At 38.7% G+C, this 71,916-nt stretch overlaps 5 protein-coding genes and 2 long non-coding RNA genes across 7 annotated transcripts; 3 read left to right on the top strand and 4 right to left on the bottom strand.

Moving 5' to 3' along the window:
• The first annotated feature begins 28,566 nt into the window (after nucleotides 1-28,566).
• On the top strand, nucleotides 28,567-31,970 carry LOC107789933 (protein AUXIN SIGNALING F-BOX 2). Its single transcript, XM_075242340.1, has 3 exons — nucleotides 28,567-29,771; nucleotides 30,498-30,993; nucleotides 31,080-31,970. The coding sequence occupies exons 1-3, from the start codon at nucleotides 29,299-29,301 to the stop codon at nucleotides 31,848-31,850; spliced, it is 1,740 nt and encodes a 579-aa protein (XP_075098441.1). The 5' UTR covers nucleotides 28,567-29,298; the 3' UTR covers nucleotides 31,851-31,970.
• A 649-nt stretch (nucleotides 31,971-32,619) lies between these two features.
• Nucleotides 32,620-36,347, bottom strand: LOC107789931 (uncharacterized). Its single transcript, XM_075242245.1, has 4 exons — nucleotides 36,034-36,347; nucleotides 34,090-34,188; nucleotides 33,890-33,998; nucleotides 32,620-33,803 (listed from the first exon to the last, which is right to left on the bottom strand). The coding sequence occupies exons 1-4, from the start codon at nucleotides 36,240-36,242 to the stop codon at nucleotides 33,681-33,683; spliced, it is 540 nt and encodes a 179-aa protein (XP_075098346.1). The 5' UTR covers nucleotides 36,243-36,347; the 3' UTR covers nucleotides 32,620-33,680.
• A 1,552-nt stretch (nucleotides 36,348-37,899) lies between these two features.
• Nucleotides 37,900-42,604, top strand: LOC107789934 (cation/H(+) antiporter 15-like). Its single transcript, XM_016611815.2, has 3 exons — nucleotides 37,900-38,303; nucleotides 39,747-40,748; nucleotides 41,093-42,604. The coding sequence occupies exons 1-3, from the start codon at nucleotides 38,043-38,045 to the stop codon at nucleotides 42,218-42,220; spliced, it is 2,391 nt and encodes a 796-aa protein (XP_016467301.1). The 5' UTR covers nucleotides 37,900-38,042; the 3' UTR covers nucleotides 42,221-42,604.
• A 3,347-nt stretch (nucleotides 42,605-45,951) lies between these two features.
• Nucleotides 45,952-50,660, bottom strand: LOC107789937 (uncharacterized). The gene is made up of 2 exons (XR_001648941.2): nucleotides 50,160-50,660; nucleotides 45,952-46,865 (listed from the first exon to the last, which is right to left on the bottom strand). It is a non-coding gene; the product is annotated as an uncharacterized LOC107789937 (long non-coding RNA).
• Nucleotides 46,775-49,106, top strand: LOC107789935 (protein LAZY 1). The gene is made up of 5 exons (XM_016611818.2): nucleotides 46,775-46,895; nucleotides 46,975-47,041; nucleotides 47,180-47,898; nucleotides 48,406-48,658; nucleotides 48,755-49,106. Exons 1-5 carry the CDS (start codon nucleotides 46,890-46,892, stop codon nucleotides 48,772-48,774), a joined length of 1,065 nt encoding a protein of 354 aa, XP_016467304.1. The 5' UTR covers nucleotides 46,775-46,889; the 3' UTR covers nucleotides 48,775-49,106.
• Nucleotides 50,661-51,759: 1,099 nt separating the features above from the next.
• Nucleotides 51,760-53,783, bottom strand: LOC142175485 (uncharacterized). Its single transcript, XR_012704557.1, has 2 exons — nucleotides 53,517-53,783; nucleotides 51,760-52,046 (listed from the first exon to the last, which is right to left on the bottom strand). It is a non-coding gene; the product is annotated as an uncharacterized LOC142175485 (long non-coding RNA).
• Nucleotides 53,784-61,108: 7,325 nt separating this feature from the next.
• Nucleotides 61,109-64,492, bottom strand: LOC107789942 (nuclear transport factor 2A-like). The gene is made up of 2 exons (XM_016611823.2): nucleotides 64,069-64,492; nucleotides 61,109-61,403 (listed from the first exon to the last, which is right to left on the bottom strand). The coding sequence occupies exons 1-2, from the start codon at nucleotides 64,363-64,365 to the stop codon at nucleotides 61,329-61,331; spliced, it is 372 nt and encodes a 123-aa protein (XP_016467309.1). The 5' UTR covers nucleotides 64,366-64,492; the 3' UTR covers nucleotides 61,109-61,328.
• Between the last annotated feature and the right edge of the window lie 7,424 nt (nucleotides 64,493-71,916).

The raw sequence follows: 71,916 nt of genomic DNA, 5'->3' as shown, positions 1-71,916 counted from the left end.
TTTCGCCGGACCATAAAAAGTGACCTAAGGAACTATAGTCACCGCCTCGTCATGACTGTTCCTCACTTTTTTGGCTTTTAGGGCCATAAATCTAGAATTCCGCCTGATTCACAGATTTTCATGTGATACAACCCATGCCTATCTATATGGGCCCGAGCAAGTGGATCCGGCTTGCATAAAATTTTGTCGGCCCATAAAAATGGCCTAAAGAACAATAGTTACTGCCTTGCCGTTACCGTTCCTAATTTTTTGGCGTTTTAGGGCCATAAAGCTGGAATCCCAGATTTTCGTATGTTGTATCCCACGCCTTTTACATGGGCCAGGGCCACTGTACCCAAATCGCCTAAAAATATTCTGGACCATCAAATTTATCTAAGAACAATAGTCATCGCCTTTCCATCATTGTTCCTTATTTTTTGGAATTTAGGGCCACAAAATTTGAATTCCGCACGATTCCTAGATTTTCATGTTCTATAGCCCACGCCTTCTGCATGGACCAGGGCCACCGGACCCAGATCGTCTAAAATTTTATCGGACCATCAAAAATGACCTAAGGAACAATAGCCACCTCCTTACCCTGACTGTTCCCCATTTTTTAGCGGTTTAGTGCCATAAAACTAGAAATCTGCCTAATTTCAAAATATTCGCGTGCTATCGCCCGCGCATTCTGCATAGCCCCAGACTATGGGACCCCAATCACCTAAAAGTTTACCTCACAATTACAAATGACTTAAGGAACAATATTCACCACCTCGCCAAGTCCGATCCTCTTTTTTGGCATTTTAGTACCATAAACTAGAATTTCACCTAATTTTGAGAATTCTGTATGCGATAGCCCACGCCATCTGCATGGACACGGGCTATCGGACCCCGGATTGCCTAAATTTTATCTCACCATAAAAACAACCTAGGAAACAATATTCACTGCCTCACCGAGACCGTTCCTCATTTTTTGGGCATTTTGTGCCAAAAAAACTTGAATTCCGTGTGATTGCATTATTTACGTGTGCTATAGCTCACACTTTTTACATGGGCACGTCCCACCGGACCAGCACCGCCTAAAATTTTATCCGACCATCAAGAACAACCTAAAGAACAATCGTCACCGCCTTGCCATGATCATTCGTCGTTTTCTGGCATTTTGGGGCCATAAAACTGGAGTTGCACCCAATTTCCAAATTTTCGTATGTTATAGCCCATGCCTTCTTCATGGGCTAGGGCCATCGTGTTACGCCCCGCAGTATTACGTCGATGTTATGCTCTGCAGTAATATATTACGATGATGTTACCCTCTGCAGTAGTATATTACGATGACATTGCGTCCTGCAGTATTATACTACGATGATGTTACGCTTCGCAGTATTAAGTTACGATAGTATTGCACCCAGCAGTATTACATTACGATGACATTACGCTTCGCAATATTAAATTACGATGATGTTGTACCCCGTAGTATTGTACGTTGAATTTGTCATAAGGTAATTGACATCAGTCCAACTAAAAAAGATTATTTGGAGATCATAAGGATTATGTTATTTCACAAGTGATTAGTAAATTCATGAAGGTGAAAGGGGGAGCAAGTCAAAGAAAATAAATTTTGTCCAAGTTTGGCATTTTGGGGTAAAATATGGCCCGAACTAAAATATCTAGTATTTATGGACTAGTACCATGCAAGGTACCATATGACCACGATAGTATAACATATAAAGTATATATGAAGTATTTTAGTAATAAATAGAATTTTAAGTAATTTGGGATAATTTTTAAATTATACGGGTAATTGGTTAATTACCGAATAACTGGATATTACCCGATTAATTAATAAGCGGATAAAAACTAAATAATTATCCCCAAACATACGTGGCAAGAAGCCATCAAAATAAGAGTCCCTAAGTAGTCACTTATTATGCCACCTAGGCATAAACAAGATTGAGGATTAAAGTTATCTGCCAAAGAAGTGACTCCAAAAAAAAACTAGTCTTTCAAGACTTTTAAGTAACAGGAAACGTTTCCTTGAAATTCTAAAATGAATCCAAAGGATTCTTTCAAATCCTAAAGAGAAATCAGAAATATGTTCCTTTTTAAAGTTTCCAACCAAAAGAAATTTGGTTTTAAATTGGAACAAGTTCTTTCCAAATTGCAAGAACAAAAACGTTTCCTCTCAAAAATTTCAAGGGATCAGTGATTTCGTTCTAAAATTTTAAGAATCAAAAACAAATTTCGTCCGTGAATCTTTAAGGAGCAAAGGCAGATTTCGTTCAATCAATGAAGGTTTTCCAACGAAATATTACACGGAGTTTTCCCTACTCCATGTATGTTAAGGCTAAACTTTTCCTTCATTTTAGCATGATATCGTAATTACGCAAGTTTGATAACAAGGCATAAAGAAAAATTCGTATCTCGAAATTTGCGTATATTTTGCTAGTCTCGCAAATTACATATATTTTCCTAGTTTTGTAAGTTACCATATTCTTCTTATCAGGACTGCATATTCAGTTGAGTATTTTCTTCTTGCAGTCAATAGAGCAGAGAATTTACATATATACAGTATTAAAAGTATTTTTATTACCATCGAGCTATAATCGATGGGCAGGCCCTTATTTGGCAACCTCTGATCAGATGGTAAGTTATATACCGAGCCTACCGTGGCCGAGCGCTTATGAGCGAGCCCAGTTGGTCGAGATACAGAGCCTAGTATGGTCGAGCGCCTATGAGCGAGCCTACTACAACAGAGATGGTAAATTATATATCAATCCTATTGTGGCCGAGCACTTATGAGCGAGCCCAGTTGGTCGAGATACAGAGCCTAGTATGGCCAAGCGCCTATGAGCGAGCCTACTACGGCAAATCAGTTATATATATACCGAGCCTATTGTGGCCGAGCACTTATGAGCGAACCCAGTTACCGAGCCTTATAGGGCCGGACAACTATTTTACTCACTATATTGAGAGAGTTGAGCCAGTATCAGATGAGCATATCTTCAGATTTTCTTTGACTCCCAGTTGTTTTCAGTTATTATATTATCAGTTTAGTTTCAGCTTCGGTATATTGCCTTACATACTCGGTACATTATTTCGTACTGACATCCCTTTCTAGGGGTGCCGCATTTCATGCGTAAAGGTTCAGACAGATAGACGGGTAGACCTACTCAGTAGGTGTTGTACGAGGTCAACTTTATCGGTAAGCTCCCCTTCTTTCGGAGTTGCCGAGTCTAGCAGTGTGGTGTATATCTTGTATATATATGTAGATAGGTTATGGGTAGGTCGGGGACCTGTTCCGATCACAGTACATCTATCAGTATAGGCTTGTAGACATATCATGTCGGTTAGTGAAGTATGTTGGGCTTGTAGGCCCTGTACGTATATTTTGTTGGCTTGTCAGTTGTAGTAATTATGCCGGCCTTGCCGGCACAGCTTATGTTGACATTAGTCAGTGTTAGTCTCCATTTAGTTTTATATTTTATCTCGCACGTTATTTTATAATGCGGCCCATAGCCAAAGTATGACATTACATGTCCACAGTCTCTTAGTCGCAAGTAGTACGCAAGGATAGATGAGGCACTAGGTGCCGGTCTCGCCCCGGGTTCGGGGCGTGATACACCAGACCTGGATCGTCTAAAATTTTTCTGGACCATCAAACACGACCTAAGGAATAATAGTCACTGTCTCGCCATGACCGTTCCTCATTTTTTGCCGTTTTAGGGTCATAAAATTGGAATTTCACCTGATTTCCAAATTTTCGTGTCCTATAGTCCACTCCTTCTTCATGGGCCAGGGCCACCAGATCCGGATCATCTAAAAAAATTTCGAACCATAAAAAGCGACTTAAGAAACAATAGTCACTAGCTCGCCATGACCATTCCTCATCTTTTACCGTTTTAGAGCCATAAAACTTGAATTCTGTTTGATTCCCGAATTTTTGTGTGCTATAGCCCATGACTTCTCTATGGGCCTGGACAGCCAGACACTGATCGCCTAAAATTTTGGTAGACCATCAAAAACAACCTAAGGAAAAAGAGTCACCACCTCGTAATGACCGTTACTCATTTTTTGATGTTTTAGGGCCATAAAATTGGAATTCCGCACGATTCATAGATTTTCGGATGCTATAGCCCACGCCTTCTACGTGAGCCAGCACCGCAGGACCTAGATCGCCTAAAATTTTGCTGGACAATCAAAAATGACCTAAGGAACAATAGTCATATGCCATGATTATTCCTAATTTTTTGCGTTTTAGAGACATTAAGGTGGAATTCCGCCTGATTCTCAAATTTTCGTGTTAACACGCCTTCTCTATGGGCCCGGGCCACCGAACTCAGATCGCGTAAAAATTTGCCAGACTATCAAAAATAACCTAAGGAACAATAGTCACCGCCTTACCATGACCGTTCCTCATTTTTAGCCTTTTAGGGCCATAAAACTAGAATTCTGCCTAATTCCCTGAATTTCGTGTACTAGCCCACGCCTCCTTCATAGGCTAGGGATAACGGACCTGGATAGATTAAATTTTTTATAAACCATCAAAAATGACCTAACGAACAATAGCATGATCGTTCCTTATTTTTTGCCGTTTTAGGGCCACAAAATTGAAATTCCGCGTGATTCCTAGATTTTCGTGTACTACAACCAACGCCTTTTGTATAGGCCCGGGCCACCGAACCCGAATCGCCTAAAATTTTGATAGACCATAAAAAATGACTTATGGAACAATAGACACCTCCTAGTCAAGGTTGTTCCTCGTTATTTGGCGTTTTAGGGTCATAAAACTTGAATTGTGCCCGATTCCCAGATTTTCGACTCGGATCACTTAAAATTTTACCGTGCCATAAAAAACGACCTAAAAACAATAGTCATCGCCTCGACATGACCATTCCTCAATTTTTGGCATTTTACGGCCATAAAACTAGATTTTTGCCTGATTTTTATATTTTTGTGTGCTATAGCCCACGGCTTATATATTGGCCCAAGTAACCGAACCCCGGTTCGTTTAAAATTTGTAGGACCATTAAAAACGACCTAAGGAACAATAATAACTGCCTCGACATGAGTGTTCCTTGTGTTTTGGGGTTTTAGGTCCATAAAACTTGAATACAGCTATATTCCTAGATTTTTGTTTATTATAGCTCACGTCTTCTGCATGGGCGCGGGCCACCAGACCCTGATAGAATAAAATTTTGCCGGACCATAAAAAATTACCTAAGGACTATAGTCATTGCTTTGTCATGGCCGTTCCTTATTTTTTGGCTTTTTAGAGCCATTAAACTGAAATTCCGCCTGATTCTCAGATTTCGTGTGTTACAGCCTACGCCTTCTACATGGGCCTGGGGCCAACCGGACCCGACTCGCTTAAAATTTTGTCGGGACATAAAAAATGACCTAAATAACAATAGTCACTGCCTCGCCATCACCGTTCCTAAGTTTTGGTATTTTAGGGCCATAAAACTAGAATTACAAGATTTTTGTGTGTTGTATCCCACGCCTTCTACATGGGCCCGAGCCAGTGTACCCAAATCGCCTAAAAAATTTCCGGACCATTAAACACTGCCTTTCCATCTTTGTTCCTCAATTTTTGCCATTTTAGGGCCATTAAATTGGAATTTCGGAGGATTCTCAGATTTTCGTATTCTACAGCCCACGTCTTCTGCATGGACTCGGGTCACCAGACCCAGATTGCCTAAAATTTTGCCGGACCATCAAAAATTACCTAAGAAATAATGGCAGCTCTTCGCCCCGACCGTTTCCCATTTTTTAGCATTTTAGTGCTAAAAACTAGAAATCTGCCTGATTTCTAGATTTTTGTGAGCTATAGCACACGCCTTCTGCATAGCCCTGGACCACCGGACTCGGATCACCTATAAGTTTGCCTCACAATAAAAAATAATTTAAGGAACAATATTCACCATCTCGCCAAGTCCGATCCACTTTTTGGCGTTTTAATATCATAAAACTAGAATTCCGTCTGATTCCGAGATTTTCGTATGCTATAACACATGCCATCTGCATGGGCCCGGGCTACCGGAATCGGATCGCCTAAAATTTTATCGGACTATCTACAACAACCTAAGGAACAATATTCACTGCCTCTCCAATATCGTTTCTCATTTTCTGACGTTTTTGTGCCAAAAACTGTAATTCCGTGTGATTCCCTTATTTACGTGTATTATAGCCCACGCTTTTTACATGGGCCCGAGCCACTGGACCAGTATTGCCTTAAATTTTGTCGGACCATCAAAAATGATCTAAGGAACAATAGTCACCAACTCGCCAAGATCGTTCCTCATATTTTGGCCTTTTGGGGCCATAAAACTGGAATTTCGGTCGATTCCTAGATTTTCGTGCGCTTAAAGCCCATGCTTTCTGCATGGGCCCGGACCACCAGACCCGGATCACCTAAAATTTTACCTCACAATCCAAAACGACCTAGGGAACAATAATCATTGCATCGCCAAGACCGTACCTCATTTTTTGGCATTTTAGTGCCATAAAATTGATATTCTGCCCAATTCCCATATTTTTTGTATGCTATAGCCCAAGCCTTTTGTATGGGCCCGAGCCATTGGACCCAGGTCGCCTAAAATTTTGCGGGACCATAAAAAATGATCTAAGGAATAATATTCAACACCTCGTCAAGACCGTTCCTCTTTTTTGGCATTTTAGTACCATAAAACTAGAATTCCGCCTAATTTTGAGATTTTCGTATTCTACAACCTACGCCTTCTGCATGGTCCCGGGCCATCGGATCAGGATAGCCTAAAATTTTATTGGACCATCAAAAATGACCTAAGGAACAATATTCACCACCTTGTGAAGACCGTTCCTCATTGTTTGGTGTTTTAGTGCCAAAAATCTGGATTTTCGTCTCATTTCCAAATTTGCGTATAATATAGCCCAAGCTTTCCACATGGTCCCAGCCCACAGGACCAGTATCACCTAAAATTTTGTCGCACCATCAAAAACGACCTAAGGAACAATCGTCACTACCTCTCCAACATCATTCATCAGTTTTTTTGTATTTTGGGACCATAAAACTAGAATTGCACCCGACTCATAAATTTTTGTGTGTTATAGCCCATGCATTTTGCATGGACCCGGTCCATTGAACCCGAATTGCCTAAAATAAATTCGGACCATAAAAAAGATCTAAGGAACAATAGCCGCCGCCTCGCCATGATCGTTCCTCATTTTTGACATTTTAGGGCAATAAAATTAGAATTCCGCTTGATTCCCAAAATTTTCATATTAATGGGGTTATACCAAGGCTCTGCGCTCAGTCCATTCTTATTCGCCCAGGTGATGGATGCGTTAACAAACCATATACAGGGGGAGGTGCCATGGTGCATGCTATTTGCCGATGACATAGTTCTGATCGATGAGTCACGAACCAGTGTTAATGAGAGACTGGAAATTTGGAGACATACTCTTGAGTCTAAAGGTTTCAAGCTGAGTAGAATGAAGACGGAATACTTGGAGTGTATTTTTAGCACTGAGCCGGGGAAAGTGGGCATGGATGTGAGGCTTGAATCACAGGTTATCCCAAGTAGAGGAAGCTTCAAGTACCTTGGGTCAGTTATCCATGGGGGAGGGGAGATTGATGAAGATGTTGCATACCGTATTGGGGTAGGATGGATGAAGTGGAGGTTAGCATCTGGAGTTTTGTGTGACAAAAGAGTGCCAACAATACTCAAAGGTAAGTTCTATAAAGCGGTGGTTAGACCGGCCATGATGTATGGGGCGGAGTGTTGGCCTGTTAAGATCTCACATATCCAAAAGATGAAAATAGTTGAAATGAGAATGTTGAGGTGGATGTGCGGGCACAACAGGATGGACAAGATTAAAAATGATGATGTTCGGGAGAAGGTGCACGTGGCTCCCATTGATGACAAGATGCGAGAAGTGCGGCTCAGATGGTTCGGGCATGTAATGAGGAGAAGCTCAGATGCTCCAGTGAGGAGGTGTGAGCGGCTGATTGTGGAGGGCACGAGAAGAGGTAGAGGGCGGCCTAAGAAGTATTGGGGAGAAGTGATCAGGCAGGATATGGCAAGACTTCAGATTTCCGAGGACATGACACTTGATAGAAATTTGTGGAGGTCAAGTATTACAGTTGTAGGCTAGGATCTAGTTGAGTCTTGCGTTACTTTGTTCCATTGTGAGCCTAGTCTGGTAAGGTTTTAATCGAAAATTACTAGGGGCATTGTCGTGTCTTAATATTTTCTATTTTCGATGCTAGATCTATTTACTAGCCATCATTTCTGTCTTGTATTTTTCTTATGCATTTTAGATTCCTATTTTTCCTATGATCTCTATGGTGAAACTAATATTCTCCCCTTTTATTTTTCTTGTTTTCTTATTATCTTGAGCCGAAGGTCTTTCGGAAACAGCCTCTCTACCCCTTTGGGGTAGGGGTAAGGTCTGCGTACATACTACCCTCCCCAGACCCCACTTGTGGGATTTTCCTGGGTTGTTGTTGTTGTTGTTGTCCCAAAATTTTCATATTCTATAACTCGCGTCTTTTACATGGGCCAGAGCTACCGGACCTGGATCACCTAATATTTTGCCGGAATAGCAAAACGATTTAAGAAATAATAATCACCACCTCGCCATGACTGTTCCTCCTCTTTTGAAGTTTTAGGGCTATAATACCGGAATTTCGTTAGATTCCCATATTTTCGTGTGCTATAGGTCACACCTTCTGCGTAGGCCCGAGCGACCGGACTTGGATCACCTAAACTCTTGTCGAACCATAAAAATGATCTAAGGAATAATGGTTACCACCTAGTTATGACCTTTCCTCTTTTTCGACATTTTTGGGCCATAAAACTGGATTTTCGCCCGATTTCTAAATTTTCGTGTGCTATAGTCCATGCCTTCTTCATGGGCTTGGGCCACTGGACCCAAATCGCCTAAAAATTTATCGGACCTTAAGAAACGACCTAAGGAACAACAAACACCACCTCGCCATGACCGTTCTTTATTTTTTGGTGTTTTAGGGCCATAAAACTGAAATACCACCTGATTCCCAAATTTTCGCATGGGCCCAGGTCACAGGACCTAGATCTCCTAAAGAAAATCCGACGATCAAAACTGACCTAGGGAACAATAGTCATTGCCTCTCCATGACCGTTCCTTATTTTTTAGCGTTCTAGGGCCATAAAACTGGAATTTCGCTCGATTCCCAAATTTTCATATGCTATAGTCCACGCCTTTTGCATGGGTCCGAACAATCGGACTTGGATCGTCCAAACTTTTGTGGGAGCATAAAAAGTGACATAAGTAACAATAGTCACCGCCTTTTCATTACACTTCCTCATAATTTGGAGTTTTTGAGTCATATAACTGGAATTCTGCCTGATTCCTAGATTTTCGTGTGTTATAGCCCGCGCCTTCTGCATGGGCTCGAGCCATCGAACCCAGATAGCCTAATATTTTGCCGAATAATCAACAACAACCTAAGGACACAATAGTCACTGCATTGCTATGATCATTCATCGTTTTTGACATTTAAGGCCATAAAATTGGAATTTTTCCTGATTCCTAAATTTTGTGTTCCATAGCCCACGTTTTCTGCATTGGACTGAGCTACCGGGACCGGATCGCCTAAAATTTTACCGGATCATCAAAAAATGATAGAAGGAACAATAGTCACTGCCTCGTCATGACCGTTTTTTGTGTGTTTTAGGGCTATAAAACTGGAGTTCTGCTTGATTTCCAGATTTTCGTGTGTTATAGCTCACACGTTCTGCATGGGCCGGGGCTACTGGATCTGGATCGCCTAAAAATTTTCTGGACTATCCAAAATGACCTAAGGAACAATATTCACTGCCTTGTCATGACCGTTTCCCCTTTTTTGGTGTTTTAGGGCCATAAAATTAGAATTCTGTTAGCTTTCCTGAATTTCATGTACTATAGCCAACGCCTTCTTCATAAACTAGGGATAACGGACCTAGATCATTGAAAATTTTTCTAGACCATAAAAAATAACCTAACGAACAATAGCCATTGGCTCTCTATGATTGTTCCTCATTTTTTGCAGTTTTAGGGCCATAAAATTGGAATTCCGCCTAATTTCTAAATTTTCGTGTGCTATAGCCAATCGACCTACAGAACAATAGGCACAACTGGCCACCGGATCCGAATTATCTAAAAAATTTGCCAAGCCATAAAAAATAACCTATGGAATAATGACACCGCCTAGTCATGACCGTTCTTTGTTGTTTGGCATTTTAGAGTCATAAAACTTAAATTGCTCCTGATTCCCAGATTTTCGTATGCTATAGCTCACACCTTCTTCATGGACCCGGGCTACCAGACTCGGATCGCCTTATATTTTGCCGGACCATAAAAAATGACCTAAGGAACAATAGTCATTGCCTCGCCATGACCATTCCTCGATTTTTTGGCATTTTAGGGATATAAAACTAGATTTTCACCCGATTTCTAGATTTTCGTTTGCTATAGCACATGCCTTATGCATGTGTTGAGTTCGTTTAAAATTTGTAGGACCATTAAAAATGACCTAAGGAATAATAATTACCACCTTTCCATGATCGTTCCTCGTGTTTTGGGAATTTAGGTCCATAAAACTTGAATTCCGCCCGATTCCTAGATTTTTAAATTATAGATCACGTCTTCTACATGGGTCCGACCCACCAGACCCTGATCGCCTAAAATTTTGTCGGACCATAAAAAATGACCTATGGAACTATAGTCATGATCGTTCCTTGTTTTTTGGCTTTTTAAGGCCATAAAATTGGAATTCCACCCGATTCCCAGATTTTTGTGTGCTATAGCCCACACCATCTACATGGGCCCGGGTCATCGTACCCGACTCATATAAAAATTGTTAGGGCCATAAAAAATACAATAGTCACTGCCTCTCCATCACCGTTCCTAATTTTTGGTATTTTAGGACCATAAAACTGGAATTTCGCATGATTCTAAGATTTTTGTGTGTTGTATCACACGCCTTCTACATGGCCCGAGCCACTGTACCTAGATCGCCTAAAAAAAATTTGAACAATCAAAAGTTACCTAAGAATAATAGTCACCGCCTTTCCATTAGTATTCCTCTTTTTTTGGCGTTTTAGTACCATAGAACTGGAATTATGTCTGATTTCGAAATTTTTGTATGCTATAGAGCTTACGCCTTCTGCATGGGCCCGGGATACCGGACCCGGATTGCCTAAAATTTTATCGGACCATAAAAATTGATCTAAGGAACAATATTCACCGCCTCGCCAAGACCGTTCCTCATTTTTTGGTGTTTTAGTGCCAAAAAACTAGAATTCCATCTCTTTTTTAGATTTATGTGTGCCATAACCACACTTTCTACATGGGCCGGGCCCACTGGACTAGTATCGCCTAAAATTTTGTCAGACTATCAAGAACGATCAAAGGAACAATAGTCGCCGCCTCGCCATGATTATTCCTTATTTTTTGACATTTTGGGGCCATAAAACTGGAACTAGACCCGATTCCCAAATTTTCGTGTGTTATAGCCCATGCCTTCTGCATGGACCCGAGCCACAGGACCCAGATCGTCTAAAAAAATTTTGGACCATAAAAAATGATCTAAGGAACAATAGTCACCGCCTCGCCATGACCGTTGCTCGTTTTTTGATATTTTAGGGTCATAATATTAGAATTCCGCCTAATTTCTAGATTTTCGTATTCTATAGCCCACGTGTTTTATATGGGCCAAAGCCACCAGACCCGGACCACCTAATATTTTGTTGTATCAGAAAAAATGATCTAAGGAATAATAATCACTGCCTCGCCATGACCGTTCCTCCTATTTTGATGTTTTAGGGCCATAATACCGGAATTTCGTCAGATTCTCATATTTTCGTGTGTTATAGCCCACACCTTCTGCATAGGCCTGAGCCACCGAACTTGGATCACCTAAACTTTTGCCGGACTATCAAAAATGACCTAAGTAACAATAGTCACAACCTTGCTATGACTGTTTCTCTTTTTTGGCATTTTGGGCTATAAAACTAAAATTCCATCCAATTTATAAATTTTCATGTGTTATAGCTCATGCCTTCTACATTGACCCGGGCTACTGGATCTAGATTGCCTACAAATTTATCGAACTATAAGAAATGACCTAAGGAACAACAAATACCGCCTCACCATGAACGTTCCTCATTTTTTTGGCGTTTTAGGACCATAAAACTGGAATAACGCCTCATTCCCAAATTTTCGCATGGGCCTGGGCCACAGGACCCAAATTACCTAAACAAATTTCCGACCATCAAAATAGACCTAGGGAATAATAGTCAATGTCTCTCCATGATTGTTTCTTATTTTTTGGAGTTCTAGGGCCATAAAATTAGAATTCTGCCTGATTCTCAGATTTTCATGTACTATAGGCCACGCCTTTTGCATGGGCCCAGCCCAACGGACTTGGATCACCCAAACTTCTGGTAGACCATCAAAAACAACATCAGGAGAAATAGTCACCGCCTTTCCATGACCATTCCTCATTTTTGGAGTTTTTGAGCCATAAAACTGAATTTTGCGTGATTCCTAGATTTTCGTGTGTTATAGCCCACGCCTTCTACATGGCCTCGAGCTATTGAACCCAGATTGCCTAAAAATTTTCTGGATCATCAAAAACAACCTAAGCAACAATAGTTACAACATCACCATGACCATTCCTCATTTTTTGACATTTAGGGCCATAAAATTGAAATTTTGCCTCATTCCTAGATTTTCATATTCTATAGCCCACCTCTTCTGAATGGGCCCGAGCCACCGGACCCAGATCACCTAAAATTTTGTCGAATCAGCAAAAATGATAGAAGAAACAATAGTCACCGCCTCGCCATGACCGTTCCTCATGTTTTGGCATTTTAGGGCCATAAAAACGGAGTTCCGCTCGATTTCTAGATTTTCGTATGTTAAAGCCACCAGACCCGGATCGCCTAAAATTTTGCCGGACCATAAAAAATGACCTAAGGAACAATAAAACCACCTTGCCATGACCGTTCCTTGTTGTTAGGCATTTTAGAGCCATAAAATTAGAATTCCGGTCGATTCTCAGATTTTCGTGTGCTATAGTCCACGCTTTTCTGCATGGGCCAGGGTTACCGGACCTGGATAGCCTAAATTTTTTTCGGACCATCAAAAACAACCTAAGGAATAATAGCCACCACCTCGCATAATCGTTCCTCGTTTGTTTGGTGTTTTAGGGCTATAAAACTGGAATTCTGCCCGATTTCTTGATTTTTGTGTGCTACAGCCCACTCCTTTTGCATGGGCCCGAGCCACTAGACCTGGTGTAGACTTATAAAATTTATTGGGTCAGATCCATACAAAATTTGGATTAAATTAAATTGGGTTAAATAATTAATTTTGGCTTTACAAGTTAAATTAGTCCATTTTATTATTTTCAAGCCCAAGGTCCATTTCATCTTAAGGCCCAAACTCATGTTAGGTGTCAAGTGACATGACATATCTAGTCAAACTCCAAGCCAAAAATATGACGCCACGTGTTAAATGATGTGACAATCCAAGTCAAAAAGCAAGAACCAACCACAGGTCGCCAAGTGGCTAAAATGACATGGGCCAATCAGAATCAAGTAAGAGAGTTCACATGTAGCTGGATTGCTCATCCTCTACAACTATAAAATAAAGGGGTTACATAACTCTCAGGGAACATTCAAAGTTGAAGAAGAACACTCCGCAATTGGTGAAGGCATCCACAAACAGAGAGATTAATCATCAAGTGCATAGTTCTTCGACAAATGAGTGATCAACGGAGTTCTTCCCGGAGATCAACCCGTAACAACAAAGTGCTGCTCGATGTTCTTGGCTATTAAATATATCACAAGGAGGTGTGCATCATCCTACATTCGAGAAAGATGCTTTTCAAGCCCTCGAATCATGGAGAATTTTAGAGAGGAGAATCAAGGGATACATAGAATTGTACTCACAAATATTTATCAATAAAATCTCTTTTTCTTCATATTATTTTTGTTGCAGTTTATTTTTCGTCTTACGAAAATTTATTGCGAACAAATTTTGGCACGCCCAGTGGGACAAATTCTGCCCTTCATCTCTCCTTCTTGCAAGTTGAAATTACAAACTTTAGATCTACTACTACAATGGCCTTCCACATGTGTGATGTTCCATGCAAAGATGTTACTGTTGCTGCATCCACTGAGCTCAGTCATGTTGGCCCAATCACTCGAAGCAAGTTCAAGGCTAGTGGCTTGGATGGATCCGAATACTTCGCCTCCTTGGAGATGTCAAAGAAAAGCAGATCTCATATGACGTTCGCAACCGCAATCTCTGGGGGCAACACCCCATTCTCGATGTTTGACGAACTTTCTCAAACAACCTCAAACCTTGGCGGATTTGAGAATTTGGTGGATTCTTCAGTTTCAACGAAAGTCAATGCCTTGTGACTGACGCAACTAACGTGGACGAAAAGTTTGCCATGATGGAACAAACTATAGAGTCTTGAAGAAATCTGTTGAAGACAAAGACCTTCATATCGCTCAACTCATGAACAAATTGGAGGCCTATGCACCTGGAGAGTCGAGCCATGTCCCTCTTCGTTCACCTATCTTCAACTCCCAGAAAATGGTTGTTAAGGAATCACTTGCAAAGTTAAACATTCAAAAGGAAAATCAATCTACTTCAGTTGCGGCGTTATCTGTCCAACAATTGCAAGACATGATAACAAACACCATCAGAGCTCAATATGGCGGACCATCGCAAAGTTCGTTGTACTACTCTAAACCTTATACTAAGAGTATTGATTGTTTAACCATGCCCACCAATTATCAACCACCAAAGCTGCATCAATTTGATGGTAAAGGGAACCTAAGGCAACATATTGCCCACTTTGTCGAGACTTGTAGAAATGCTGGAACGCATGGTGACCTTTTGGTAAAACAATTTGTTCGTTCTCTGAAAGGGAACGCATTTGACTGGTATTTTGACTTGGAGCCCGAGTCCATTGATAGTTGGGAGCAACTTGAGAAGGAATTCCTCAATCGTTTTACAGTACCGAGAAGAACTGTAAGCATAATAGATTTGACATGCGCCAAGCAAAGGAAGGACGAACCCGTGGTGGATTACATTAATCGTTGGAGGGTGTTAAGTTTGGACTGCAAAGATCGCCTTTGAGAGATATCTGTTATGGATATGTGCATTAAAGGAATGCACTGGGGCCTTTTGTACATTCTACACGGGATCAAACCGTGAACTTTTGAAGAACTTACAACACGAGCGCACGATATGGAGTTAAGAATCGCAAGTCATGGAAAGGCATCTCCATTTGCTGATCAAAAGGAGTTCAAGAAAAATGTTGCATCAAAGAACCAAACCAAAGAAGCAATGGCGGTGAAAGCAACTTCCGTGAAGGTCACTACTAAGCAAAAGTGAAGGAGGATAAGACCCCGAGTCAATATCCCAAAGAGGAGAAGCGTCGTCCCACCTTGAAGGAATTAGAGGAGAAGGTTTATCCATTTCTAGATTCAGACGTACCCACAATCATGCCAAAGATGGTGCTAAAAAAGCTTGGGATCTCTATCGATGAGCTATCCAAACGTAACCTAACAATCCAAGGTTTCAACCAAGGAGGACAACGAGCCATAGGTATGGCCCGCGTAGGATTATCCATTGGCGAGATGAATTCAAACACCCTGATTCACGTCATAGATGTTAAAACATCATACAACTTGTTGCTTGGACGTCCTTGGATTCATGAGAATGGGGTGGTATCATCTACTTTGCATCAATGTCTGAAGTACAAAAGAGATGGTGAGATAGTCAAAATTGATGCAGACATCAAGCCTTTCACTAAGGCGGAGTCATACTTTTTAGACGCAAAATTCTACCTAGATTCTTGTGAGCCGAAAATGGAGAAACCATCATCAGATGACGAAGCTGATGTTAAGTCAGAAGAGGAAAATGAGGCTCAATGGACTACCACAAAGCTACCTAAGAAGGGAACAGAAGAAGTCTCCATTAAGATATCATCATTTGAAGGTGACATACAGACAAAGACTGGGGAGCATCTGGTTTTTCGCTATGTTCCACGTGAGCGTCGAAATAAAGGGCAACCTTTGCTACATGAATGTAATCCAAAAAAGCAAATGAGTCACAAAGATATCCAACATTTGTAGGAGCATATGACTGCCCCAGTTGCACAAATCCCATCCGCGACTTGTGAGTCTGCTAAAGGCAATCTCTAAGCTGATAAAATAAAAGGGCACTATGATCCTAAGGCCTTCATACTACTGGAAAAGTCTGGTTATGACTTATCCAATCCATCATAACTAGGAGAATTCAAATACGAAGTCACTGGTGAAAAGATACATGGGCTCAATGAGTCCCAAATGAAGTTAAGAAAGCAAGGGCACTACGTCGCCACTCTAAAGTTTGGGTTGGGGTTCAGTTTGGCAGAGCCTCTTCGAATTTCATCAAAGAGAAGCAAAGAGATAGCTTCATCACAATACACCTCGGTAGAGGAGAAGAAGGAAGTTAAGGGCAAGAAAATAAAACAACGGGCTTCAGTATTTGATAGCATTAGAGGCTCAACCCCTCCAGTCTTAGTGTTTGAAAGGCTAAGCCACAAAGGTGAATATGTAGCTTCCAAACATCTAAAAGAAGTTTTCACTACCTCAAATACCTCTATCTTTTGTCGCCCAGGGACCACAATGAAGTCTTTATCTAGAAAGATACTGTCAAAATACAAGGAGCAATCCATGAGGAGCGGGATCATTTTGAAGTTGTTGCTGACAAAGAAATTTGTAGTGCTTTCCCATCACACATGAAGAGGAAGTCTATTTTGTCAATAGCCACAGATGGTCCACTGAAGGTGCAAAAGAGAACCATTGTTTACACTTTCCAGCCTCATAAAAAAGCAAAGAAAGAGAAAGAAGCCATGCCGACCATCTAAGGAAGTCAAAGAGAAAAGTCAGACTTTGTGGAAACATCCTATCACATAACTATGGAAGATAGTCCATGCCTTAACGTCGGTGATGAAGCATATGAGGCTCCCCCTCAACTAGAAGATGGTGGGCAATCAACTGTGGATGACTTAAGGAACTCAATTTAGGTAATCCGAAAGATCCACGCCTCACCTTCATTAGTGCACTGCTTACGCCTCAAGAGGAGGAGGAATACTCCAAGTTGTTGACCGAGTACAAAGATGTCTTCGCTTGGTCATATAAAGAAATGCCTGGTCTTAGTCCTAAGGTAATTGTTCATCATTTAGGGATCAAACGTGGAGCACGCCCTGTGAAGCAGTCACAACTCATGTTTCGACCCGAGCTTGTATCACAAATTGAAGTCGAAGTCAAGAAGCTCATCGAGGCAGCATTTATTCAAGAGGTGAAGTACCCATCATGGATATCGAATATTGTACCTGTCAAGAAGAAGAATGGTCAAATACGTGTTTGTGTTGACTTTCGAGAGCTAAACAAGGCATGTCCAAAAGATGACTTCTTGCTACCAATTATTGAACTCATGGTTGATGCTACAACAGGGCATGAAGCTATGGCATTCATAGATGGGTCCTTCGGATACAATCAAATCAAAATGTCTCCAAAAGATAAAGAGTGTACTGCTTTCCAAACTCCAAAAGGGATATATTGCTACAAAGTGATGCCCTTTGGTCTGAAGAATGCTAGTGCCACCTACCAACGCGCGATGCAAAACATCTTTGACGACATGCTTTATAATAGGGTTGAATGCTACGTCGATGAATTAGTGGTGAATATGAAGAGTAGGCATTACCTCCTTGAAGACCTTCGAATTGTTTTTGAAAGGTTAAGAAAATTTGACCTGAAGATGAATCCACTCAAGTGTGCATTTGGAGTTACCTCAGGAAAGTTTCTTGGCTTCATTGTGCGTCATCGTAGAATTGAAGTTGATCCTGCAAAGATTGACGCCATTCAGAAAATGCCCGATCCAAAGAACTTGAGGGAGCTTCGAAGTCTCCAAGGAAACTTAGCATTCATCTGGAGGTTCATCTTTAATCTAGTTGGACGGTGTCAACCCTTCAATCATCTATTGAGGAAGGATATCCCTTTCATTGGGATCAATCATGTCAAAATGCTTTTGAAAGCATTAAAATATACCTACTGAATCCACCCGTGTTAGGGGCACCAATGCTTGGGAACCCATTGATACTCTACATCGTGGCACAAGAACGTTCACTTGGGGCACTACTTGCTCAAGAGAATAAGGAAGGAAAGGAACAAACCTTGTACTACCTTAGTCGAACTATGATAGGAGATTAGTTGAATTATACGTCTGTTGAGAAATATGCTTAGCGTTACTTTATGCAATAAAGAAGCAAAGGCATTATTTTGAAGCATACACCATCAAATTCATCTCTCGAGCAGATCCCGTGAAGTTTGTGATGACTCGACCTGTTCTTTCTGAACGCCTAGCAAGATGGTCCATATTATTTAACCAATATGAGATCATATACACACCTCAAAAAGCTATGAAAGGACAATCACCAGCCAATTTTCTGGCTGATCACCCTCTTCCGGCAGAATGGGAGCTTTCGGATGAGTTTCCAGATGAAGACGTTTTGTTCATCGAAGAATTACCACCATGGACAATGTTCTTTGATGGATTTGCACATCGTAATAGTGTGGGGGCAAGTGTTGTGTTGATCTCTCCAGAAAGACAAGTCTTGTCATTCTCCTTTATTTTAGGTGAAACATGCTCCAACAATGCCGCAGAGTACCAAGCTTTGATCATCGGTCTCTAAATGGCATTAGAAATGAAGATTCTACAGTTGGAGATCTACGGAAACTCTAAGTTGATCATCAACCAACTTTTGGGGAGTTACGAGGTAAAGAAGGAAGATCTATTTCCATACCATCAATATGCTTCTGGTTTACTTGAAAAATTCGACCAAGCGTTCTTAAACCACGTCCCAAGAGAAGAAAATCGCAAGGCTGATGCTTTGGCTAACTTGGCTACGATGATGGCACTTGGAGAGAATGAGTTGACAAAGGTATACGTGTGTCATCAATGGGTTATTCCTAGACTTCTAGATCTTCAAATCAATGAAAGCCATCACACGTCTGTTCAAGTGATTGAAGAAGAAGATTGGAGGCAACCACTGATAGAGTACCTTGAACATGGAAAGTTACCTAAAGATCCGTGACAAAGAACAGACATCAAACAAAGAGCACCACGATTCATCTTCTATAAGGGGACATTGTTTCGCCGCTCTTTTGAAAGACTATTCTTGCGATGTCTTGACAAAGAAGAAGCCTGCCAAGTGATAGAGGAAGCACATTCTGGCTCATGTGTAGCACACCAATCTGGTCCCAAGCTCCATTTTTGCATCAAGATGATGGGCTACTATTGGGCGACAATAGTGAAGGATTGCATGGATCATGCCAAAAGATGTCAAGCGTGTCAATTTCATGCCAACTACATCCACCAACCTCCAAAGCCTCTTCACCCAACTGGAGCTTCATGACTTTTTGATGCATTGGGATTTGACGTTGTTGGACCACTTCCAAGGTCATCAAAGGGACAGATGTACATATTGGCCGCTACGGACTACTTCTCTAAATAGGCTGAGCTAATCCACTCAAAGAGGTGAAAAAGGAAACTATTGTCGATTTTGTCAAGTCATATATAATTTTTAGGTACGGCATACCAAGATACATAATCACTTATATTGGAACGCCATTTGACAACAAGCTCGTGAAGAGTCTATGCGAGAAGTTCAGTTTCAAACAACATAAGTCTTCAATTTATAATACACCCACCAACGGCCTTGCTGAAGCTTTTAACAAGACGCTTGGTAACCTTTTGAAGAAAGTTGTTGCAAAGAACAAGAGAGATTGGCATGAGAAAATTGGTGAAGCTTTTTGGGCAAACAGGACAACCTTCAGAACTACTACACAAGCAACTCCTTACTCTTTGGTATATGGCGTAAAAGCAGTCCGTCCGTTGGAGCAACAAATTCCATCATTGCGGATTGCAATCCAAGAAGGACTCACGTCTGAGGAGAATGCTCAACTTCGCGTAGCAGAGTTAGAGGCATTGGATGAGAAAAGATTGGAAGCGCAACAAAAATTGGAGTGCTATCAAGCTTGACTAGCTAGAGCTTTCAACAAGAAAGTGCGGCCACGATCATTCCAAGTGGGAGACTTAGTCCTAGCTATTCAATGACCCATAATCCTCAACAAATGCATAGGCGACAAGTTTACCTCAAAATGGGATGAGACATATGTTGTGAAGGAAGCCTTTCAAGTGGCACATACAAAATTGTCGATAAGGATGGTCTTAGAGTTGGTCCGATCAACGGAAAATTTCTGAAGCAGTACTTCCCATGAAAGTCACCAACACTCCTCGACGTACGAGCCTAAATTGTAAGTCATGATGCTCCTTGATGCATGAGCCTAAACTGCACGTTGCCACGCTCCTGGCCTGCATGAGTCTAAACTGTGTACGACAAAAAAATTGATAGGTTGAAAACCTTGAAAGAGGCGGCCTAGGCAAAAGTGACCAAAAAAAAAACTCATCCCTCTAAACTACGTTATGACTTGATCCTCTTTACCGAGGTAAGTAGGCATCTTAGACTTCCATTCTAAGTTCAGTAGCATGAGTTTTAAAAAAATAAAAGTTTGGCGTCATCAGATCATTACATTAATTCTTCCAAGTGTATAGACACATATCTATGAGGAAAAGAAGACGATTTGCATTGAAATATAAAAGATGTTTTATTGCTTCAATAGTACAAAAGTTGATACATTCAAAAATGTAGAGACAAAAGGAACAAGACATTTTTCTATATAAAAGCCTAAATCATGAAGAAGATCATAAACTAGGCTTTGTTGCTGACGCGTCTCAAATGCTTTTCCGTATGACGTCTCTACATTTGATGCCATTCCCGATGTATGTCTCTCGTGTTTAGTAGTTGTAATAATCTCTTGATCATATATCTTGTTGTTAGGCCTCGATCATGATAGTTTGCTTCTCTTGTGCAAGTGTTGGTTGAAGGTCCCATATATGAGAAGTCGTCTCTCTTGAAAAACCTTTAATCAGCATGGGAGCCGCCATTGATGAACTTCAAGACTATCAACAAATCAAGTGCAACAGATGTTGGAAGGTTGACTCTGTATCTTGTATGACACCTCAGTGTGACATCTGGACCCTTTGAGCTCCTTCGCGACTCTACAAAAGGAATAAACAAGAGATAAGATTTGTGAAGCATGGTACTTGAAGTTACTATATGCAATAATGTAGAGTCAATCTCAAAATAGGACAACTCAGAGAGAATGAAGCCTTGATCTTTGGCATGGTTATATTTCTTCACATCTAAATGTCGTAGAATCAAGATGTTTATGGTCCAGACACCCATAGCCCAAGCTAGGAATTTTTCCGCATGAGTGCGCAAAGTTGGAAATCGAGCTCAAATGACATATCAATCAAATTCGAAAAGTCACTGCAGTCCATCTAAAATCTGTTCTACCTCTAACTTTTCACATGTTGTAGCTGCGTATACCTAGTGTCAAACAACACAAACCATTTGTGATTTGGAGGCTCCTAGCTCAAAATATGATTTTATTTCTGCCGGAACTACACGAATCTGAAAGTTTACTGCTGCTAGATGGATTTGAGAATTTTTCTGTTTTCATATCGAAACGAGTTATTCCATGAAATTAACATGTTTGTAGGTATCTGCGTTTAACTTTTAACGGTTCAAACGGATCGCAATTTGGAGATTCGTAGCTCGAGATATGAATTTTTTTGACGAAAGTGCACAAAGCTACAAAGCAGCAAAACAAACATCAGGAGCGACTTCAAAGTAATATCGCGACCAATCTAAAAGGAGTTCTGCCACAATATTTTCAGGTGTTGTAGGTATCAAACTTATCTTTCCGATGGTGCAGATCTCGGGATTCCGACACCCGTAGCTTGATATATGAAGTTTTCTATAAAAGTGCGCAAAGCTGAATTGCAAGTGCAGCAAATGTTGGGAGCAATTTCAAACTACTGTTGCAGGCAATTCAAAAGGAGTTCGTCCATGATATCTTCAAGTATTAAAGACACTCTTGTTCATTCCAATGGAATAGATGGCTTGCAATTCTGACTCTGGTAGATCGAGATATGAATTTTTCAACGAGTGCGCACAAAGCTAAATAGCGAGTTCGGCAGACAGGTGGGTCGCTTTCAAAATATTGTTGAGGCTAATCTGCTAGGAATCCTTCCATAATATTTTGGGTATTTTCTTATTTCTGAGTCTTCTTTCCAATGGAATAGACGGATAGTGATTTGGACATTCCTAGCTTGAGATGTATGCATTCCAATGATAGCATGCAAGGCTGTGAAGCCGAAATGACAGACTTGTGCATCGCCTTCAAAAGTTCATTCGATTTGTCCTGATGGAATTTGGCCCTAAATTTTGGATATGTCGTTGTGGTGCAAGTTTTAATTCAGCAGAACCAAGCAGATTGCAGTTTGGACACTGCTAGGTCGAGATACGATTTTTTTTAATGCGAGCATGAAATTCTATGAAGTCAAAACAGCAGAGACGCGCCAAGTGCTTGCTCGCCGAAGTTGGAAAAGCCTACTCCAGTTGACTTCCTCGTCAACCTGCAATGGTGCGATGTGGTACATGTTGTCTTGCCAATAATGAAATATGGTATCATCGAACCTCAAAGAGTAGGTATTTCATCACCAAGTTTGGAAAGACACTTCATGCGTCTCTCTTGCCAGGCCGCAACAAAGAGACAAGTGTTTCACTGCAAATCATATAGGCATCTCGTGCATCTCCTTAGTGATATCAAAGACCGTTGGTACTCTTGCAAAAGCCTACAAAAGAAAAATATTTTGGAAATCCTCGATGCCAACAACACGAAATTCTGTGGATATGGTGCTAATAGCACGACGATTCAGCATCATGGCGCTTCAGTTTGACATAAAAAAGATATCGAAAGCAGCACAACAGTCTAGTTCAGAATGACAGATATCGGTGCCCATAGCACGAAGCTTTAAATTGCGGCAAATATTTTTTTTGGTCTTGAACAGTGATCTCCATTGCTCAGAGTTTGCAAATTTGGCTTCTCATGCTAGTGGAGTCCTTCAACATGGATTAATTTTGAATAAAGAAGTAATACGGGAAGCACAACTTCATCCCCAAATTATTGCATGGAGCGCGCTTGGTTGCTTCTAGTTCTCTTTTCTACCTATTTAAATTGAATGATCTGCTGCATAAAAAAGGGGAGAGAAAGCAAGTCATGATTCAACAAAAAAAATTAAGGAGATAACAAAAAAAAGAGGAATGAAAGAAAGGGAGAGTGCAAACAGTTCGTGAAAGCAATTGGTTAGATAGAAGAAGCTCTAATATCAGTTTTGGTGCTTCGACCTAGTTAGACAGAGGAGCTTGATATTCAATTGTGACGGAAAACTAGTTGGCTTGGTCCTCCTTTTATAGGTATTGCAAGAAGAGTTCGTCTTTTAAACAGAAAAGAAGAGAAAAGAAGAGAGTTATCCGATTGAAGTTAATTATCCCGTGGACAAATTGGACCGAAGTTGAATAAAAAAGATTCTATGTGCTAGTGAAACACAAATTGATTACTCGTCATGTGTAAATTGCAATTAATATCCAAACACAAATTGAGGTAAGTGAGTTATGTGGCTTTGCTTAATGTTTGGACTTAGCCATTCTTTCCAAAAAAGAATTAGATTAAAATAGTAATTCAAGCCAAAGATGGAATTACTTTGTTCTGCCGTCCTTAAGAAGATCTTAAATTGGACTGCTAACCGGAGAAGGAAAATATTAAAAGCAGCTCCTTCCTTAATTAAGCAGGCTTACTTAAGTGATTATTTTGGAAAATTTTACATGGAAGAAATTTCAGTTTTGATATTTCCGTGCTTCACTTTGAAGGAGATATGTGCAATTAAGTTTAAAAGAGGCTTTTGTTAAAAAAATAATAGTTGTCTCACGGGTACTTCAAGCCTCGTCATCAAATCTCGATAAGACACATTAGGACGAACCTTGAAGTAGGGGGCATCTGTAGACATATAAAATTTATTGGGTCTGATCCATGCAAAATTTGGATTAAATTCAATTGGGTTAAATAATTAATTTTGACTTTACAAGTTAAATTAGTCCATTTTATTATTTTCAAGCCCAAGGTCCATTTCATCTTAAGGCCCAGACTCATGCCAGGTGTCAAGTGACATGGCATATTCAGTCAAACTGCAAGCCAAAAATATGACGCCACGTGTTAAATGATGTGGCAATCCAAGTCAAAAAGCAAGAACCAACCACATGTCGCCAAGTGGCTAAAATAACATGGCCAGTCAGAATCAAGTAAGAGAGTTCACATGTAGCTGGACTGCTCATCCTCTACAACTATAAATAGAGGGGTTACATAACTCTCATGGGACATTCAGAGTTGGAGAAGAACACTCCGCAATTGGTGAAGGCATCCACAAACAGAGAGATCAATCATCAAGTGCTTAGTTCTTCGACAAAGGAGTGATCAATGGAGTTCTTCCCGGGGATCAACCCGTAACAACAAAGTGTTGCTCGATGTTCTTGGCGATTAAATACATCACAAGGAGGTCTGCATCATCCTACATTCGAGAAAGGCGCTTCTCAAGCCCTCGAATCACGGAGAATTTTAGAGAGGAGAATCAAGGGATACATAGAATTGTACTCACAAATATTTATCAATAAAATCACCTTTTCTTCATATTATTTTTGTTGCAATTTATTTTTCATCTTACGAAAATTTGTTGCGAACACCTGGATAGCCTAAAATTTTATTGGACCATCAAAATCCACCTAAGGGCAATAGTCACCGCCTCGCCATGACTGTTCCTCATTTTTTGACGTTTTAGGGCCATAAAACTGAAATTTCACCTGATTCTCAGATTTTCGTGTCCTATAGCCCACGCCTTATTCATGGTCCTGGGCCACCGGACCCAGATCGTCTAAAATTTTTCGGACCATAAAAATGATCTAAAGAACAATATGCATTGGCTCTCTATGACCGTTCCTCATTTTTACTATTTTAAGGCTATAAAACTGAAATTCCGCATGATTCCTAAATTTTCATATCCTATAGCCCACGCCTTCTTCATGGGCCAGGGCCACCGAATCCATATCCTCTAAAAAAAATTTAGACCATAAAAAATGACCTAAGGAACAATAGCCAATGGCTCGCCATGATCGTTCCTCATTTTTTACCGTTTTAGGGCCATAAAACTTGAATTCCGTTTGATTATCTTATTTTTGTGTGCTATAATCTTTGCCTTCTGCATGTGCCCGGGCAGCCAGACACGTATCACCAAGAATTTTGCTGGATAATAAAAAACAACCTAAGGAACAAGAGTCATTACCTCGTCATGACTGTTACTCATTTTTTGGCGTTTTAGGGCCGTGAAACTGGAATTCCGCACAATTCCCAAATTTTCGTATCCTATAGCCCACACCTTTTGCATGGGCCAGCACCACTGGACCTGGATCGCCTAAAATTTTATCGAACCATCAAAAATGACCTAAGGAACAATAGTCATCGCCTCGCCATGACCATTCCTCATTTTTTGGCATTTTAGAGACATTAAGCTGGAATTCCGCCTAATTCTCAAATTTTCATACGCTATTGCCCACGCCCTCTGCATGGGCTCGGGCCACCGGACCCGGATCGCCTAATATTTTGTTGAACCATAAAAAATGACCTAAGGAACAATAGTCACCGCCTTAGCGTGATTGTTCCTCCTTTTTTGACGTTTTAGGGTCATAACACTAGAATTCCTTCCCGATTTCCTGAATTTCGTATACTATAGTCTATGCCTTCTTCATAGGCTAGGGACAACAGACTTGGATCGCTTATAATGTTTCTAGACCGTCAAAATGACCTAACGAACAATAGCCACTGGCTCGCCAAGATCGTTCCTCATTTTTTGTCATTTTAGAGCCATAAAATTGGAATTCCACCCGATTTCAAGATTTTCGTGTGTTATAGCCAACTCCTTCCGCATGGGCCCGGGTCACCGGACCCCAATCGATTAAAATTTTGCCGTTACCATGAAAATGACCTACGGAATAATAGTCAACGTCTCTCCATGACCGTTCATCATTTTTTGGCATTTTAGTGCCATAAAATTGGAATTTCGCCAATTCACAAATTTTTGTGTTCTATAGCCTACGTCTTCTGCATGAGCCCGCGCCATCGGACCTGAATCGCCTAAAATTTTGCCGGACTTGCAAAAATGACCTCAGAAACAATAAGCATTGCCTCTACATGATTGTTCCTCAATTTTTGGAGTTTTAGGGCACTAGAATTCGGATCAATTTCCAAATTTTCGTGTGCAATAGCCAACGCCTACTGCCCGGGCTCGGGCCACCGGACCTTGATCTCGTAAAATATTGCCGAACTACTAAAAAAAATCCAAGGAACAATAGTCACTATCGCGCCATGACCAATCCTCATTTTTGGCTTTTTAGGGACATAAAACTTGAATTCCGCCTAATTCCTAGATTTTCGTGTGCTATTGCCTATGCCTTCTGCATGGGCCCTGGCATTCTGAATCGAATCACCTAAATTTTTTTCAGTCTATCAAAAACGACCTAAGAAACAAGAGTCACTCCCTCGCCATGATAGTTCCTCATTTTTTGGCATTTTAGAGCCATAAAACTGAAATTTTACTTAATTCTCAGATTTTCGTGTGCTATTGCCCACGCCTTCTGCATGGGGCCTAACCACCGGACCCGTATTACTATAAATTTTTCCGGGCCATCAAAAAAGATCTAAGGAATAATAGTCATCGCCTTGCCGTGAAACTTTCTAGTTTTTTTGGCGTTTTAGGGCCATGGAACTGGAATTCCGCCATATTCCTAGATTTTCGTGTGCTATAGCCCACATCTTCTACATGGGACCGGGACACCGCACCAGGATCGCCTTAAAACATTTTGGACCATCAAAAACTACCTAAGGAACAATAGTAACTGCCTCGCCATGACCGTTTATCATTTTTTGGCGTTTTAGGGCCATAAAACTTGAATTCCGTCCGATTCCTAGATTTTCGTGTGCTATAGCTCATGCCTTCTGCATGGGCCCGGGTTACCAAACCCGGATCGCCTAAACTAATATCGCACCATAAAAAATAACTTAAGGAACAAGAGTCACCACCTCGTTATGACCGTTCTCGTTTTATGGGGTTTTAGGGCCACAAAACTGGAACTCCGCCCAATTCCTCGATTTTCGTGTGCTATAGCCATGCCTTCCGCATGGTCCCGGGCCACTAGACCTGGATCATCTAAAATTTTGCCGGACCATCAATAACAACCTAAGAAATAATAGTCACCGCCTCGTCGTGACCGTTACTCGTTTTTGGCGTTTTAGGGCCATAATACTGGAATTCCATCCGATTCCTAGATTTTCGTGTGCTATAGCCCACACCTTCTACATGATCCCAGATTACCGAGTTCGGATCGCCTAAAATTTTTTCGAACCATTGAAAACGATCTAAACCAGTCTCGCCATGACCGTTTCTTGTTTTTTGGCGTTTTAGTGCCATAAATCTTGAATTCCGCTCGGTTCCTAGATTTTCGTATGCCGTAGCCCACGCCTTTTGCATGGGCCCGGGCCACCGGACTCGAATCGCCTAAAATTTTGTTGGTCCATAAAAAATGAGCTAAGGAGCAATGGTCATCGTCCAAAATCTCGATTACTCTCGGAGTGCTCTAAATCACTTAGTATAGTGTTCATGTCCCATTCTTTGTTTAAGAGTCCATATACGTATACCACCCATCTTCGTGTAATATGTACTTCTTCCACCGGTACTTTTTCTTTCTCATCTTTGATATACTTTACTTGGTACATGTCAAATATCTTCCTTTTTTCTCATATTGGCTAGTCTGTATAACTTTTTGTCCCTTTGGCCCCAAGTTCTTTATATAAACATTCGATGTTGCAGTCTTAGCCGCCGTAACCATTCACTTCGTCTCCTTCCTGGTATTCTTATACCAGTCCTTACTCGTCCTTTTCTCCTTTGTCTTTACTCTCCACTAGCTTTAATGCACTGCTTTCTTTGCTTTAATTTTATCTTGGACCTCTCTATTCCACCACCGGTCCTCTTTGTGTCCATCTAAGTAGCTCTTCAAGACCCTTAACACCTTTCACGTTGCTTCCCTAATGCAATTCCCAGTCGTGATCCACACACTTCTTGCGTCGTCACTACTCCCTCATGCCCCCACTGCTAGCAACTTCTTTTCCGCTCCTGCGCTCTATCCCTAGTCAAGGCTCCCCACTTAATCTTTGGTTGACTATACACAACTCTCTATTTCCTTTTCCTTTTAATCTTTAGTAGCTTGTTTGACCGAGCTTCTAAAATCAACTTCTTTTGAGAAATGTTTTTTAAAAAAATACTTTTGGTACAAAGCAGTTTGTGTTTGACTACTTAATTTAAAAAATACTTTCGAAGAGCAATTAGTGTTTGACTAAGTCTTTAAAAAGTACTTCTAAGTATATTTTTCTCAAAATTATTTTCTAAAAAGACACTTGGAAAAACTACTTTTTCTGTATTTAAGTCCATTACCAAGAACAACAAACATGTGGTAAGAGAAGCTTATCAACAAAATGGCATTTCGTGTAAATAGATGGTGAAAGGAATGGCCAATTTTGTGAAACTGGCATTGCTTTTGAGATAAAGACACATGCATGTTACTCTGCTCTCAAGGACATATATCTACCGTCCGATCATTACTTTTAACTCAACCAGAGTCAAGATTTAGCTTACTACTTTGGTTAGTCAATAGAAGATGAGGAGAGAAACACTTCTCTCTCTTTCTTCCTTTTTTTCCTGAAGACTGATGAGTGGTGATGATGTGAAACACTTTGCTTAGATATCTTATCATCATATTGAGATGGGTAGAGAGAGAGAGAGAGAGAAGAACAGTTTCGTCTCTGATGAATGAGTGATAATAATAATAATAATAATAATAATAAGAGATTTACTGCCCACGGAGGGAGCTCTGTCTCTCTGTCTGAATAGGTTCTTCACTTCAGATCTGCTCATCTTCATAAAGTTGTTCTCTAATCATCGTTTCTTGATATTATTATTATTTTATATATGATGGTGATGATGACTATATTCCTTATCTGATTAATTAATATCGTATTTCTTGAATTTCATTGTTTTTTCCTTTCAGATCTATCTAAATGTTCTACTTGTAGTACCATAAAGGTCAAGTCTTTAGATCTATTCTCTCTCTGTTGTTAGATCTAGTTTTTGTTCAAAAATGTGAAGTTGTTGTATTTAGTAGGGTAGTTGTACCATCAAATAATGTGTTTGTGTCAGTGTATGATGAATTACTTCCCAGAGGAAGTGTTGGAGCATGTCTTCAATTTCTTGACTTCCCACAGGGACCGAAATGCGGTCTCTTTGGTCTGTAATTCTTGGTATAGAGTTGAGAGGTTCAGTAGAGAGAAGGTGTTTGTAGGGAATTGTTACGCGGTAAGCCCCGAGAGAGTGATTGCTAGGTTTCCGAGGCTTAGGTCGCTTACCTTGAAAGGGAAACCCCATTTTGCGGATTTCAATTTGGTCCCTCATGATTGGGGAGGTTATGTTGACCCTTGGATTGAGGCGATGGCTGCGAGTGGTGTGAACTTGGAGGAGCTTCGTTTGAAGAGGATGGTGGTTTCGGATGAGAGCCTTGAACTACTCTCGCGATCCTTTCCTAATTTCAAGTCTTTGATTTTGGTTAGCTGTGAAGGTTTCTCCACTGATGGTCTTGCTGCTATTGCTTCCAATTGCAGGTATATATTCCTTTGCTGCAGCGAATCTTTCAGCCTAATATAATATATATGCATTATTATTTCTTGTCTAATCGTTGGTTATGTGTGTTTGCTTTTCGTGAGTTGCATTAATGTAGTAGTAGTGCTTTCCTACATTGATGCAGTTCTTCATCCTTGTGGCTTCTCTGGGTATTCATTCTTAACCAAGCAATATACAAAATTGTGCTGTTGGGATATTTCTCTGTTTTGCAATGTTAGTTTAGTTCTGCACGTTTGTTTAGTATTGGGTGTTAAACTCAGTCTACAGTTTACACAAGTTCTGTTCGTCGGTCTACTTTAATAAGTTCTAATAGAATAAATCTTTCTCTTTTTGGTGGCTCATGGTAGTTCATGTTGAAATGTCATGTTCTTTCGCAATCAAACTGTCTCTTAAAGATGCAAGCTTCTTTATAGCTCACTCTGCGTATGAAGTAAGATATGTCAGGTTCTCTACAAATTTTCATACCCGTGATGTCTCGGTGAAGAACATCTGTCTCTTAAAGATGCAAGCTTCTTTATAGCTCACTCTGCGTATGAAGTAAGATATGTCAGGTTCTCTACAAATTTTCATACCCGTGATGTCTCGGTGAAGAACATCTGTGAGGAGCTGCAAGGATGGTTTGAGCTTGTGTAAAGGCAAATCTATGATGCATTTGAATGATACATAGGGCAGATAATTAACTGAAATTGGTCGTCTGATTCTTGCAGGTTTTTAAGGGAGTTGGACTTGCAGGAAAACGAAGTCGAAGATCGCAGAGGACAGTGGCTTAGTTGTTTTTCAGACAACTGCACTACTCTTGTCTCTTTGAATTTTGCTTGCCTCAAAGGAGAAGTTAACTTGGCAGCTCTTGAGAGGCTAGTGGCTAGATGTCCAAACCTAAGAAGTCTGAGATTAAATCATACTGTGCCTCTTGATGCTCTTCAAAGGATTTTAATTAAAGCTCCTCACTTAGTGGACTTGGGGACAGGGAGTTTTATCAGTGATCCAGTTTCTGAGACTTACAACAAACTAAAGAATGCTCTGAAGAGGTGTACTTCTATTAGGAGCTTGTCGGGGTTCTTGGAGATTGCTCCTCGCTGCCTGCCTGCTATTTATCCAATTTGCCTGAATTTGTCGTCCCTGAACTTGAGCTATGCACCTGGAATCTACAGTGCTGAACTTATAAAGCTGATTCGTTTCTGCGGAAAACTAGAGCGCCTATGGGTTGATATTTTTGCCCCCCTTTTAATTATTTCCTTGTTGCTTTATTTTCCTACAATTGTTTGACGCGTTAAATATTGATTTCACAGATTCTGGATACTATTGGAGATAAAGGGCTAGGTGTTGTGGCTTCTACTTGTAAAGAATTGCAGGAATTAAGGGTCTTCCCATCTGACCTTCATGGATTTGGCCATGCTGCTGTAACTGAAGAGGGCTTGGTTGCAATATCAGCCGGTTGTCCAAAGCTCAACTCATTGTTGTATTTCTGCCAGCAGATGACTAATGCTGCACTTATAACTGTTGCCAAAAACTGCCCAAACTTTATTCGTTTCAGATTGTGCACTCTTAACCCAACTGTGCCAGATGCAGTTACCATGCAGCCACTAGACGAAGGTTTTGGGGCAATTGTACAGTCGTGCAAAGGCCTCAAGCGGCTGTCAGTCTCTGGTCTTCTAACTGATCAGGTTTTCCTTTACATAGGAATGTATGCTGAGCAGCTTGAGATGCTCTCCATAGCCTTTGCTGGAGATAGTGACAAGGGGATGCTATATGTGTTGAACGGGTGCAAGAAAATGAAAAAGCTTGAGATCAGGGATAGCCCTTTTGGTAATGTGGCACTTCTGGCGGACGTGGGGAAGTATGAGACAATGCGATCCCTTTGGATGTCGTCCTGCCAAGTGACTCTTGGAGCATGCAAGGCTGTTGCTCAGAAGATGCCGAGGCTCAATGTGGAGATCATCAGCGAGAACGATCAGATAGACACTTGCTCTGATGACAGGCAAAAGGTCGAGAAGATTTACTTGTATCGAACATTGGTTGGTCCCAGGAAGGACTCCCCAGATTTCGTCCGGACGTTGTAGAGGACATGTGTGCATCTGCTTCCCTCTGCCTCTTGTAACTTTAATTTGTTCAAATGAACTGTTATGTATTCTTAGTTCAACTACCTACTTATTGGAATGGAGACTATTCACTTTTCTGAATCTGGTGATCCACAATTTAAGGGGCATTTCGTATCTTGCTGTATGGATCTCTGTGTGTATTTCCCGGCTTCTTTCACTCCAAAGCCAGGAAAATGAGGATGGATTTATGCGTTTTATATTTAACTTTCTACACAATTCTCTCATCCCGACTATATGATTTATAATCATTTTCAGATTGACTACTCTTTTAACTTGATAAGACTAGGATATGAATTATATAAATGAGATTCTGAGGCACAAAAGTTTTAACTTTTCTACGTTGACTTAAAGGTACTTTTTAATTAGAGAAAGGTTCTGTAACACATCTACATTAGATCTTTAAGTAGAGCAATCAAATGCAATAAGCATATGAATAAGCTCGCATCTCCTGCGATTACCTTGCAGGTCAAAAAAGACTAACCTTACTTAAACCTAATCTGCTCTATCAGATAAATGATTTTTAAAGAACCCACCATTTGGGAAAGCAAAACTCTTTGCACCTCAACGACAACGGCAACCTAGTGAAATCCCACAAGTGGGTAAGTGGGTTTGGGGAGGGCAGTGTGTACGCAGACCTTATCCCTACCCTGATGGGGCAGAGAGACTGTTTTCGATAGACCCTCGGCTCAAGAAGACGGAAAAGATGAGAAGACAAGAGCACTGGAAGAAACCATAAAAAAATTAATCGTTGTGGCTCAAGAAACAAGCGACTGATCTATTGTTCAAGGACTAAGACCATGTTCCATATTCTCTTACAGTGAATCTGAAACCTAGAAATCTGCGGAGGAAAACAATTCAGTTTACTGATCAGTTCCTCAGACGTTACAGTGTAAATCTAAACTGGTAACCTGTGATACCTACGACGCGAAAGAACTAAAACTGAAGGTGTCCAACTTGATATGCATCCTTGCTTGAATAAAGGCCAAGTTGTGGAACCAACATTCAACGTTTCTTTTTGTTTCCCTTTGCAACATTGGATTTTGATGGGGTTGCCACCAGGTATACAAACATAACCACAATTGAGACCACAGATATCAAGGATCCATATTTTGCCAATAAACTCTGCAAAAAAGAAAAGAAAAGACAGATAAAAGTTAGGACCTAATTCTTAAAACTTTCCATCGAAGCCATCACAAGTTCAAGAGAAACCCCACATTACTTTTGGGGAGGGCTAGGGGATATCAAATGAGACTCTGTACTCCATATCTCACATTGTCCTCAAATTTTCTACACCATGTAGTTTACTTTTAACATTTGCAGTCAAATACATTGGCTGTCTCAAACTTGGCTCCAATTTTCATCTTATCTTAGGATTCGACCTATTCAACACCTAAAGTTGGCAGATATGAACCTATTAAACCCTTCACTAGCAAATTGTAAATGAAACAAAATGCATGGAGTTGAGTCGTGGTGACTAGTCGAAAAAAAAATATGACATGTGGTTTTGGAGCCAAAAAATGCAACAAAAGAAGGAAAATAAAAAGTCTTTGATGCCCAAAAATGGAAAAAACTTTGTTTCCAGATAAGTATTTCTTCTCCCCGCTCCCTCTCGTCTTCTTCATCTTCTTTCTTTCTTGCCCAAATCGATGTCTAGTTTTACATGATTGTAATCATTCTCAAAACCAATAAGAAATCATACCTTAGCCTGTGAATTTTCACCAGCAGTGTAAGACATCCATGCAAGAAAAATAAAATAAATTAAAGGAAGTCATTATAAGAAACAACGACCAGTTAACCATATTTAGGTGGCCGTGTGCAGCTGCAACTAGTATCTAAGCTTACCCGATCAAATTTTTTTTCAGGAGGTCTATCAGCTAGTATGTCAAGAGGAAGGATTGGAGTTGAGTATGCCTCCTAGAACAAAAACATTTAAGATCCAACACCATCCATATAAACCAAACAGGTAGAAGCATGTCAAGAAACAGATGAGAATGTCAAACCTGCAGAGCAGCCTTTGTGGGGATGCGGAATTTTATAACTGCTGGTGCACCATAAAACACTGTTTTGGTCTTAGCCTCCAACTCAAAGGAATGCGAGAGAACAGTTCCTCTGACATCAGATAAACAAGTATGATAAAGAGATAAATTTAAAGATACTTAATTGTCAATACCATCATACCACAAATAATATGAGAACTCACGCATCCAGCCTTTCCCATGACATGGATGTGTTGCCAGCGACAATGTCAAACACATTTTGAGACCAGCTATCATCATTAAGGTTTAAATCATATGCCGTCCTGAAAAAATAAGAGCTATTCGTGTCAAAAGATCAGCAACACATTGTTTTTTTACAAAAAAGAAAGAAAGAACACAAAGAATCCATTTCATTGAAATAGCATCACCAAATCTCCGAGATCTAATGGTGGATAGACAGAAGAAAGCGAAGATTCAGAAAATCGACTGCCCTAAAGCAGTATTAAATTCTAAGGCAGGTAAAAGCATGCACACACAAGTTTGAGATAAGGAATGTTAACAAGGTAGGAAAGATTTAATTGACCAAATATCATTATTGGTTAATTTTCAGAGAATTAACAATGTTTTCACTAATAAAAGATCTTATGCTTGCAACTACTCAAGGGGCTTAAACAGCTGGCTTGGATCCCTCAACTCCTCCTTTCCTCATCTACCTCTTACAAACGGCAAAAAAAAAAAACCCTTTCCTCTGCAATCAGTTTCCTTTATCCTCCTATGTTATGTCAATTTGGCTATAGTGATTAGGTTGAGGAATACTATTCGAAAAAAATTTAGACAGTTTTTTTGGATGGGCCGTGGACTTGTCTCGTGCCACTATTTTCATGTACGTTCTTGGAGGTTTCATTGACACATTGCGGGAGGTTTAGCTATGTACTTGAGAATTCTCATTTTACTTCTCATGTATATGTCTTGAGTTATGATTTCTGCACTATGATTATGAGTCTTCGGTGAAGTTATGATTTTGATATATGATGGATATGCGAGCCAAATGCTTTATGTTAAAGATTTAAGTTTGTTTAAAGAGTTCATATGCACGTATGTCATGATTATGATTAAAGAGTTCACAGCATCAGGTGCCAGTCATGCTCCGCCTAATTTGGGGCGTGATACTCGCAGGAAAGCACAGAAACCACAACTAATGACATTTGACTGATCAAAAGAAGGAAAACGGCGATGAGTAGGGAGCAAATAAACCAATTCTATTAGAAATAAGAGGAAAAAAAGAAAATGATAGAAAGCATGATATGGATAGGGCTGAGATCTTTTACAATAAATTATACTTGATCCAACAAATGAAGACATACACAAGCGACAGGGAACCATTTAAAATTGTAATATCATGTCAGGAAAGGGAGGAAAAAGGAAAAAGTACGAAAAGAAAGAAAAATTTCAATTAATCACATTAGCCACCCATCGGAACAGATGGATTAGATGAAGTATTAAATGAGACAAAAAAAAAAGCACTAACAATGCTTCCATGTAGTAACACTCACGCGACTAATAAGTAGTAGTAATAATAGCAACACACGGATTAAAAGCAATTAATGCTAATTACTTCAACTACACACGAACTAACAGGGGCAGAGCTAGACTGCCAGGAACATGTTCGACCAGTAGTAGTAATAATAGCAAGCAATTAATGCTAATTACTTCAACTACACACAAACTAACAGGGGCGGAGCTAGACTGCCTGGAACAGGTTCGACCAGTAGTAGTAATAATAGCAAGCGATTAATGCTAATTACTTCAACTACACACGAACTAACAGAGGCGGAGCTATATTGCCAGGAACAAGTTTGGCCGAACCCAGTAGTTTTGATTCAAACTCTATATTTATCTTTTAAAAGATCATTGAATATGTACAAACTATCAATTTAGAATCTAGTAGCTAAAATGATTAGAATCCCAAACCGATAAGCTTGAAATCCTAGCCTTTTGCAACTACTACTTTCATATCCTTCACCGTAACAAAATGAAAACAAAGAAGCACAATAACTGCATATCATGCATAAATTACAAAGCAAAGCACCGCGAGATACCAGTAGTAATAAAAGTAGTAACCAGAGGAGAAACAAGTGGGATCTGGGGGAAAAGAGATGAAAACGTACGCAGATCCTTGATTATAGATGTCAATGGAGACAGAGAGTCGTTCGGCACCAGATTTGAGGCGGGTAAGAGTGGCCTTCTTGTGTGCTACGATGAATGGTCCCTCCGAGCTGGCGATCGTCGATAATAGAGCTAAAACTACAGCTATGAGGATCATGTAGTAATAATCATGTAAAAATAGCATCGGTATAGCCAGTTTTCGGACTGTCATTCAAAAATAGCCGGCGTTTACGAAGTCAATGAAAAATAACCACTATTTTGCTGCAACAAAGAACGGTCCAACATAATATACTGGAGTTCGGTGCACCTGTGTATGAACTCCAACATATTATGCTGGACCGGTATACTTTGCTGACTCCAGTATAATATACTGGAAACTGGAGCACCGGTGCTCCAAAATTCATTATATTATACTGGACAATTATATTTGCTGGAACTCCCGTATATTATGCTGGAGTTCTAGTGTATTTATGCTGGAACTCCATCATATTATGCTGGAGTTCCAACATAGTTATCCTGGAACTCCAATATAATATGCTGGAGTTCAAGCATACTTATGCCGTGCTTGAACTCCAGTATAATATACTGGCGTATTTTTCGGGTTTTGAACAGCGTTTTCGCTCAAATTTATCTTTACATGAAAAGTGGCTAAATTTCGATTACTTTTGAAACTGAGCTATTTTTAAACGACCAGTTGTAATTCTGACTAATTTTGAATTTCTCCCAATAATCATGGATGGATGAACAGTTTGGACGCCAATTTCATCTCAACTCACTACTTATAAATTTATATATAAAAAATTATTAAAATTACAACAAATGGTAAATCTGAATCTATAACTTTAAAAATATAACGAGTTCAATGTTAAATATCTTAAAAATTGTCTCTAAAGATGAAAATGTATAAAAGCTCTATTTGTCTCTAAAGAAGAGAAATAGAGAATGCAGCAAACAACGGTTATTTAATCCCAGAATAATTAGGAGTAGTTCGTATATTGCTTATTGATATTTTGCTAGAAAAATGATATCTTTTGCTTAATTTATAAAGATAATTAAAGCTTTTGTAAACTACAATTATGTAAGAATAACATTGTTAGAGACTAATTATACGATGAGGTGTCATGCAAAACTATTAGTAAAACATAAATTTCTCGTTCAAGCATACATTTTGGGTGTGTTCGGTGAAAATACTTTTTAATTTTTTTTATGTTTGTTTGGTTTAAATATTTTGAAAAATATTTTCTTCGTAAATTCAATTGGAGAAAAATGATTATAAAAAAAAAGAGAAAATATTTTTCAAAATTCTTTCTCGATCTTCCTCGTCCTATTCTCCACCCCACCTCTCCCCTCACGTCCCACTGTCCCACCCCCCCGTGCCCCATCCCCGCCACCCACCCTCTTAACATATCCATTGCCACTCCGACCCCAGACCTAGACCTACTACCCTCCCCTCAGAGACGGACCCAGGATTTGAAGATCGTGAGTGCATTTTTGGAATCAACCAAAATCTGTTTTGTATATAGGGTGTCCACTACTAATATGTATCTATTTTATAAAGACATATTCGTGTATATATGAAATTTTTGCTGAACTTTACGGGTGCCAGTGACCCCTCTTTGTATAGAATAGGTCCGCTTCTATTCCTCCTTACCTATTTCTCTCGTATAGTATTTGCCTTAATTATATATTTTCAAAAATATTTATGCTATCTAACCAAACACACACACACACAAAACCCACTTTTTTTCCAAAAAAAATTATTTTCCTTAGTACCAAACACACCCTTTATATATTTAATTTTCGTCTATCTTTTTACAAGTCTTTAATTTGGCGAAAAAATAGGAACCGTATTGGATTTTGACCATAGCTTTAAACTGTCAAAAACTTGCTATTCTTGGTCATCAACATTTGTTGTTCCTCTCCTTCGTTCTAATTGCTGTCAAGGATGATGCAGAAGGGGAGGCCACCGTAAAGAAGACAATTCAATTACACATAATTTGGGGTATTTGAAATGGGTTCGCACGTAATGGAGCCGGATGACATAGCGACGTATGCTGAAATATTTAAAGCTGGTGGAGAAAATCATTCCTCCATTTGCATGTCAATCGGCAAGATTCAATCCAAAGGTTCAATCTTTTCCCATCATGCAAACCCATTAGATTACTCAGTTCCTCTCCTTCTGGCTCAGCTTTCCCTGGCCTCCCTTTTCGTTCTTTTGACTTCTACCCTCCTCAAACCCCTTGGCCAACCTACCAATGTCATCCAAATATTTGTAAGTTCTTTTTTTCTTTTCTATTATTTGACCTTTTCATATTCTTTGAGAGTCTGTGTACAAAATAAGCTGTGTATGTGCAAGTGCTCTGTAGTATAGTTGTATTACTGCTATAAATTGTTTGCTGGTTCAAGTCATGACGAAGCCAGAAAATTCAATAAGGTTGTTCAATAAGGGACTAGGACTAGTGGGCTATATAAGGGTATCAATAACAAGTATTTACCTTGTACATAGTACTCCCTCCATTTCAATTTATGTGAACCTATTTCCTTTTTGGTCCGTTCCAAAAAGAATGATTCCTTTCTAAATTTGACAACAATTTAGCTTAAACTTACAATTCAACTCTTAATGAGTAGCTTTTATAACCACACAAATACTCTGGCCCCCTTTTGACTTGTTTAAGACCACAAATTCCAAAAGTCTTCATTTTTTCTTAAACTCCGTGCCAGTCAAACAAGTTTACATAAATTGAAATGGAGGAAGTACAAGTTGTCGACGAAGGGTGTTCAGTTGACCACAATTCTTTTTCTTATGAATTTTCAAACTTTGAATGATGCCATTTGCCATTTGACCAGTTGGAGAAGGCCTTCAACTTGCTTACATAGTTGGTAAAGTCGATGGGCTGACAGTAAGCATGGCTGAGAGAAGCTAGTTTATCTGACACTTTGTTAGTCTCTCTATAGCAATATTGCTTGACAACTACTACTTGTGCGATTCTACTAATTAATTTGTCTAATAGTTTTCAGTAGTGGCGGAAGCAGGATTTTAACCAAGGGGATTTTAAAATAAAAAAAGGTAAACACGCAAAGAAGTTAAGGGGTTTGGCTAAACCCCTTCCGCCCACCTAGCTCCGCCCTTGGCTTCCAGTGTACTCATCATCCCATTATAGTCCCTTATCATACTAGCTACCCTGCCCTCATCAGTATTCAATTTAATCACCAGAGAGTGGTTTAAGCCATTCTTTATCAAGATAAGCTTGTATTGATTGGGAATATCTAGGATCCCAAGTATGGTTTCTCATGCATTTGATGTCTCCATTACGCTGCCCTTGAACTATCTGTAATATAGTGGAAACTATGTTGCTTGGACTCTCCTAAAAAAACATCGGGTGCGTGTCGGATCCTCCAGAAGTAATGCATTTTTGGAGGATCCAACACGAGTGCGGCAGCATTTTGGAGAGTCCATGCAACATAGGCGAAAACAATAACACATGTAGACCTGATATATGGCATATGGTTTCTCAGTTCCATAGCACATTTTGATACTATGGGAGGTAGAACCAGATTTATTAGCTCCTATTTCTTGCAAAAGTATTCTAAGTCCGGCCATTTTGATATTTAATTATCATCTTGTAACTTAGCCTGAGCAATCACATGCATGCATATCCTAGGCTTAAATGTCTAACATTAGTTAACAAGAAGAAGATGCTTGCTTTCCCTGCAGGGTGGTATAGCACTAGGTCCGTCGTTTGTCGGACGGATTGGTGGATTCATAGAGCTTTTTTATCCTTACAGAAGTCTGGTACTCATCGATGCGGTTGCTCTATTTGGCTATATGTTCTACTTCTTCTTGATTGGAGTACAAATAGATCCTTGGATTCTGAAGAGAGTTGAAAAGAAGGCATTCATCATTGGTGTATCAACTGTAGCGGCTGCCATTGTACTAAGTATCACCACCTCTTTCATTCTGCTCAGCATTGAAATAAATGTTGAGCCATTAGTGTCGGACTCACTCCCCGTAGTAGCAACCATGTCATCGGTGCTTGGCTTCCCAGTCATCGCCCACTATCTCACCGAGCTTAGGATGGTCAATTCAGATTTTGGAAGGATGGCAATGTCTTGTTCCCTTGTCAGCAATATGTTTGGATTTTTAATCATAACTATCACCAGCCTGTCAAGTCAACCCTCAGTCGAGAAATTCATCATTCTCCAAAACATCACAGCTGGTATTGGCTTTACTATGGTTATATTTTTTGGTGTGAGACCCCTAATAATATGGGGCACGCGAAGAAATCCTCCTGGGGAGCCATTAAAGCAAGGTTTCATTTGTTTGATATTTATAGGCGTCTTGCTGTCTGGATTTTGCAGCAAGGCTCTAGGCCTACACATCTTCTACGGGCCACTAATTTATGGTCTAGCCATACCAGCTGGACCTCCCCTAGGTTCTGCCCTGATGGAGAAGCTTCAATTCATCGTTTCTTGGCTGTTTATGCCCATCTACTTCGTCAAAACTGGTTTGGTTACTGATATATTTTCTGTGAAACTCAGGAATTATTTGCTTCTGCAATCAGTTATTCTCGTTGCTTGTTTGGGAAAATTCCTTGGCGCACTTATCTCTTCAATTTGCAACCAAGTTTCACTCCGAGATGCAATCTCAATTGGCCTCGTAGCCAACGTCCAAGGTGTTCTGGAGCTAGGCATGTTTAAAATGATGAAGCAAAATGAGGTAAACTATATATAGTTGCAAAAATATCCTTTTTTCCTAAGAACGTAATACTTACAGGGGTTGTTTGGTACAATGGTGGGATATATATGGTGGGATATCCCATGGGATTAGTTATCCCACCTTCTATATGGGATAACTAATCCCACCATTTTAGTGTAAAAGTTATCACCGGATTAGCTAATACCCCAAACTAAACATAGAATAAAGTTAATCCCAAACTTTATCCTGGGATTATTATCCTTATCCCATGTATCAAACGACCCAACATAGTACTATATTTGACTCGCTCATGCATGAATTCATATTTTGATGTATACGTGCGAATTGGTTTTCGTCGAATACAGGCAATAGCAGATGAAGCTTTTGTTGTCTTGTGCATAAACCTGTTCATTGCAACTGCCATCGTTACTCCAATACTGAAATCCCTGTATGATCCACATAAAAGATATGCAGCACACAAAAATAGGAATATCCAGCATATGAAGGTGTACTCTGAACTTCGGGTGCTTGCATGTATACATGATCAAGAAAATGTCCCGGCTACAATAAACTTGCTGGAAGCACTTCACCCCTCAAACCAAAGCCGTATGGATATTGCCATGCTACATTTAATAGAGCTTGTTGGTCGTGCTCATCCGCTTCTCATAAACCACAAACTCCCAATGATGAAGCACATAAACGAGGCCTCAGCTTCGAAAAGAATCATCAATGCCTTCAAAGTGTTTGAGCAGAACTTCCGCGAGACAGTAGCCATGCATCCCTTTACGGCTATATCTCCTTATGTTATGATGCATGACGAAGTCTGCAATATGGCACTTGAAAGGAGGGCATCTCTCATAATGATTCCTTTCCACAAAAGGTTTAGTTCCAGCAGGAAGACAGTATCCAAGGTAGGTATTAAAATTATGAATGAAAAAATCCTGCAGACAGCACCTTGTTCCGTTGCAGTAGTTGTAGACCGGTCACTTGTCAACACCTCAAGGCCCATACTAGATGCTTGGTCTTCGTATCGTGTTGCTGTCCTTTTCTTGGGAGGACCAGATGATAGGGAAGCACTCGCCCTGGGAGAACGCATGGCTGGAAAAAGAAACATCAGCCTCACAATAGTCCGATTACTCCTTAAGCAAGAGGAAGGCGGTAAAATAGCAACGACTGATTATGACACAATACAGAAGACTCTGGATAATGAAATGGTAAGTGAAGCAAGGAGTGGTATGGCAGGAAATTATCGGGTCAAGTATGTAGAAAAGATGATCCGGGATGGAACAGGGACAGCTGCTGTTATGCGATCAATGGAGGATGAATACGAACTAATCATTGTTGGAAGACGACATGACACACAATCTCCATTACTACTTGGGCTTTCTGACTGGGTTGAAGAGTCTGAGTTAGGGCCAGTAGGAGACATGTTTGCTTTAGCAGATTCTGAAAGTATTTCCACAATATTAGTTGTGCAACAACACACCGATTGAAGACCTGAATAACTGAACAAAGAACAAGACATTTCTAACTTACAAAAACCTGTCAAAATCTACAAGAAAATTATACAGTTTAAGGACAACTAATCTGGAAGTATTTCCTTCCAACACATAAAGGAGAACCTCTACACAAGTTACGTTGATCATTCATCGAATGATATGGAGTTACTTTAAAGATTACATTATAGATTTTATTTGTGATGTAATCGGCCACAATTTCTTCCTTTAGTACAGAGAGTGTACAAAATTTGTTTTCTCTAAGCTCAGGGATGGGTGTACACAAGTATATCAGTGGAGTGAAAAAAATTATATCCCTGCAATTAGTTGCAGATAAAATTGGCTGCCAAATGATATTCCAGTTGCAGATATCTTTCTTTATCTTCTCTTGTGACTTCCTACATATGAATATGAATGGAAAACAGGCTCTTGACCTTAAAGTTAAATTTTGTAAATGGTGTTGCAGCTAGATTCATATTCTTCAAGAAGAAAATGAGATTATTTTAGATAGACAAAATACATAGTTTACCCATCAACCATGCAGCGATATACCTATTACACACCTTTCTTTCACGGGAAACTTTTTACACACTAACCTTTTAAAAGTGTATCTAAGACACACCACTTTTGTGCTTGACCAACTTTTTAGATAACCGGAAAGTCAGGCCCTACTAGGGTCGTGACACGTGCCATTGACTTTAAAAAGGGAAAAAAAAATTAGAAAATATAATTAAAACCCATCTTCTTCATCTTTTCATTTTCTATCTCAAGTACCATGACCAAAATTCAACCATACTATCTAAACAACTAGCCGGAAATAATCGAGCAACAAATTGAGTTCAATAACCCAATAATCAACAAGACCCAATTGAATTTTCAAGCTTTTTTCGATACCCCAACAATGGTGGATTCTAGATTTTTTTACCAAACCTTCAATACTACTGTTAAAGCTTTTCAAATTTATCAAAAATAAATAGTTTTCACAATATTTGGACAATAAACCAACAAAATCCTCTCAATTTTAGATCTAAAATTGATATGTTCTTTCAAAAATTCTATTTGGGGAAAAATGAGGGGGAGGGTGGTGAGGAAGAAGACCAGAGGGAGGCGGAGGGGAGACAAAAAATGGGATTTTTTATCGGGCGTCACACGCTTTTTTGCGTGTAAACACGCAAGTGCTATCTGGTCATTAATAACAGATAATACGTATTTGTACATTTTGCTATCTAGGTTCATTCCTCCGATGTCTTTTCAAATTCCCAAGAGATTCGAGTAACTGTTCCTTCTTGTTTTCTTGTATTTTTGCCCGTATCTATTAAGGCTCGTCTCTCTTTGAATACTCTTTGCTAGTTGTCATTTTTTCATTGATCCACATGTCTTGACATGTCAGCACATAATTAATTCCAAATGTTAACTTGATTTTTCCCAATACAGCTGGGCACATGAGCGGATTGCTCAACCAATGCCCTAATTTGACTTTTGATATTTAGGGTTTCAAGCAAACTATATGATCGTTTTTAACATATATATATTCAAAAAATTTGCCGAGGTTAACAAGGTCTAATGACCCTAGAGGCGAAGCCAGGATTTCAAGTTTATGGATTCAGAATTCTAATCGTTTTAAGTTACTCGGTTCTAAATTAATAATTTATACATATTCAATACATTTTTAAGACAAATACAGAGTTCGAAACAAAACTACTGGATTCGACCGAACCCGCTTCCGGCACTCTAGCTCCGCCCCTGAATGACCCCTCTGCTCAATACATAGGTCCACCCCTTGACTATGGTCGTTGCATCCGTACTGATAAACAGTGGGTGCCAGGGGCGGAACTAAAGTGACGGGAGCGGGTTTGGTCGAATCCAGTAGCTTTGTTTCGAACTCTGTATGTGTCTTAAAAAAATGTATTGAATATGTATAAATTATTAATTTAGAACCGAGTAACTTAAAACGATTAGAATTCTGAACCCATAAACTTGAAATCCTGGCTTCGCTTCTGGTGGGTGCAGTGTCATTTGTAGTACTTAAGAAGATTGCAATGTTCACATACCAACTTGCCACTTCCGCTAGGTACTTTGATCAAACACTTTTCCCTATAGAATGCAACAACTGTCTTTTATGTTTCGTTTTCATGCTCGGAGCTCTCTTCTTCCTTTCGACCTAAAGAAGGGAATTCTCATGTTGTTTAGCGCCTCGCACTTTAGCTGAAAGTAGAATCCTTCCCTCAACTGGATTCCACGTTGTTTCCTCACATGGCCCCATCGCCCACCTCTGTTGTCTTGACTGCTTTGGCCCAACGTTACGTTGTTTCACCAATTATTATAGTTAGAATTATTGACTCCCACAGCATGGAAATAGCTTTATTTGACAAAACTCAGGAGTTGCTTTTTTCGGCCTGGTTCTTCACTGTTTGTCGGCTGATGAGGAAGAATGATGTTACACGTTAAATTAACATCTCTTATAATCCTTTTGATTACACTCATATCCTCTCTTCTCAATAAGTCTAGCAATTAAAACAATCCAATAATGTTAAATGCTAACGATATATAATCAAAGTAGCTCTAGACATGATTAAACAACATCTTAACCACCCTAAACATTACGTATTTTTCTTCTTCTCCATATCTGATTACGCATAATAGTCCAAACGCAAGCAACAGAATTTCATAAAACCACTTTATGAGTCACGATATGTAAAACAAATATACATACATACATATATACATACATACATACATACATACATACATACATACATACATATTTGGGTGTGGCTAAGGGTGGCAAACGGGTGGGTCAGGTCAGATATGGGACGGGTCGAAAATGGGTGATGAAAAAACGGATAAATTATCCGACCCAACCCATATTTGGTACGGATAAAATATGGGTTAACCGGTAGATAATATGGGCAACCATATTATCCATGACTTCTTGAATATGATCACTTTTGAGAGAATTCATAACTTGAGGAATCTCCAATTTCAGGTTTTACAAGTGTAAAAGTTAAACCCATTAGTTATCAATTGGTTATCCATTTTCTAAATGAATAATATGGTTCTTATCCATATTTGACCCGTTTTTAAAAAGTTCATTATTCAACTCATTTTTTAGTGGATAATATGGGTGGTTAACTGGGTTTTTTTAACCATTTTGCCAGCCCTATGTGTGCCTAATAATGTGCTTTAAGCATTTGGCAATCACCATTAATCGTACATTTTCAACAATATACCAGTATAATCCCACGAGTAGAGTCTGGGGAGGGTAGTATGTATGCAAACCTTATCCCTAACTGGAGAGGTAGAGAGAAAATCGTACATTTGATTATTAACATTCTACTGTTCAAATAGGAAGACACTTTAACTTTAAATTATTGTTTTCCACAACAAATACCATAACATGTTTAGATTAGAAGTTCAAAAAATCTTACTTTCTTGCTTAAACTCATCAGTCAGGCTTTACAGAAAATGAAATGGAGGGAGTACTTAGTACTAAAATTTACTGCTATCAATATACACAAGTAGCACATGGAATGGCAGAAAGGGGTTGTTTACATAGCAACAATTAGATGGGTTTCAGTGATAAAATAAACTAGAAGAAGGTTGAAGCACCACTCTAGCTGTTTAAGCACTTTTTCAAATTTTAGTTATTAATTTTGACAAGATGATAAAAACTGTATTTAACAACTAAAACCCTTTTAGCGAAGGCAAATAAAATGTTACATCAACAGTTCAAACTAAACCAAAATTTTCACTTTAATCTATAATCAACAGAGTGACATGCAGCCTTCTCAATGAGCCCTCGGCATATGATAAAAACTGTGATCACTCGCAATTGCAATAATCAAATATTAAACGTACACTTTCGGAAGCCAATTCAGAAGGCAACACAGATATATTTCACCACTCAATACTGTAACGAACCTGAAGGGATACTTGGAATAACGCTAAAGTTGTCTCCATATGACCTATAGGTCACTGGTTCGACCCGTGGAAACAGCTACTAATGCTTGCATTAGGGTATGTTGTCTATATCACACACTTTAAGATGCGACCTTTCTCCGAACCTTGCGTGAACGCGGGATACCTTGTGCACCGGGCTACCCAATACTGCAACGAACCTCAGGCATTTCTTCGCCGCTTCTCTTAGGGTGGTTAGTAGGATGTGTCTTATGATTCCATGTAGTCAAGCCCATTAATAAGAATGCAAGTAAAGTTAGACAATACTCAATTACTCATGCATTCTGTTCTGGAAATTATCAGATGCCAGGCCAACATGACAGACATATGTATTAGGAATCTATATGCAACGATATAGTGCAAACTAGCACACACGTGTGCCCATATCACACTCTAGCACCTTCGACCTGTGGGTGTCAAAACCACTTGATCTCAACTTGTCTAATCAATGCAATATTGACAAGAAAATAGCCAACCATTATCTTGTAATTTTCTCGATGTACTTTCTCTTGCTACAGATGCTGGCTTACTATCCAGGAGGAAATAATGATGAAACATTGCTTTATTCTTCCTCCTAAAATTTTCCTTTATCTAGTCTTGAATTTCTTCCTCCAACTACCAAGTAAATATCTTTCTTCTAACACAGGTTTCTCCAAAAACTCTCCAACGAGCCACCCGGTTTCATCTGCACTTCTCCAGATAGTTCAAAATGAAGGTGAGTCCAAAATTAAAGTTTCATATATATATATATATGCTCAATCAAATCAAACTTCCTAACTTCATCTATGTTGCAGTTACTAGGTTGGATGCACCGTAAAGCAAAGCAAAACAGCAATGAGTCCGCAAAGAATATCATACTAGGTATGTAATTATTTCACACTGCATATATCTGCTTTCAGTTCTTTCCATTTGGAATGAACTCTTTTACACTATCCATTTCCTTTCAATTGTTACATATTATCTTATTTTTCTCACTATTATGATCATCATTATTTTCAGAAAACTCTGCTACTTCCTTCTCAGCTGGCACATTATTTGAAGAACAAGAATACTATGGAGAAGCAAACTACAGCTTCACAATCTCAAAGCAACCTGCTTGCAAGGAAGTTAAAAGCACCGAAACAGAAATGGCTTTGGAAAAACTTTTTCATGGCTTTCTTTCAATTGGTACTCTTGGTTCTCAAACAATAAAAAGTGACCCTCCAACTCCTACATTTCCTATGCATCTTGAGCATGTAATTCATGGTGAAGTAAAGCTAGACATAAAAGAGAATGAATTGAAGCGTATAAATGATGAGCTAGAGAAGTTTGTAGAAGCTGAAGTTGCTCATGAATCATCAGAGAGAAGCAGCCATGCAAGCATTATTACACTCAGTGGCGGAAAACAATTAATTGAGGAGGTTGAATTACCAGAAACCTATGGTAATTCTGTTCAATTCCCACTCCAGAAATATCTATTTGGCTCTTCAGTTGAACTTTCAGAGACAGAAGTTGAGGGAAAGAAACCAAAAGGAGAGCTCCTTATTAAGAGGAACAACATAGCGGGAGAGCATCATATAGGAAAAGATGGAAAAGAGAAGAAACAAACCAAGGGAAGACGTGCAATGCATTTTATGAAGAAAATGCTGAAGAATCTCCACTCCAAGTCAAAGAGCTCTACAGATCCTTCTTCTGGAGATGTCAATGAATATGTCTCAAGAAAGAGGAAACTCCCTCAGGTTGGTACTATCTCGACCTATCAAAGATTAACTCTTAAATATTTACTACTTCATTTGAAAGGCTTGCTCATATTATTTATAATCAAAGGTGACTAGCTAGATACCAAAATTGAGAAGATTACAAGATAATGGTTAAACTAAGATAGATTAATTTGGCAGGCTTCCAGAAATGGCAGGACAAACATGAATTCACTGATTAAGACAGTGCAGACAATAGATTCTTGTCCATGAAAAAGACTTCTCCTTTGAAGGCCTAATATGTTCTCAAGCCACTTTAGGCATTGGAAAAGGCTCCCCACAAAGAAATTCTTGAAAACGTGGTTCTATTTTAAATCATCAGCATGAAAAATGTCAAAAATAACCTGACTGCTGGATACCTAACTGTCACACATTTTAGTTGACTTCCCATGTGCTTAAGAACAAGATATTTTGAAAGTACTCCAAACAATGAGTTAAATCATCAGCATATATCACCAAATACCTAAGCTATTCATCTATAATGTACAGGTCCTAAAAATGTTAAAAAGGAAAGTTCATCCAGCTGAGGGATTAACAGATAAGAACAAGCCACTAAAGGATGAGATCAGAAAGATTTCCTGCGAAGCTGGTAAACTGGGAGCAAATGGTGAACTGAACAAAATGTTTTCTAACGCTTCTGTTCCCACTAAGATATTACATGCTTCGGAAGTATATCCAAGTGACATGGAATATGATGTGTCAGCAGTAAACAGGGAGCATTGGATTAAAACAGATGCTGACTGTAAGTAAACAGCTTACGCTAAAATTCATGACTTCTTGTCAAGTAAACACACAAATAGACTATTATCTGACTCTTTTTCCTCATTGTGTAATGTAGATTTGGTGCTGGAGCTCTAGATGGGAAAATTTAGAAAAAAGAATGTAATGCCGATCCTCTGCATTTCTACTCCAGGAGCACAATATGCGTGCAGTATTGAGCTGTCAATTGTGAACAAAATAAATGAATCTCTCCTTCGCTCTACGTGTGTTGCTAAGTTGTGTGAGAAATGGGTTGTTATCATCAAGTTTGATCTATTGTTGATGTGCTAAGAATTGTTGAGAAAGTATTCTCATGCTCTGATGTTTTCACTATCACGGAACATTTCCAATGATACGTGAAGATCCCCATTGATTATCTGTGTTAAAGTTAAAACTTTGATTGTTATGATTAAAACTGTAGTGCAGCAGATATATCATTCTACCACCAGTAAATATGAATACTTTTATATAGTTAGATCAAGTCCGGAAGGCATACCCCTTGAACTTTCACAAGAAGGCTGTCATGGACTTTGTCAAGTCACTTGAACCACTAAAATGAAAATATATAGTTTACTTAACCACTAAAAAGATGTATTTCCTAATTACCATAGGAGCTACATTTCTAAGGCTAACTTTGTAACTTCCGCACAGAATGAGCATCAGTAAAGCTGAATAAAGATGAGAGCACGCAAAAGAGGCTTCATAGTTGTACTCACACAGTCACATCTCATTCATCACTTGAGAAAATTGATCAAGGAATATATATATATATATTTTTTTTTTGATAAGGAATCAAGGATTATATAATAAGTCCTGACTATTAAATGGTTAGCATCCTATTTAAGTACTGCCCCTTTTTTTGTTCTCCAATATTAATCCACTAGAAACTACTATCCTTGCACCATATATGTAGCTGTACGAGGAAGAACCAAACTTGACACAATAAAAATACAAGGTACATGGACTGTCCATTTTCACAAGCAGACATTAAATACTGAATACAAATCATGAAGCATGAATCTTGACATAATCAGGTTGATACTATTTTCAATAAAATCTCGCCTTATAAAAAAAAATATGAAGCATGAAGATGGATCATTAGGAACACATAGCAGCAGACGAGAAATTTTTTGAAAGCGCCCAACAGAATACAATCAGTTTCAACAATGAATTTAGTCTTTCCAAATTCCCTGTTTAGAAACTTAATGATAGAGTTGAACACATTCTGTATCATCTATGAGAAGGAATATGGGCCACCACTAGCTTTTTGTAACTTTAGGCACATGAGTGAAAATGTAAGCAAAGATATTAATGATTACAGTTCTATTATTACTATACAATTTTATTGTAGCAACAGTGACATTCACATGCATGCAATCTTGTGATTCACTAGCCGACTATTTGGGAACTGCTTTATTCAATATGATCTGCAGAAACAATGTCATTCACATGCAGCAAAGCAGTGTGTAATTTAAATGTGTTACCTGAAGCTTCGTCCGTTTGTGTGTATCTTTATGCTTATAATTGGTTGCTATTCTATACCAGCACAGCAGTTTTCTCTGGGATAGGCAGTCTTGTACAAATCAGTATCCCTGTTGCATTACGAGTGACATAAAAAACAATTTCTACATGTAGAATATGACTACTACTTTCCTTAAAGTTTAGCTTTCTTTGCTGTTCTGTTTGCTCTTCAAATAGTTTCACTCTTGGTTTCTGGGTAGGTGAAAATTGCTCTGCATTTTGATGGTCCACAACAACATGCAACATTCATACCACATGTTACCTTTCCTGGCCTTGTCCAATCGAAAAGAGAATCATGTTTGTGTTACTGTAGAACAAAATACATCTTCAGATCTCGTCATTATCATGAACGAATGAATGCAAATCTCATTCCTTTTAGTTCTGCCTGATAGTCAGTTAGTCATAAAGACATCAATGCATTTCCCAACCTCACAATGATGAACCAACAGGGATGATAGTATTCAAGTGTGGGATGATAATATTCAAGTGTGCACCCTCTCCTGTTAACGCCTTACTAGCTTTACTCTCTACTTTAGCAACTCAGCACAACAGATGTAATTCCAATACAGTCCGAATATAATAGCATGCACTTGGTTGACCTAGCTTGGCATCCAGAGTAAGACAGCTTTTAGAACAAGGTAATGAGTCCCCCAGTGCCACCAATACGATAGCCAGAGAGAACTTGATATCTGCAGCTATCAGAGGTTGAAAAATAGGTTTCCCGGACAGAGTCATTCTAGAGTAACTAACAAGCATACTAAGCTTGTCATAGTGAATAAACAGGTCATCTATCTATTCCAACAAGCCGATCAAATAAAGGATGTCAAACATGACAAGGCCACTAACTAGTTTCAATGGGTATGCGGTAGACTTGAAATTGCTACCATAAGTGCTATTTTAAGTAAATCACCGTGCAAGAGTTGAGTTCATTGTGCTTATGCATTTAATGTAACTGGTTCAAAAGTTTTAATCATTAAGGAGTTGTGCTGAGCTCTAATGACAAATTAGATATGACCACCTACAAACTCAACAATTTTTGCAATTGCATTTGCTTTTCTTTTGTGAAGGATAAATTTCAGATCTTAACATGTCAATTTACTCCACATTTGTCGTCCACAACTACAATTCATAAAAGCTCATGATTCCTGAATAAAAGAGTAAAGCAGAGTTCACTATCCTTCAAATATTCATCTCCCTGACATGGTTTTGCATCAGTTATATCTCTGGGCAATAGTAAAATGAAGAATTTCCTTTATGAATCAATACAGAACGTGAAATAAATGATCATTTCTCACCATAAGTGCATTAACGACCATATCCAGCCTATTTATTCAAATTTCATGAGCTTATGCCAAGGATCTATTTTTTTTTTATAAGGTGAGGTTTTATTGGAAACAGTATCAAGCTGATACTGTGACAGTACAAAGATAAGTCTGGACTTGATTACATCAAAATCCTAAGCAGTCTAGCAAGTGCAGCAAGTTATGTTAAACGATGACTTCCAACAAACAGCTAAAATTAAGTGAACATATTGATATTCATAGGGACACATGTACCAAGCAGTTGAGTAGCTAAGAAAATAGAATAATAATCCACTATCAGAAATCAAACTATGAAGAATTTTATACAGAATAGAAGGTAAAGCACAGGTGAGAAAATGCAAATTATGAAACTATCAAGATTCCTGAGGCATGTCTCATTCTTGTTCTGCTAGTGAATGTCTTCTAGGTATCTCCTTTGGTTCTGCCCTCTCTATTTCATTATAAAGATTCCTGAGATTCGTCTAATGCTTATCCTCCTTAGGAATGTCTTTGTGAGGTATCTCCTTTGGTTTTGCCTTCTCCAATTCCCTATAGAAACATCAATGGAATTTCATAACATCATGACAACGATATATACACTACAGCTACAGGATTTCAAAATCAAAAAGCTAACAGAAGAAGCTACAATGAGAAACCAATTTAAAATCTGACGTGGATGGATGTCCCTTGTTCAGAGAAAACTAAGGAACGAGAAGGGAAAGGAAACAAAGCTAGCTATCTTTATTTTGATAAAGCCAAAGCTAAAGATCCTAAACCTACAATTAAATGATAAACTTCAAATATTATTCATCATAAATTACATATTAAAAAATTGACTATAAAAGCATGAGCCTCAACTGAAACTGTAATGCCAGACTGCCAGTCTTTGCAGCACAGGAGCAGATTCCCCAAAACATCCTCGGGAACAATGTAAAAAGAGAAGATATCTCGATAACAAAAACTATAAGGGGCTGCCCAAAAGAAAAACCACCTGAAGTTTACTTGACTTGACTTGCCTAGAACTCTAATTTTTATATTACTCTTTAGACTTTACCAAGCGAGAAACAAAACAAACTTCAGAAGCAAACTGTTGCTTTTGAAATCACCAAGAACATTCAATACCACTGGCATCTAGATAACCTATTAAAAAACCCAAAAGTTATTATTTTGCCCAGGAACAAAAGAAAAAAAATGCACTTTTTTCTTAGTTGGAAAGAACGATACAGATTAAGAGACATAACATGTAGGAGTAGTGTGTTACATACATCGAATAAGCGGTGGTTATAGACTTTTGGCATTATTTACGTGCTTCATTGACAGAACTTCAGTCCGTTCATTACATGGATACTTTATTTGTACGTCTCCAAAAACACAAATTTGCAAATTAGTTTCGTAATAACTGTTTTCAAGCTACCAGTATATTGCATAGTGTGATGATGCCAATGGGCCAGCAAGGGAGGGATAATGATGCAGGAGGCAGAGGTGAAGCTAGCCCATTGGGTGCGGGTTCGGCTGAACCCAATCACTTTTGCTTAAACACTATATTTGTACTTAGAAATCCATCAAATATGTAAAAATATTTAATTGCGGACCAAGAAACTAAGACGAGCTATGGGTTCCGTGGCAAATTCAGAACTCATACACTTCAAACACTGGCTCTATCTCTAGAGGAGTTACTGAATCAGCTCAATGTAGCTAAGTTGAGCCCAATTCCAGCACAGTCTAGCTGCAGTGGTATTTGCAAGAGAAGGATCAAGGAGTAATAAAAGATAGAGCAGCTGGAGAAGAAGCTCGAAGATGCCACGTCAGCATTAGGTAGTTAAAGCAGTTAGTTAGCGGTTGATTCAATTTGGAAGGAAATTTGTTTACTGGGAATCAAAGTTAGTTACGGGAATGTAAACTGATTCTTTGCGATTCCATTGTATAAAGGTCTCGTTTTTATCAATCGATGAGAATTACAGCACAGGACTTTCGATAAGCAAAAAATATTGAAGGGAAAAGGGAAGTGGAAGGGCATACTTGGCGGCGGAGGAAGACTCTTCCTCGAGCCAATGGCGAATTTGACGAACGTTACGCTTGAAGATGGAAGCAGACTGTTTGACATCGCTCCTCAGCAATAATATCGCCGCGCTCACTCCGACCACCGTTAGTATAAAGTTCGTTAACGCCATTGAAGGATAGAGTATTTCAGTCTCAGAGCTCTTAATCTAGGGAATATGATGATAATGATGCTAATATTCGATCTATAGGGTTTTTGGCTGTATAGAACAGGAGGAAGGGTTACTTGGAGAAGACGAAATTTGTCAAGTCGCTGAATTGAAAAAGGGATTTTGTTAACTGGGCCTGGGTAGTTCGAATTAGGCCCAGGCCCACTGAAAAACTGACAAGGAGAGATTGGGCTGCAGGGTGAAGCCCACATACCACCTAGTGGTACCGCCGTAGAAATGACACCAAGTAGCAACAAAAACTCGAGTTCATTCGTATCAAAAACACCAAAATTCAATCACAAATGACCCCTCAAATCCCTAATTTTAGATACCCAATTACAAGCCTTAGTTCTTCAATATTTAAGCTTAAATTCTATAAATTACATGATTAATTAGGAAGAATGAATGCTCGTTCACCTATCACGATACCATCTAAAGAAATTTAAAAATACGGGAAAGGGTTCAAAATGCCTCTAAACTATTGGAAAAGGTTTAAAAAGATCATTCATCCATCTATTGGACTAAAAATATCCCTCCATCCACTTTTTTGGTTCACTTATGCCATTTGACTGTTAGGTCAATACTAAATTAAAATAATAATTATTCTTTTTGTAAAACTTAAAAAAATATTTTGCAAAATATTTTCGTTTTTTTAAACTAATGCACCAATAATCCACTAATTTAGTAAAGTCTTCTTATTTTTTTCCAGTTTTTACAAAAAACAATTTAGTTTTTATGAAAAAAATATTTTTTTTCATTTTCCGTTAAAAATAATCAGATTTATAAGTGGTGAGTTTCAAACATAATCGAAATTTAGCCACTTTTCATGTAAAGATAAATCTGAACGAAAACACTGGTCAAAATTCGAAAAAATACTCCAGCATAATATACTGGAGTTTGGAGCACTGGAGCCAGCAAAGTATAGGTGCACCGAACTCTAGTATATTACACTGGACCGGTCTCTGTTGCAGCAAAATAGTGGTTATTTTTCATTGACTTGGTAAACGCTAGCTATTTTTAAATGACCAGAAAACTGGCTAGACCGTGCTATTTTAACGATACCATTGGGGGCTTCATTTGCTAATCACCACATAATTAAGCCCAAAAATTCGCGTGACAAATGTTGATAGTCCCTGAGTTGTTGATGACGATTCATTTTTTTATTTATTTAAGCAAAAAGAAGGCATTTTATTCATCTCCAAAAGAGGGGTTAATACATTTGAGATGACGATTCATTTGAATTTCTCCAATGAGGTTTCTTAATACAATATGGTATATATATTCTAAGTAATGGCACTTGCTTCTGTAGAAAAATTTTAAGACTAAAGTGATCCCAAGTAAAAAGTTACAACATTGTAGCACAGACTGATAGTAGTCATAGTGGCTGAGTTAGATTTATTAAGCTGATTATTGAGAAGCATCACATGACAGCAGATTTGGTAATGTAGTTTGATGTATTAATGTTACAAAATTTCCTTAAACAGTATGAATATTGGCAACGTGGCATCTTTATTGGATTCTTTTTTCATATGTTGTAGTTATAGTGGAAGAATGACTTGTTGCAGTTGCTCAAATTCTGTATGGGAAATGGAAAACTAGTAAAAGATTACAGCTTTGTGCCTGTTTGCATAGGTGCAGCTGAGAACTCTAGCTGCAAGAACATACAGAGTCTGAAAGATGATCAGTTTTTCAGTTAAAAGAGTGGGCAAGAAGACAGCCTATTCACACGCCACGTAAACTTCACTATATCTTTAGTCTTGTGAATGATGGCCTGATGATTTTGTGTTGAAGTTCCTCAAGTGTTTGTCTTGATGATCAGCACCTCTTACTCTTAGGCTTTGTCATTCTTATTATTTGTGATGTAATAAATCATTAGAATTACTCACAAGTATCGGTACATCTGACTATAGCGTCTTAATCCAAAAATTACTATCCAGACAGATAGGCAGTTCCTTTTTTGCATGGTATGATATGTGAGATGACACTAAATATTGGATATTTAAGTTCTGTACTTAGCACAATAAAAGACAGTTATCATTTGGAACTAAATGTGAGTGCAGCAAGTGCATCTCGAATGGATATTATTCATAATTTTACGGAGATTTCAGTAAGATATGATGCTTGTATATATACCATGCTGACGATAATGTTAAGTTTTCGCAAACCAGTTGAGCAAATTGCATTAGATGTGGATGTGGTAATATGCACTGAAAGGAATATGTTACAGTATTTAAGAGTATCTCAGTTCACTCGGAACCTACTACGAAATGAACACAGAATCCAAGCTTGATACTCAAAATGAATGAGAAAAAAGAAGGTAGAAAACTTGAAAATACTTAAGAGAGCTGGTTATATGTAGAGCCTACAGGCTACAGCCTTGTGGTTGTTGGAGGATAGAACTAACAAATGAGATGAAGCTTGCCTTTAGGAGAAGATGGAACTGTTGATGGAGTATATTAGGCGTCAGGCGAAGTAAATGTGGACTCCAACGGCGATAAGGAACATAGATACTAAGGCAAAGTAGAGAACAGTATGGATGAAGATGGAGATTACACTTGTCTGAAAATTGGCAAACTCTATTGACCTGCTGTTTCCTGGAAGTTGGAACAGAAGTCCAGGAGTCAACAGCACAAACAACACCACTGCTATTAACACCGGTCCCCAATCAGCCATGTCTATTTGTCTGTCTACTGTCTGATGAGCAGTGTGGGGAAGTTTCAGTGACTCGCGGAGGAAGTTTCAGCACCACTGCTATTGTCTCTTCTGGATTGCACGGACGATGGCTACTCCAGGTAGGATGAATTTGACAATTACATTTGCATATTTGGTGTCCCTACTAGCTTTGTGCATGATCAAAAGAGAATTAGATGAACAACAAATTAATGTGAAAGAGGCAAAAGCATTACCAAATAGAAAGCAAAGCAGTTGCATCATTCAAGTAGGTTTGCCTTATCCACAGCTTTGATTATTTACTTTCTTATCTGATTTGATCATCAAAGCCTTTTATGAATGTGCATTGTTAGCTCATCTTGAATATGTAAGCCAAAAATAAAGCATTCAACAACCTATTAAGCTTCAGCATTATCTGCCTTTCCACCCACACCACCTGCTTCTTTTCTCAAGTCAGATCTCTATAACAACATTCCTATATAATAGTCATTCACTATATAAAAGCTAAGTTTAACTCGGAACCCATTATTATATTATGTTATGTTATATTATATGTACTCTATAACAGCATTTTACTATAGCAGCCAAAAAATATCAGAACAAACGAGACTGTTATAGAGAGGTTTGACTGTACTACTTTGACGAAAATAAAATGTTTAAAGTAAAGGTAAAAAGAAACCTTAAATTGTTCAATTATTGAAAAACATATACACAAAGTCAGTATTTTCTGTCAACTTCCATAAAGCAAAATCTCCACTACCACACAATACCTCACACTGCCTGCTTTTTCACCCTCAAGTTTAGTACCTCTTCTCCTTCTTCACTAAGCAAAATCGCTACATTTGCCTTAAATCTCTTGCTACTCATTTGCAAACACCAGAACTAAATACTACCAGAGAGAGAACTAAGGCTAACTACTCTGAGAGAGAAAATATTGAGAAGGAGATAGAAAATAGAAATGGTAGTAGATTGGGGACCAGTGGTGGTGGCGGTGGTGATGTTCATCTTATTGTCACCCGGACTCCTATGCCAGCTGCCAGCAAGAACGAGAGTCATCGAGTTTGGGAACATGTACACCAGCGGAATTGCCATCCTAGTTCATGCTATCTTATACTTCTGTATATACACCATCTTGATAGTCGCCGTTGGTGTCCATATACGATCTGGTTGATACCTTTCCTCCATCTACTTCATGTATATTATCCCATAGTTGAAAGTGAAAACAACGCAGCTACAGACCTTCCTTGTGTTTCATATATCTTTGTACTTTTCATCATTCCTAGAGTACTCTGATAAATGCGCTTGACATTAATGTTTATCGAATTCATGAAAATGAAATGAACAAATCTTCTGGCCACTCTATCAGACATGCTCATACTGGAGTATATTTGAGGTTGTTCATAATGCAGAAGTTCTTTTGATTTCGTCAATACAAGGAATAATTATCGTGTGTATGTTTTTAACATAGAGCTAGTGCATCCGTCTTTTTCCTTGACCCGAATGTCTATTGAAAACGGGCTCTGTATAAGGTAGCGGTAAGGCTCGAGACCCCACTTACGAGATATACTAGTTTTGTTGTTGTTGTTGTGCATCCATCTTTTTCTTGCATAAGCCGGAAACCTTAGCAAAGTCTCGTGGAGAGATTGCCACTATACTAGTAATCAGATTTTGATAACAAGGGGAAATAGTAGGCAGTTCAGATCCCAATTAAAAGTGGAAAAGGAAGAATTCTTTTATATTAAACAATCAGTAACAGAAACGAAACATAAAATCTTTCTTCTTTCTCAAGAAAATCAAATACAGATCTTCAACAGATGTTATTGCTTCAATGAAAATGGTAAGTAAAGACGCGACACCTTTAGCTTTAGGTTGTGAGTACTCAGCCAGTATAGATATGAACATGAACAGCAAGAACGAGGATAGCATAAAGAGTAAAGAAAATAAGAGTATGAACAGCAATGGCCTTGCCATTGGTCTTCATGCCCCCGACCTCCAGAGATCGGCCATTTCCAGGTATCTGAAACAGAAGCCCCGGCTGCAGCAGTATGAAGAGTACCACCCCAATGACCACTGGTCCCCAGTCCGCCATTCAACCAGCTCGATGAAAAGATGCGCTAACTACCTATTTCCAGTAGGATGAAAATTGGAAAAAACAGTTTCAAGAACTAGTAGTAGCCACAGCTAATCTAATAGTGATAGCTTATGAAGAACGCTGCCAAGAAAGAGTTAGGAATATTCTTCTACTTTAGTTTGAAGGAATACTGTATTAGAATCTAGACAAGCATATTGGTTAGGAGTTTGGAACCAGTTTGAATCAGAGGGAATTTATTAAAGGACAAGCTACCTACAGTTTTCAAGTTAAAAAGTTACGTAGAATAGACAACTGAATATAAAATGCTTTTCATAAAGGAACCACTTTGGCTTTATACTTTTCTTTCTAAAATAATGTTGAACGCTTTTTGCCATGAAAGGTGTTGAGGTTTAACTGTTATAATACGTCAATATTATTTTATCAGAAGATCCACGTGTACATGCCGATCCAAATTTTAGAAATTCTCATTGCTTGCGTATACTTGTTATCTCTAGTTTTAACTCATCTAGAGGTCTTGATAGACTCATCAAACACTGCCTTCAAAGTGCTGTCTGATCAAATTAGTCAGTGGCAAGCACCAACTTGGTGCTTAAGCTATTCAAACTTCTAACTTATAAATATATATAGAAAAAGTGTTATGAAAATATTATTGTGTATGTCCATTTATTACTCCGATGTAGATAATTTTCTTGAAGATTATCCATTTAGTACAACATTGAAGTTTATCTTCAAGCAGCTGATGCAGGCAGGTTGCAAGCAACTCAATAAATAACTTGCAGCAGCTTTTTATTAAACAACTAAGTTGCGAGCAGCTCATGCAGACAGCTTAACAGCTCAAGAAAAACCTCTCAACGGCTTCCTGAAAGCCTCGCAGCGGCTTCAATTCTTCTATAAATAGAAGAGATTTCAATTCAATATCTAATATATTAGTCTCTCACTGTACTTGTCTTTGATCATTTACTTTATAATCTTTATTTTATAACAAAAACTTTTTTATCTTGATAAATCTAGGGACCCGCTAATATTCATTTGGCCATCACTATTTGCAGATTTCCGGAAACATTCAAATTTTGTCGTTTTAAATCCTTAACCAATCCCCTTTTTTCCTCCCTTTTTCCTCTGCTTGGGTGGCTGAAAAGTCATAGTTCTGTCATCACGACCACAAACAGATGAATAGCTATTTCATTTTGCACTGTTTCTATTACAAGAAACAAAAAAAAAAAAAAAAAAAAAAGAGGGAAGCACATAGTGAATATTATTATGTCTTAATTCTCATCAGATCATACATCTCACACGAGTAAAAAGAGAGCAATTACGTAAAAACAAGAGCTCTCAAAATAGATTATACATCAGATCACATCATAAGTTGTTATGGAAGCACAAGCCAAAACCAACGTAACGACACAAGACAAATGACAACCACCCATGACACAACCAGAAAAGCATAAAAGGAAATGGCTTACTAGGAACCCATATATAAGTGGACTCCAATGGCTAATAGGAAGATACACATGAGGGCGAAGTAGACAACAGAGTGAACCAGTATGGACACACCACTTGTTTGAAAGTTGCTGAACTCAACGAATCGGTTGCGACCAGGTGCCTGAATTAGCAAACCTGGTGTTAACAGCACGAACAGCACCACCGCTACAAACACCGGACCCCAATCCGACATCTTCCCTCTCCTTCCTCTGTATAAATGTTACCAACCTATACAGCAACACTCTCTTTCTCTGTCTATATGAATTCTTTGCTTCTGTACAGTGCAAAAGAAATGGTACGTAGAGAACGGAATTTATAAAGGGAGATTAATTCAGCAACAAGAGAGTAGAGCGGGAGTGAATCATAAATGGAATGGCTACGAAGAAACAGAAGGCTGCCAAATGAAGCTATTCTGTTTCATACTTTATCGTTTGCTTGTATCACAAACTTTCTCTGATAGCTGAGGTGCTGCTTTATAAGGTTACAAGCACTTTCAAGGTGGGTTGCTTATGAAATCAAAATTCTGATTCTCTTGAACCAGGCCAACCATGCCCCCCCCCCCTTCCACCCCAACAACCAACAAACACCTATTAAAGATAAAAATATAGTCCACTAATTTTACTGTGTTCTTGATTGAGTTAAAAAAATATTGTTGCCAAAGGAGACAGCTTTCCTCCGACAGAAAATCAACGTAGCTACGACACATTTGAAGATAAACTAGCACTGAACGGTCTCCTATAAACCGTAGCAAGGAGCATGGATCAGAGTATAAGTAACCATGTTCTAAAATGCTGTGTCACTTAACACTTCAATTAAATAAAAACTATAGCCATAAGTTGTATTACAACTGAAGTGCAATACTTTCAATAAAAAAACTCATATGCTAACTCTTCAATCGTCATTATTTTAGTCGTGACCGACCACCAAATTTAGGGCATCAAAAGTTCTAATACCACTTCTCATGTTTCAAAATCTACGAATCATCCAGCTCCACAGGTTAAAGTATCAATAAGAATAAGGGAGAAAAGCAAGATCCAATCAAAAAGTGTGGGAGAAAAGCAACATCTAATAAAAAATTGTAAGAGAAAGGGGTAGAGCGGTGTGTGCAAGTGTTAGAGAGAGAGAGAGAGAGGAGCTGAATAATGTGAATGACATAATGCAACAAGGTAGAGCTCATGAAATTCCATAAAACTCAAAAGCATAACCGAGTCCATTAATCAACTTGCCCCACAACACAGAAGAACTAGTCTTTTACAGGTTGATATATCCGATGGAAGCAATGTCTTTCAACTTCTAGAATATGATATTCTGTAAACTTGTTCAGTTTCAGACAAATCAATCATGAAAACATGACCAAGAGACAATTCAACCCAGCACCCTTCATGCATAATTCAAACGAAATATGTCATTTAACACATAATAACTTCCTTGCGGTGTTGGCATCAAATGAAACATCTGCAGGCCAAGAAAGAAGAAAATAGTCATATTAGAAATTTGAGATGCAAAGAAGTTCAGAAGTCTAATGTTCATGAAGTATGAAGGGATCAAAAACGTGCAGTTGCATAGAATTAAACTTCAAAGCCCAGAACCCATATGAGCCTTTAATGGCCATATCCTCCCACATAACCCCGCCAAATGCAGCATTATCACTATTGAGAAGCAAAAACTTTCACAATGATAAAAAAAGACTGGACATGAAGAAGGAAGGAAGAGAAGAAAATAAACAATCAAATATCCTTTGTTTTCTTATCTCCTTAAGTGTGTAGGTGATAAAATGCAAGATAAACGCAGATGAGGGTGCTCTAAAATGAGACCAGAAGAAAATAAACAGACTTCTCTCTGAAAAGAGAGTTCAAAAAAACCCTCTGCTACAAGATGGTTCATTCAATAAAATAGAAGTCAGAAAAGAAGAAGAGAGAGCTAACGTCAGATCTGAGTGCACGAGAATAACTCCAAAAACCAGCCAAATCACGTCTGCCAATTATAGCCACTGAAGGTATTCAACAAAGAAAGAATGCTAATAGTTGAAGGTAGTCTAAAACTTTAATTTCTCCCTACCATCTATCAAATTAAAGATGATAAAACAAAACCGTGCCCATAACATCACATCTGCTCAGGCTCCTTAAAAAACCCAGTAGGTTGACAGTCAGCAAAGCTAACAAACCCACCTCACTCCGCACCAGATTTAGGAAGGCAAGTGCAACTAACCCATTTGACTAGCGAATTAAGGTAATACTTCCAAAGCTCTGCCAAACCACTCTTTACCCTCGCTTTCTTTTTTTCTCTCCACGCGTGTATAACTGTTGTATAAATGAGGTATAACACCACATGACCTCAACAAGTTTCACCTACAACGGTCATAATGCCCATAAGCTTCCCAAGGGCGAAATCTATATGGGCTTGAATGTTCTAACACACTAGTCTCACCAATCCCAGAGGTATCTAGATACTCGTGAAGCTGATGCATGATGCTATGGGGTGCTCATTCCTAAATATAACATGTACAAGAGACTCTTGATCAGTTTTATAACTAACTTCAAGTAAAATACATGTTTAGAAGATGAGGTAGCAGGCATCCCGTGAAATTAATCGAGGTGCTCGCAAGCTGACCTGGACACCAAGGTTATCAAAAATGCATGTTTAAAAGATTGTGTTTGAGCATTCTTTCGTCTGGCATAATGGAACTTATATTTTTTTTTTTTCCTAATAGACTCTGGGTTGCTCAAAGAGGCTGTAAACTTAAACCAAAACAAAAAAGTGCAAAAGAAAGATGATCGAGGTATTCACAATGTCGAGAGCCAAGATTTTGTAGTTTTTCTCTTTCTCTTGCAGGAATATATTAGCAATTCTTTCAAGTTGCATCGTTCCAACTGTTTGTTCAGATTTTGATGCCCCAGCCCCCAGGCTCCAACGAGCAAAATCAAATCTTGTGGAGTCATATAACTAAATTACCTTTTCAAAGAGACACGTTTAGCAGCCTAGTTGAAGAAAGTGACAAAGAAAACTATAGGGAGAAAGAGCATTAAATGTATGGATTAGATTTGTGTGCCGATACAGCATAACTCACGTGTAATTGCGTATCTAACAAGCTATCTTGTTGACTGTTGTCTCCTTCTAGTAAGCAACTTGTACACTTCAAAACAAAATGGTCCGAAAGATAAGAGATGATTGGTGACATCTCGGGCATTTCTAATCAAAATACAAACAAAATCTACGCCTGATTTCTATAATATCATTGGTTAACATCCCAAATGAATGAATAATACAAACCAAGAGCCAAAGGACAAACCTTGAGTGCACGAGATGATATAGGTGAATATCTAAGTAGGTTAGTATATCATAATTCCAAAAACAACTAGTGATGTCAAAAGACTATTTTTTAGGCTCCTTAAGCTTTTAATATCACCCTAAAATCATTGTCACCATAGCCATTCTAGCAACTATTTAAAACTATAGAATGATCAAGGCAATATTTCAGGTTATAAAAAATCACTACAGGTATTTGCATCATATGTTCACATTAAGCCACGTTTCTTCTCACTTAGCATCTCAACTGCTAAGCTGAAATGCCTGATCTCATATAGGCTCACCTCTCCTCCATATACAACAACCAAACAGAAATCAAAACAAACTTAAACCAAATCACGTCTGACACACAAAAGCAACTTTTAATCTAAATCACATGGCAGACGATGTAACTGAGTAAACTACTTGAAACATGCCAAAGATAACATCTAATAGAAACGGTAAAACAAGCGCATCACACACGATTTTTTTTAATGATAATGATGTCCAGGCTAGCTTGTGTGCACCTGACTATTGCACATATGCCGGGTAACTCTGCTCACCAATGCTTGACATATGGAGAGACATAACCTACTGTTTTTAGACTTGGATTTGAACCTAGGACCTCATGGTCCCCTCCTCCTCCCAAGTTCATTCACCACTAGGCCGATGCAACAACCAACCAAAATAAGAATAGACAAACTTAAACCCAAATGACATTCTGGAACAGAAAAGCAACTTTTGATACAAATCGCACGACAGAAAGTGAACCGAGAAAGCAAACGCATTGCACACTACAGTACAGAAAGTGTAGGAGAAGTGTTTGTCAAAATACCTGACTGAACTTAAGAGGATGCTGTTCGCCGGGGAGTTGGAGATTACCGCTGACAAAGACAAGCATGGCGCCGCCGGGACCAGAGGGCTGGGAATCGACGGTGCTGATATTGTGTTTGCACTGCTGAAAAGGGAGACCGGTCAGCTTGTTGACGATGTTCTGAGAGCCCTGATGCTTCTCCCCTTCGAAGGTTAACATGGAGCCTTCTTGGTAGAGGTTAGAAAGCCCGACCCGATTGGAGTCGAAGGTGGAGTAGTAGTGCTTCACGAATGCCGTCGCCACATCATCTGGATCCATTTGGTTTTCGCGAATTCACACTACGCCTCTACCTTTTCTATTCTCCTCCTTTTTATAAACTCGGGAAAATTCGAATATTACCCTCTGGTGTCGCTGCGATATTACGCTAAAGTGTTTTGGATCGGAAGAGACTATAAGTCGCAATTTTAATACGATTATAAGTCGCATTCTGCCAGCTATGTATAAGTCGCAAACACCTAATGCCAAGTCGTAATATCTATAAGTACCAACCAGCTAATTTGCAATTTATATGTGAGAGATTTATAAGTGGCATTCATGTATCCCGATTATAAGTTACATTTTATGGGTTCCATTTAAGGCTGTATTGTGGCCCGGGACCGGCCCAGGACCGCGGGCCAAACGGGCCGGTTCAACCGGGCTTGGGCTCTAGTGGTGCAAAAGCTCGTGGTGGGCCGGGTCAAGACAATTAGCCCGTGAGTCCGGGACCATTAAGCCCGGGACCGATAGGCGGGCCTGAGCCGGTTCAACCGGGCCCAACGGGACTAACGGGCTCCAATGGCTAATTTTTTTTTAAAAAAGACCAACGGTCAGATTTTTAAAATCTAGCCATTGGCCTTCAAAATTTATCCGTTGGTCACTTTAAAAAATAGTCATTTGGCCCCCAAACTTTGCTTTAACCCCAAACTTTTTATAATTATACTTTTTTCCAATTCTCAACTATAAATACCCCCCCACCCCCCATTCTTTCATTTTTACTCACAAATTCATCAATCTCTCTCTAATTTTCTTCTATAATTGCTTACTTTATTATTGCAATTTCGTGAAAAATTGTGAAGTTGGTGAATTGAAGTATTCAAGTCTTCAACGATATTCAATTTTCAAGAAGTTGTTCGTCAATTCGGTAAACTCGTTCCAACTCTTAAGTTTTAATATTATAGTTTTGTTAGTTTTATTTAGTACAATTATAATTAATATGGTATTTTCTTTGAAAAATATTTTTGGTGGTAAGGGTAAGGAAAAATCTAAAATTGGTGAATCTAGTAGCCAAGCTACTACTCTTCCCCCGGCTCCCCGACACAGACCTGTTACCCGTCCTCCTCCACCTATTATTCTTGATAGTGATAACCCTTGTTTTCAATTTTCCAATAGTCAATTTTGCCATAATGTTGCACTGGGTCAACAATTAAATGAAGAAGTTATGAATGCTTTTTATCCTAATGAAACTATCTTTGAAAATGATGAGGAAAATGATGATTTAAATGAAACGCAACCGGATTTAGATGATACACCTACTAGTCCTGTTAATAACCCAAATGATGCCCCGCCTGACCCTCCTATAGTAACCCCTACTTTTAATAGACAACCTTCTAAACGGCCCGAAACATCTCTTGTTTGACATTTTTTTACTCAACTAAGAGAAAAAAATAAGGCTAAGTGTAACACTTGTGGGTCTCAACTAGTTCATAAATTTACTGGAGACCGTAGCGGTACGGGCAGTTTGACTAGACACATATTGAAACACCCTAGAGATAAAGCTAGATTTTTACAAATGAAAGCTGCGCAAGAGGGGACAAGTGTAGATAGTACGGTTAACCCTAGTACAGGTTCAAATCTAGTTCAACCGGGAATTAGCACTATTACCGGTGGCATTTTATATTATGATCCAAATAAAGATCGTGAAGAATTGGCAAAAATAGTTACTGTTATGTGCTTACCCTATAGTTTCCTTCTAACTCTCATTTTGTGCATTATATTAGAAGAGTTTTTAATCCTACTTATAAAGGATAGCCTTGCGCAACCGTAAAGAGCGATATTTATAAATATAATTATGAATATGAACAATATTTGCGCTATTTATTTACTCATATAGATTGTCGCATTGCTATTACTACTGATATTGGTAGAAGTGGTAATGACTGTGATTATCTAACTGTTACAAGTCATTGGATAGATGAGGAGTGGATAATGCAAAAGCGCATTATTGCTTATAGAATAATTAATTCACGCCACACAGGTAAGTTTATTGCTAACACAGTTGCAGATATTTGTAGATATTTTTGCATTAGAGATAAAATTATGTCGGTTTCAATGGATAATGCTTCTAGTAACACTAATGCTATAGGCTTGCTTACAACTACACTAAATCCTGCATTTAGTAATATTTTTCATGTTAGATGTATTTGTCATATTTACCATTTAATCGTCGGTGCTGGTATGAAAGTTTTAAATGTAGAAATTGAAAAGGTTAAAATGGCTCTTAATTGGCTTTTTTATTCAAACCGTAGAAGTAGACTTAGAGACTATTTTAAAAAATGTGATGAATTTGGCCTTAGAGAAAGAAAGGTTCCTAAACCTTGTCCGACTAGATGGAATTACATGTATGAAAGTTTAGTTGTTGCATATGAATATAGGAACCCAATAAGCGCAACGTATAATGCTCGTGTAGGTGATGGTGATGATGATGATGATGAGCACCTTACAAATCAAGATTGGAGTAATGTTAAAATGCTTGTAGACTTTTTAGAACAATTTCATATTGCTACAAATGAATTATCTGGCCAATATTATCCTACTATTTCTAACTGTTTAGTTTATATTGCAGCACTTGTAGATTTATTTACTCAATTTTCAGAGGGTGGAGTAATTTCTAATACATATAAACTATATATATATATATATATATATATATATATATATACATACATACATACATACATACATACATACATAAAACAATATAATATATATATATATATATATATATATATATATATATATATATATATATATATATATATATACATACATACATATATAAGGCAATATATATTACATAAGGCAATATATAATTATATATACACATAATACACCCTTATATATACATACTATACATACTATATATACTATATATATTTATATAGCTATATATAAGCAATTTATACTAGTATATACATATATAGTTTACAAGAAAGTGCCTTAGATAAAAAAAATAGCCTGGAACGGAAAAAGCCCGTTAGGCCCGCGGGCCTAACCCATTTAGCCCGGGACCATGTGGGCTTAGGACCGTCGTGGGCCGGTTCCACACATTGGGATCATTTGGCCCGGGACCGTTTGGCTCGGGACCGCCTCAAGCTCAGGCCCGTTTGGCCTGGCCCGTTTAGGCCCGTTTGGCCCGGACCACAATACAGCATTAGTTCCATTTCTAAGGTGCAAAGACTACTGCGATTTGTAAGTTGCATTTGTCAAATTCTGGTTATTATGTTATACAAAGTATATATTATACTTGTTTAACTTTAAATCCCAATATTAATTTTAGTTAAGTAAAATAAAATTGTCCATGACTAAAACCTAGAATATCAATCAATCGAAAGGCACTTACGGCTCGTTTGGTATGAGGGATAAGGGATAACTAATCTCAGATTTAAATTTGAGATGAGTTTATCCAATATTTGGTTGGGATAAAAACGTGGTATAACTAATCCCCGGATTAGTTATCTTAAAATTATAGTATTTTTTTATCCCTATGGCAGGGTGGGATAACTAATCCCAAAATCATTAATAATGGAATAACTTGTTTTCCAACCAAACAATCCCTTAGGGTCTTTTGGGTGGAGTCCGGAACCAAAATGTGATTTTTTTAGAATCAAAGAACAAAAATATGTGGAAAAAAAATATAGTGACCAAAATATGTATAACTTCTCTGTTAAGGTATAGCGCCTTTTTAAAAGATGCTATATGTATAATGTTTTTCACTAAGACGCTATATATATTATGTGAGGCCACAAATAATTCTTCTGGGATTAACTGACATAACAATAATTCAACTGGGTATAGCATCTTAAGCTAAGACGCTATACCTCAAATAATTGACCCCCGGACTGGTTTTTGCCTTATAAAAAAACGTTAAAGATTTTGTAAAAATCCATTCAGAAATATTCTCAAGTCTTGTGAAATTTTTCTTTGTTAAATTGTTTTGCATTTTGTCATAATGTCTGAAGAGCGAAGAATTAGGGTTTCATTATATTAAGGGGGAGGGGATGAGGTTGTGGTGGCGAATAACTTAGTAAACTATAGTTTATCTCCACAGTCTCATGTTAAGTTGCAACTTACAATGGAGTACGATACATTGGTATCGTTGTTATGTAAAAAAATGAGTGTGAGCAAATGTTCGGTAAATCGTAAAGTAATCAGAAGATATCCATATTTTGTGACTCCGCAAGGGATTGCTTGTTATGCTGAGTTTAACATCAAAGACGATGAAACTCTGAGAAATTTTTTGAGCACTCCGGATGAATACCGAGAATTTATTATGATAAAACTATTCGAAATATACGTCAAGGCTGAAGACGTTCGCAATAATGAGGTTGCGCAAAGTAGGGAAATCCCTCAATCATTGGGTGGTTATTTTGGAGCAGTTTTAGCCAAACAAGTTCCGGCTGAAAGAGTTTGGCTGTCACAATCTGGATTTTCCACCCTCGGGAGTCGTAATGGCGCCTACTAGTGGAAGCTAGTCAAGCCGACCATTTGCACAAATTACTCATTTCCTATTTTAATTCCTTACCAAGTGTAAATCAACAGTTATAAACAGCGAAAATTTAAAGCAAGCGAAAGAAACGATAAACCATTTGAATATATATCCAATACAATGTCTTAAGCAAAAATCTACTCAGAACTGATGTCACGCTTCACAGACAGTCTAGAACTACTACAAACAAGGTCTGAAAAATAACTAATACACTGTTTCGGAAATATGTGAATGAAACAGGATGAAGGGTTAGAGGGAGATGCCAAGGCCTGCGGACGCCTGCAGGACTACCTCGGAATCTCCAATTGGACTGAAGGCAGCCACCCAAGCCAAGGTCTGAATGTTGCTGCTCCGGGATTTGCACACTGTGCAGAGTGTAGTATCAGCACAACCGACCTCATGTGCTGGTAAGTGTCTGGCCTAATAAACCTGTGCAATTATATCATATACAACGGAAAATAGAAATAGAAATATACAACTAAGGATGGGAGGGGGGCATGCCGCGGGGGAATATCATTTACCAACTGTAACTCAGAAGAAAAGCATAAAGAACAATCTAAAATTTGCGGCAGAAAGAATAAAGAAACTATAACCAATCAATAACCACTTTTATCATTTATTGTTGCGGCGCGCAACCCGATCCAAATAATAAAAATATTGTTGCGGCGTGCAACTCGATCCATACTATTTATCACTGTTGCGGCGTGCAACCCGATCCAATTATAATGTTGTTGCAGCGTGCAACCCGATCCAAATATAATATTGTTGCGGCGTGCAACCCGATCCAAATATAATATTGTTGCAGCGTGCAACATGATACAAATATACATTTCAACATGCAACCCGATCCAAATATAATATTGTTGCGGCGTGCAACTCGATCCCAATATACAATTCAACACCAATCACAAGAAAAGAGTCCCGGCAAGGGAACAATAAGGAAACAACACTATCCCGGCAAGGGAATCGACAATATAAGTAAATACGCCCCGGCAAGGGAGTCAGCTATAACCAAACTTGTTCCAACATTTAACTTCACAAGAGAAACCTCATCTAGCACCAATACTCAACCATAAGCACTTACACGGGAATAATCATAATTCTTGCCCAACACAGAAAATCAACAACTTAGGCATTCGTAGTACTTATTAAGAACACAACAATTTCAATTTAAGACTCACGGGCATGCTTGACACCAACGTATAGATACTCGTCACCAAGCCTATACGTCGTACTCAACAAATAACACATAGCAAATAGGACACAACTCCTAAACCCTCAAGATAAGGTTAGACCAAACACTTACCTCGATGCCACGAACACAATTCAAGTCTCGACTATCGCTTTACCTCTTGATTCCACCACCAATTCGCTCGTATCTAGCCACAAGTTACTTAATTACATCAATAAATGCTAAATGAATCAATTCTAATGCATGAAAATAAGTTTTTTAAAGTTTTTCCCAAAAAGTCAAAAATCGTCCCCGGGCCCACATGATCAAAACCCGAGGTTTGAACCAAAACCCGATTACTCATTCTCTTACGAACCCAAATATATAATTTGTTTTGAAATCGGACCTCAAATCGAGGTCCAAATCCCCAAAACTTAAAAAACCTAGGTTCTACCCAAAACACCCAACTTTTCCCATGAAAATTATTGATTTTGAGTTGAAATCATGTGAAAAGATGTTAAAGATTGAAGAAAACTAGTTAGAAACGACTTATAATCAATTTGGAAGAGAAGTTGTCTTTGAAAAATCGCCCAAGAGTGTTTTGGTTTTGAAAGAGTGTGAAAAATGGTTGAAATGCGTCTAAGTTATGAATTAACAGGTTGCATGTTGTGACCAGGGTTCGCAATTGCGAACGCAGAAGTCTACTACTCTCGCATTTGCAAAGGGATTTTCGCATTTGCGAAGTCGTTTTTGCGATAAATCTGTCGCATTTGCGACACTGGGGAAATCCAGGCCACTTCGCAAATGTGATGTCCCTTTCGTATTTGCGACATCGCTTTTGCGATGACTGCTTCTCATTTGCGACCCCAAGGCAGATCAGGTCCCTTTCGAATTTGCAGCGATTTTCTCGCATTTGCGAAGCCTGCAGACCTGACCATACCAGCTGAAAAACCTGCAATTTTGCTAAGTTAAAATTCCACTCTGTGGCCTATCCAAAACTCAACCGAGCCCTCGGGACTCCAAACGAAACATGCACACCAACCTAAAAACATCATATGGACTTGATCATGCATTCAAATCACCAAAATAACATCAACAACTATGAATTTAGCATCAAAATCATGAAATCGCTTAAGAACCTCAAATTTTCCAATTTTTTCTCAAATACGGTCCGATTCACGTCATTTCAAGTTTGTTTCTTACCAAATTTCACAGACTCAACTTATATCACATATAAGACCTGTACCGGGCTCCGAAACCAGAATACGGGCCCGATACCATCAAATTTTAAACACACTTTATTTCCAAAAACTCATAAATATTCCAGAAAATAGTTTTCTTTAAAAATTAATTTCTCGGGCTTGGGACCTCGGAATTCAATTTAGAGCATACGCCCAAGTCCCATATTTTTCCACGGACCCTCTGGGACCATCAAATCATGGGTCTGGGTCCGTTTACCCAAAATATTGACTGAATTCAACTTAAATTCATTTTAAAAGCAAAATTCATCATTTTTCACGTATTTGCACATAATGGCTTTCCAGTTACGTGCTCGGACTGTGCACGCAAATTGAGGTAAGATATAAAGAGGTTTTTAAGGCTTCGAAATGCAGAGTTTATTTCTAAAACAATGGCTGGATCTAAGCTTATCTCCACGGGCGAATGAGGAGCGAAGAAATAATTTCTCCCCTGGTTTACATAATCCATTAGCCTAGTGGTAAACTTTAATTTTCCTTTGTATTGCGATGTATATTTTTGTGTATTGTATTTGTATTAACACTCATATATTCCACAAAGGGTACCAACCAGATATGACTTTTACAAGTTATGAACTAACGGGCAGTTGGAATATACCTAATTTTGGTGTGTTGGATCATGATAGTCAATCCGGGAG

The sequence above is a fragment of the Nicotiana tabacum genome, chromosome 21 (genome assembly GCF_000715075.1).
Source record: "Nicotiana tabacum cultivar K326 chromosome 21, ASM71507v2, whole genome shotgun sequence".
Taxonomy (NCBI): Eukaryota; Viridiplantae; Streptophyta; class Magnoliopsida; order Solanales; family Solanaceae; genus Nicotiana; species Nicotiana tabacum.
Note: the sequence above shows the minus strand (reverse complement) of the source record. Positions and strands in the feature narration are given on the sequence as shown.

Coding starts and splice junctions, on each gene's coding strand:
- LOC107789933 (XM_075242340.1), top strand. CDS start 29,299: ATGTGTTTGTGTCAGTGTATGATGAATTACTTCCCAGAGGAAGTGTTG. Junction 29,772..30,497: donor GCTATTGCTTCCAATTGCAG/GTATATATTCCT, acceptor TGATTCTTGCAG/GTTTTTAAGGGAGTTGGACT. Junction 30,994..31,079: donor GAAAACTAGAGCGCCTATGG/GTTGATATTTTT, acceptor TTGATTTCACAG/ATTCTGGATACTATTGGAGA.
- LOC107789931 (XM_075242245.1), bottom strand. CDS start 36,242: ATGACAGTCCGAAAACTGGCTATACCGATGCTATTTTTACATGATTAT. Junction 33,999..34,089: donor TCATGGGAAAGGCTGGATGC/GTGAGTTCTCAT, acceptor ATCTGATGTCAG/AGGAACTGTTCTCTCGCATT. Junction 33,804..33,889: donor CCACAAAGGCTGCTCTGCAG/GTTTGACATTCT, acceptor TTTTTGTTCTAG/GAGGCATACTCAACTCCAAT.
- LOC107789934 (XM_016611815.2), top strand. CDS start 38,043: ATGGGTTCGCACGTAATGGAGCCGGATGACATAGCGACGTATGCTGAA. Junction 38,304..39,746: donor CCAATGTCATCCAAATATTT/GTAAGTTCTTTT, acceptor CTTTCCCTGCAG/GGTGGTATAGCACTAGGTCC. Junction 40,749..41,092: donor AAATGATGAAGCAAAATGAG/GTAAACTATATA, acceptor CGTCGAATACAG/GCAATAGCAGATGAAGCTTT.
- LOC107789935 (XM_016611818.2), top strand. Junction 47,042..47,179: donor CGCAAAGAATATCATACTAG/GTATGTAATTAT, acceptor CATTATTTTCAG/AAAACTCTGCTACTTCCTTC. Junction 48,659..48,754: donor GATTAAAACAGATGCTGACT/GTAAGTAAACAG, acceptor TGTGTAATGTAG/ATTTGGTGCTGGAGCTCTAG.
- LOC107789942 (XM_016611823.2), bottom strand. CDS start 64,365: ATGGATCCAGATGATGTGGCGACGGCATTCGTGAAGCACTACTACTCC. Junction 61,404..64,068: donor ATCCTCTTAAGTTCAGTCAG/GTATTTTGACAA, acceptor CTTGGCCTGCAG/ATGTTTCATTTGATGCCAAC.